The sequence below is a fragment of the Tauraco erythrolophus genome, chromosome 4, assembly GCF_009769465.1.
Source record: "Tauraco erythrolophus isolate bTauEry1 chromosome 4, bTauEry1.pri, whole genome shotgun sequence".
Taxonomy (NCBI): Eukaryota; Metazoa; Chordata; class Aves; order Musophagiformes; family Musophagidae; genus Tauraco; species Tauraco erythrolophus.
The window spans coordinates 69047804-69116048 of NC_141468.1; the positions used below are offsets into that span (position 1 = coordinate 69047804).

Below are 68245 nucleotides of genomic sequence, written 5' to 3' on the forward strand. Positions count from 1 at the left end.
AGAAGAATGGGGAAATCATAAGAAATGTTAACATGTCTAAAGAATCCAGACATTCTATAGCTGGGTGGGGAGTTTTTGTTTGGTTTTTGGTGGTTTTTTTGGTCTTGTTTTGTTTTTACTTAAGATTGATCAACTTGATGTTAGCTTTATTCGCACTGTCATTCAAGATTTCAATAGTGATATAGTGTCTTGCTGTTTATACATCACTTTCTTCAGATTACTAAACTGTAATACGATAGCACTTTCCGTAGGTCAACACATGGAGTTAGTGATTTCAGTTTCTAGATCCCACTTATCTGCCTGACAAGAAGGTATCTCTAACCCAATCTCTGTTATATAAAGAAAAACAAGAGGTCATAGAGTCATTCCTACCTTAAAAAAAGCCTGTGTATCCTCTTAGCTCTCACAATCAGCTTGTGTTCCTTGTTACTTTGCCTTAAGTAGCAGACCAATAGAACTAACATGGTGAAACCTTAAGGCTGTTTGATGTTCTCTTCCCATACCTTGCATGGAAATTTTAGCGGATATTTTTGAAAATTGCACACAGGAACTATTTGCATCATTCTGACTCTTCAAAGAAACTCTCAAGCATTAAGTAGTTAACTGCTCATCTTTCTCATCTTGGAACATGGAAGCAAAGATTTCTGCTTCTAATTACAATGGCAAGTGGATTGATCTGTAAAGCAGATGAGATTGTAAGGAACCAAAACCTGGAAGGATATCCAACTACTACTTAAAGCTGTAGCATGTACAAAGACAAAATTATGAATTATCATTTCCTTAGAGTACAACGATTCTAATGAGCAAAAGGTGGTCTTGGATTCATTGTGCTGTCTCTGAATCCAAGTCAACCACACATAACTCATACTCTTACTGACCAGTGTAAAATATTAAAATCCTATAACGAGAACATGAAAGGGTAGTGAAAATATGACAAATACCATTTAACAGGTTGCCTTCATTGATGGCTGGCCTTCAGTGCAGTTGAGCCAGAGACATGGCTGAAAATGAAAAAGAAAAAAAAATAAAGCCAGTAGCTTTATTTGGGGCTTTAGGTTCCTTTTAGTAAGTTGCTCTATGTTCTCTTTTAAAGCTGCTTTTCTTAAAACGTCAATATCGGTATCAAATCTCAGTTTTCATCAGCCTCTGTCAGGTACTTCCCTTTCATATTGTGACCTGTCCCATAACACAGTTACCTCTCTGAAAGGTTTATTCCCTGATACTTTAAAATTCAGGTTCTCTATCCACAACACCTTTCAGACTGAAAAGGTGGGGGTGTGGGTACTTAACATTAAAATATTTCATGCCTTCAGACTTTGTAACAGTAAAGGTGCCTTTTTTTTTTTTAATACACTACATTCCATGGGTTGGCAAGCCCATTAAAATGGACTTTGTAAAGAGTATGCTTAGATACTCACCTTTATATTCTTGACGATCCAAAACAATCTTCCTGCTGAGATACTTGTCAGTACATAGCATACTTCTGTCCCACGAACACCACAGACTGGCAGTGGAACTTTGCATTACAATATTGTACAACCACTAAGAATATAATATAAAACCTGCTTAGTTGGCACACAATTGCAATAAATCCTAGAAATGTTTCAAGAGAAGACCAAGTTGTTGATTGCAATACAAGCTTCATAAAAGCATCTGACCCTATCTTATGGCTGAAGACATTGCCCTAGGCAGAATATGAAATAAAACGTGAGTTATCCCAGTAAGCTGAAGCATATGGGCAAAACCAAAGTTATTTGAAAGGACAGAATATCTGTAACGCAGGTTTCTTAAGTTGACTAAGAATCGTTTTGGTGGAGTTAATGAAGTTTGAATGACAAAGGCAGGAAATCTGTCATGATGGCTACATAGATAAAATATTTTTTTCCCTGGTTGTAGATACCTGAAATTCTTCACCTTCCTTCCTCTTGAGGAGATTGACCACGTCATGGAAATGCACGCTAAAGAACCTGAAAAATGGGGCCCTCAGAAACGACTTGCTGCAGAAGTAACCAAGCTCGTTCACGGCAGAGAGGGGCTAGAACCTGCTAAGAGGTGAAGTTTGATTTGTCAAGCAGTTTTCTTTCAGATTTATTCTGTGGTAATTGTCCGCAGCTTTTCAGGCACCATTTTCATGTAGATAGTTGTTGCTGAGCTGTTAAGAGAGAATAAGGTGGTAATTCTGCAGACCTAAAAATAAATACATTAACAATGTAAAAAAAATTGCAGTGCAATGGGTTACAATAAAAATATTGAGGTTACTTTTACGTACTTCGGTTACTGTGCAGACCCTCGGAAGAAGTCAGGGAGGGGAATCTGGTTAGTTGAGTAGCACTCCGTGTGAAGGCGAGACTAGCACTGTGCTTTGATTGATCTTTGTTCTCACAGGTGCACAAAGGCCCTTTATTACAGCAGAGTTGAGGTGTTGGAAGCTATGTCTGGATAGAATAATGAAAGCTTTTTTAATGTTAGCTGCCCAGGAGTTGGTGGGCAAACAGCAGCAACAGGTATCTGGACCAGGAAGCATGTCAGGGAAGCTCGAGTGCCTTTGCAACTAAAAGAAGTCAGCCCCTTCAGCTAGGGCAACATGCAAAAGCAGCACTTCTTCATGAAAGGGATCCTACCGATACATGAACCAGCCAACACTTGGCATCACAGCTTTCTCATTTTCTTGTAGAGACAGCATGAAAGTGAGAATGTACTTCAAGAGCTGGTAGAATAGCAACATCTTCAGTTTAAGGTAGCATTGCTTTATTGCTCTAAAACACCACCCCTCCTCTTTACTACTTGCCACTACAGCTGCTTACACACCTGGGATCTAATAAGCATGGAGTTCAGTGCCTTGCTAAATTCCCTTCCCATGGTGGGGTTTGGGATTGGGTGGCTTAGGCAGGATAGGTGCCACAGTACTCACAGCCAGGTCACCTCAACAACAACAAAACCCCATGTGGTCACCAAGATTAGTTGTAGTACAAGCCCTTACTTGAGTTACTGAGAACTGGCTGGGTGGCTCAGAACCTTTTCATTAAGAGACCCTCCCTGTCCTGGGGCAAACCCACAGGAAACCCTCAGTCGGATTTATGAGGAGATTGATTGCTCTGGGCCTTGGCTGCAGTGCTGTTTTCAAGGTAAAGGGTAATCCTCACTCTTAGGCCACGGAGAATCATTTCCTAGACCGTGAAACTCTGAGACAATACAGTTTTGCAGCCACAGCAGCCACAAGGGGAGAGGCCTTAATCTTACCCACCCAAATGTGGGAACTCATCACCATCTCTTATGTTCTTGGAATAAGTCGTGAAATTTCAACTGGTTTAAAGCCACCTGGCCTATGAGAAGAATGGGGAAATTGTAAGAAATGTTAACATGTCTCAAGAATCCAGATATTTTACAGCTGGGTGAGGCGTTTGTTGGGGTTTTTAGGTGGATTTTTCACTTGAGGTTGATCAACTTGATGTTGGCTTTATTTGCACTGTCAATCAAAGTTTCAATAGTCATAAACATCTTACTGTTTATGCATCACAATGTCTGTTTATGTATTACTAAACTGTAATATGATAGCACTTTCCGTAGGTCAACACATGGAGATATTAATTTCAGTTTCCAGAGCCCTCTTATCTACCTGGTAAGAAGGTATCTGTAGCCTCATTTTTGTTATAGAAAGAAAAATAAGAGGTCATGGAGTCATTCCTACCTGAAAAAGCAGCTCTCCGTATCCTGTTAGCTCTCACAACCAGTTTGTGCTGCTTATTACTTTGTCTTAAGTCACACTAACAATCAGAGCTATCCTAGAGAGAGCTCTAAGAAGCTTAGTCTGTGCTTCCTTTGGCACCACTCCTTGCAATCCAAACTCTTCCCTGACTCTTTCTAAAGAAGCAGCTGGATACCACCCGTACTTTTCATGACTGTACAGGCTTTTCACAACTGACTGCTCAAACACTTAGGCTGAGAATCAAGATGACTGAAACTTTTAGTTATTCTTTCTTTGCCTGGTCTCATTTCTCACATACCCCAAAACAGGTATATTGAGGTAATCAGAGACATAGCTTCTTCAAACGTAAACAAGTAGTAACTAATATTAAAGTATTTCACACGTCTACAAAAGTGAGATTTGGAAGTGCAGGAAGAAAATTATTTCAGACAGATATTAAAAAGAAACCAATTCAAACATCTGTACAGCATCTGGGGACAGCAAAAACTGGAGGACTTGAATTTACCATGATTGTAGCAGCGAGCAATGAGGAGGTAAAGGGTATACAGCAGGTTAACTAAAAGGGAGCGATCAGAGGGTGAAAGTATCTTCACCAGTTTGAACCGCGTCACTGGGCATCAAACCACGTTCAGGTGGTCTACTCTGTTTTTCTCTTAAACTTTGAAAAATAAACCATCCAGCTCTCACCTCAAAAGCACAGAGTTGAACAGGCAACAAGTTACAACGTGGATGCATTTATCTACAGAAAACACCAGCAGGCAATCCCTCTCTTAGCTAAAGGAGTCAACTGGGAAAAAACCCAACCAAACCTAAGATAATTCAGTTCAATTACCAACAGGGGCACAACAGACTGACAAGTTGCTTTCCCTGCTGTATTCCATAAAGATGTGACCCAATATCCAGTCTAGCGTCTGTATACAAAGTCGATCCTCCATAAAGCATAGAGTAAAGGCAAGTTTTACACAAGTTTTGTTATGTTTTCTTCAGAATACAGTTTGAATCACACAGACACCCCCCCTTACCCCTCTGTTCCACTAAGTCATAGGGTCAGGTATTAATGTCAAACATTTACTCCTCTAGACTTGGCTACACTGTTTTTTCTCCCCCATGTTTGTGTGTTTCACCAGAGAGCAAGATCTTTTCAGTTTGCAGAAATGATGCATTGATGACAAAATAGTTCAAGTTTAAATGAAAGAAGGTGGACGAGAAGACACAGAATTATAGAATCATTTTGGTTGTTAGAGACCTTGAAGACCATCAAGTCCAACCATTCCCCTAACACAATTTTTCCTCATATCCAATCTAAACATCCCCTGGCACAACTTGAGGCCGTTTCCTCTTGTCCTACTGCATGTTACTTCAGAGGAGAGACTGACGCCCACCTCGCTACAACCTCCTTTCAAGCAGTTCTAAAGAGCGAGAAGGTCTCCCCTCAGCCTCCTTCTCTCCAAGCTAAACAATCCCAGTTCCCTCAGCCGCTCCTCATAAGACTTGTGCTCTAGACCCTTCACCAGCTTCGCAGACCATGTAAACCATCAGGCTAAGCTGGGAATTTTTCAGTTGCAGCCTTTGTTGCATTTTTTTTCTATCAATTCCCCACACTTTCTAGGAATGGTGGCAGTAACAGTAGCATTCTAAGTGTTTTTTTTTCAATTCCAGACAACACTTGGTTTGAAAACCATTAGTAGCCACTAGCAGCATCCTGTCTACTCTGTTACTTACGCAACTATAGGAGAACTAACAACGTAGAATCGCTTGAGGCAAGTGCAAACACAGGTAAGGCTGTACAAATAGAGGCAGTTATTCTACTAACTTGTACCAGCATGTAAGTCTTGTCGCCTGAACTACAAGTCAGTTCAAAACTGTATTTCTGGGATAAAGAATTGTGTGTATTATCTGTTTATTTAATAACAGGATTGTTACAGCATGGATTTTTGAAGACTTGCATCAAGGATTACAAATCAAGTTCATTTCTTGGCACCCAAACATCACTAAATTGAAAACGTTTGTGCAACTTCAACAAAAAAAAAATCTTAACATTTCAAAACCCAAATTAACACTGGGATATTTCACATGACATTGCGCAGCCACTTCCATACCTGCAGGGATTTCTGAAATAAATGGAATTCGGTTGCTTTATGCAGCATTTCAAAACTTTACAAGTTAGAATACTTCTTCACAAGAGACTCTTGACTGGACCTCGGGACTTAAAGCTTAGGTAGCAGTTCACTCCTGGACGGCTCTACCTTGTTGAAAACACCCTTCTTAGGTGTCGAAAGGAAAAGGGAGAGAGGTGTCAGGTGAATTCCACTCAGAAATGGGATGCTTTTGACAAAACTATTAAAAACTTTCACTGTTCACCAAAATTGGTTTCAAAAGCGGCTTGCACTTCACTACAGTCACTTTGCTTCAATCTGAGAACTACCATCCCAGATACAATGCAAGAAGTTCGAATTACTTCCCTGGTAGTCATTACACATAATGCACACGTCGGGGCTTTTGAGGCTGTTGAAAACTACAGAACAAATTTCTGTGTTCTGCACAAATTATTTCAGATCATGCATAAAGTATCCAACAGCCGCATCTGTCAGACTTGACCCCTATTGATACTAGTGGTGCCAAACTGAAGATTATCATGAGAAAAACACATTTAAACAGAACTTCTCATAAACTGAGGTCCAAACAGGTTTTGAATCTTAGATCTTTAGCACCTTACAAAAGGAATCCCACTTCTGTTATGTCATGAAAGGGGGAAAGAACTGAACATGGGAATAAAAACCTCACTATACTGGCCCAGTATTGAAAAAGCAAGCCATGGATGTTAAACAGCAGTGTCCTATTTTTCATACAAGTTTTGTTAAACATAAAATATCAGCAACACCATAGTAAACATTTTTACTTTATACAAAAAAGTAAAGCTGCTTGAAAAGTACATGCAAGTGTGCTGGCTAGAGTTTAAATAAATTTTTATTCATAAAAATTAAAATGATTACTTTTTAAAGGCTAGTGTGATCAATCTCTATCTTCATGAATTAGAACAAAATAACTCATTAACTGAATTTCCAACCTAGAAGACCTTAATTTTAGGATTGTCCTCAAAAAAAAAAAAAAAAAAAAGACAAAAAAGAAAAAGCTCCTTACAGCACTGCAAAATTTCCTCAAAAGTATCCGTAATCTCTGGTATAAAAAGTCCAGTCCCATAGACTTTCATATTGTCATACATCCCAAAATTTGAAAGAAGTTGTGGGGATCCCCTTCTCCCTGGCCAGCTTAGTCTGTTTCTAAAAGAAACACTTACTATCTCACTACAGTTTTGAAATCCATTTTTATTTTTCAGTTCTGCCAGAAAAAAATTTACTGTCAAGGTCCAGGGGCCATATTGTGAGAAAGATCAAATTCACTTTTTGCAATATAAAAGAGTATGGAGCCTTTCAAATGTAAAATCAACACGATGAATCCCTTTCACAGCCTTCTGTGTTGGAGAATAGCGGCCAGGCACTCTACAGCACAATCCACAGCAAGATGAGCAAAACCATACTCAAAACCAGTCCTTCTTAGAGAGGATGTATTATGTATTCAGTTTGACTTCATCCTAACAAAGAAACCTGTGTAAGTGAGTAAGAAAAACCAACCTACCATCAACGTATTTTTTTCAGAACAGCCTTGCTTTGAAGGAAGCTGCAGAAGATTCATAATAAAAGAGTAGAATGGTTAAGCCCTTCTATGTAAGCCTCTTATTGGTTATGTCTGGGGACATGTTGCACAGAAGCTTTCCAGTCTTAATGTGGTAAGACAGAGCAAATTCATTTTTTGAAATGTAAGAAAGTAAAGAGCCTTTCAGAGCTTAAATCAAGCCAATGAATCCCTTTCACAGATGCCTTCTGTGTGCTCAGTTGGACTTAATTACAATATGAGTGACACTCACTCCCCTTCTCCAGTCCTGTCAATTACCTGGATGCAGCTGTCGTAGCTAGAAGCTTTATTGAAGGTGTGTCCTGGCAGTAGCTCTGTGGGCTCCACAGTCATTTGCAAGACAGTGTTTTATACCCAAAGATCTGAAGCATGTACATGAAAGCTTTTTTAATTTTAGCTGCCTAGGAGCTGTTGGCAAACAGCTGTGCCTTGCACTTGGCCTTGTTGAACTTGATGAGGTTCACATGCTGTCAAGATGCCTCTGGATGGCATCTCTTCCCTCCAGCACATTGACTCCACCACACAGCTTGGTGTCGTTGGCAAACTTGCTGAGGGCTCACTCAATCCCACTGCCCGTGTTGCCAAGAATGATTTTAAACAGTCAGTCCTAATACCGACTCCTGAGGAACGCCAGTCGTCACTGGTCTCCACTTGGACATCAAGCCATCGGCTGCAACCATCCAGCTAATTCCTTATCCATTGAGTGGATCCGTCAAGTCCATGTCTCTCCAGTTTCGAGACATGTCATGTGAGACAGTATCAAATGCTTTGGACAAGTCCAGGTAGACGATGTCAGTTGCTCTTCCCTTATCCTTCAATACCATAACCCCATCATAGGCAGCCACCAAATTATTCAGGCAGGATTTGCTCTTAGTGAAGCCATGTTGGCTGTGCGTCTTAGCAAAGTTTCCAGGAGGATCTGCTCCACGATCTTGCAGGGCAGAGAGGTGAAACTGACTGGCCTGTAGTTCCCTGTCCCAGCCCTCATTTTAGCCCTGACCCATAAGGTCTGTCAGCTCCTCACCCATCCCCAGGCAGAGCTCCATGCACTCCAGCTGGTCAGTGACAACCTGCTCCTTGTCTTCCCTGCCTCTCCTCCTAAAGAACCTGTATCCTTCCATTCCCACACTCCAGTCACAGGAGCCATCCCACCGCGTCTCCAGGATGCCACTAAGATGACAGCCCTACAGGCGCGCACGCTTCTCCCAACTCCTCGCGTCTATTCCCCATGTCCCGAAGGACAACGGCCGGCCGGCGCACGGGCCTGCAGCGCTCACGCCGCCGGCCGTTCACGCTTGCCCGCGACGGGCAGTGGCACACACGGCGCCTTTGGCCAGCCCGGCCGGCGAGCCCCGCTCCCGAGACGAGCGGCGGCGCACGGAGCCCCGCCCCGCCCCGGCCCTCCCCTCCCGCCGCCGCCGCCGCCCCGCCCCGCTCCCAGCGTCCCTCAGGCACGATGGCGGCGCCCGCGCTGGGCCGGCGGTGCGCCCGGGCCGCCGGTCTGTGGGGCGGTCCGCGCCGTGTCCCGCCAGCGGTGCCGCCCCGGCGGCGAGCCCACGAGCAGCCGCGCCGGGCCCGGGGCGCCGGGGGGCTGCTGGCGGCGCAGTGCGAGCGCGGCCTCTTCCAGGAGGTGTTCCCGGCGCAGAGCGCGGAGGAGCAGCTGCCGGGGCTGCTGGAGCCGGGCCGCCCGCCCCTCACCGCCTACTGCGGCTTCGACCCCACGGCCGACTCGCTGCACGTCGGGCACCTGGTGGCCGTCATGGGGCTGCTCCAGTTCCAGCGCGCCGGCCACGACGTGATCGCCGTGGTGGGGGGGGCCACGGCGCGCCTGGGGGACCCCAGCGGGCGGCAGCGCGCGCGGGAGCCGCTGTCGGCGGAGCGGGTGCGCGCGCACGCGCGGGGCCTGCGCGCCGGGCTGGAGCGGCTGTTGGAAAACCACCGGGAGCTGTTCTGGGGAGAGGGCGGCGGGCGGCTGGGCCGGGCCGCCGTGCTGGACAACGCCGGCTGGCTGGAGCGGCAGCCGCTGCTCGACTTCCTCGGCGGGGCGGGCGGGCGGCTGCGCATGGGCGCGCTGCTGAGCCGGCAGAGCTGCCAGGCGCGGCTGCGCAGCGCCGAGGGCATGAGCCTGGCGGAGTTCCTCTACCCGGCGCTGCAGGCCTACGACTTCTTCCACCTCCACCGGCACCACGGCTGCCGCATCCAGCTGGGGGGCGCCGACCAGATGGGCAACATCATGTCCGGCTACGAGCTCGTCACCAGGTACGCCGGGGCGGAGGGTGGGCGCGGTGGGGCCCCTCCCGCGGGCGAGGCGTGGGCTTCCTCTCTTTCCCGGGGTGGGGGGGCGGGGGTCTGTCCCGGAGGCGGTGAGCAGGGTCATAGAGTGGTTGGAAGGGACCTCAAAGATCATCTAGTTCCAGCCCCCGGGGCGTCAGGTGTCCGGCCGCAGCGACTTGGTGTTGATAGTCCCTAAAGCGTCAGCAGCAGAAGTCACCCCTCGGAGAGTTGGCATTAAGCAAAACTGGGGGGGGGGGGGGGGGGGGGGGGGGCGTTGAGGATGATAATTAGTGGCCCTGACCACGAGTCTGGCATATCCGTACGTTTTGGTCACGATTTTAAGCGCTTTTTTTTTTCCGCAAAACCTTAATGAATTTTTAACAGACGGGATGGGTTCTTGTAGCGAATGAGTTTCGCCAAGAACCGAAATGAAATACCCTGAAACATGACAAAATCGAGACAAGTCTCCTGCTGGCAAATGCGTTCTAGTGCAGGCACACTGAGGGAGAGGCCGTTGTGGTGTATAGGTAAAGGCGGTTGCGTTTCTTCTCAGAAATAATGAAACCTGATGATGATGAGCTTTTGTTTATCGACCAAATCTGGTAGGAGTCTTACAAAATTTGCACAAGTATACAAACAAATCAGTGAGTATGTGGCAATGCTGCTACTTCAGTACGTCCTCGAATCGGCGCAGAAGAAAAGCCTTACAAGCAGCTTCAATTAGTGCTCAGAGCAGAAGACAAAAGGTACAGGACATTGGAATTTGATAGTGCTGTTGCTCAGGAAGCTACTTATTTAAAATACGTAAACTTCTTTGTTACACCTGAAAGAAATTTTGAAATTCAAGGGTTTTTTTGCCCCAAAGCGCTCTTCACAAAGCAGTGTTCTGGCATGTTTTGCCCCTCACCCCCCTGTCTTATTTAACTAACTGCTTTATATCAAGGACAGAATCTTAGAGAACTCTTATATTTTAGCCAGCTTTACCAAGATGTGATTTTTTTGATTTTAACATGCAGTGACTCTTTTCTTTTTCAGGATGACAGGAACAGATGTGTTTGGAATTACTGTACCTCTTATTACCAGTACTACTGGAGATAAACTGGGAAAGACTGCTGGCAATGCAGTTTGGCTAAACAGAGATAAGACTTCTCCATTTGAGCTCTATCAGTTTTTTGTCAGACAACAAGATAACATAGTTGAAAAGTAAGTAGGTTTTCTTCATCTTGCTTTTTGTCATTGTTTATAAAACCTGATTCTGTTCTCTGTAGCCGTTTCATTTGGCTGTGCGCAACACAAGCTCCATGCAGAAGTGTATGTTAATTGTAACTGTATGTTCATTAAATAAGCAGGCATGACTGGCTCCTAAGTACACAGGAGAGTGGAACCTGTCTCCGTACGCTGGCATGTGCATCATACAATTAGGATGTGGCTGAACAAAGAAGCAAAGCGTGATGCATTTTGTCCTGCCAGTGGGATGACTTTATCTTCTGAGGTGTGTTAGTTAACACAGTACCGTAACATCACAGTATTTAATTAAATCTCTCCTGCTGATGAATAAGCGACTGCAGCTTAATATATGTAATTACTACATGTTTTTACTTCTTATGAGGTATCCAGAAACACCACATTCTAATCACAATAAGCTACTTAACTGGTTACAAACAAACACATGAAGTTCAGCTTCTAGAACTGCATATCCCTAAGCAAATTAAACCAGTACCTTGTTAAGAAAAAGCCAAGGTCATATTTATGATGGTATTAACTCTCTAGATCACTGCTCTCCAGACTTTTTTGATCACACACCCCTATCAGTAAAAAAATTTTGAGCACTCACTGCCATATATAATCTATAAATAAATAAATATACAAGTGTACTGCTGAAGTCCTAATATTTTCTTCCTGCACCCCAGTGGATCATCTTGCTTACCATACCTTCTGGGGTGCTGGCACCCCAGTTTGGAGAGCACTGATCTAGATAAAAACATGCCTAGGACACAGCTATGCTGTGGTAGTAGTGCTATTAAAAAGAGGAGAAAATTATACCATTTTAAGCTCATGACAGGCAGTACACAAGGTAGCATACAAGGAATTTACAAGGTAGAGGTTTTCAGGCATCAGTTTTAAGTCATTGTTGAAAGTAAAACTTAAGGCAGAAGAGAAAAACAGAATTAACAAAATTCACATACCGGGTCAAATTACTAGTTGCTTGTACCTGTTCAAAGCTAGTAGTAGTCAGCACCCTGGGCTATAGTTCAGTAGTGTAACTGTGGTAAAAATGTCTCATGTAATTTGCCCACCTCTGGACAAACGTACCATCTATTTGTATTCATGTACCATAACTCACACAGTGTCGTGGGTTAGGCCGCTCCGGCAACCAAACCCTACACAGTTGCTCACTCACCCTCCCCCAGCCCCAGGGATGAGGGAGAGAATTAAAGGAGAAACGGGAAACCCCTGGGTTGAGATACGAACAATTTAATACAGATGATTTAATACACAGTGTAGATGCTCACCACCCCCTCGTATGCGAAGCCCGTCTCGTCCCAAAGCTGCAATCCCAGACGAACACGAGGCCCCGAAATAGAGAGGGGGAGAGAGAGATAGTACTCCGAGAGTGGGAGTACTGGGAGAGAGAGTTAAAAAAGGCAATAGAGCAGAAGTGCAAAAGAGCAGAAGCGTCAAAAGAGCCAAAGCACAAAAGCCCTTCTGTCCGGCTGACCCTCACTTTTATACTGGGCATAACGCTGCATGATATGGAATACTAATTGGCCAGTTTGGCCCTTAATCATAAGTTCCACCACAAATCACAAGGGGAATCGTGGCCCCCTTGTCCCAGCTATGCTCCCCCCTTATCCTGCCGTGCTTCTGCACTCGGGCTAGGACATGGCACACTGAAAAGTCCTTGGAGTTTCACTTCCAACTACAAACATCAGTACGCTATCAACATTCTTCTCAGAGCGAGCCTCTGAGTAAAACCAAAACACGGAGCTCTTCCAGCTGCTAAAAAGAAGAGCTAACTCTGTCTCAGCTAAAACCAGGACACACAGTTAAGCAACAATTTAAAATGTTTATATGAGAGGAGTGCTTGTCACATAGGTGACCAATATTAATAACATGCTGAAACCTTGAGGCTGTTTGATGTTCTTTTCCTATACCTTGCATGGAAATTTTAGTGGATCTTTTTAAAAATTGCACACAGAACGATTTGCGTCATTCTGACTCTACTTAATGTTTGAGGGTTTCATTGAAGTTAACTGTTCACCTTTCTCATCTTGGAACATGGAAGCAAAGATTTCTGCTTCTAATTACAATGGCAAGTGGATTGATCTGTAAAGCAGATGAGATTGTAAGGAACCAAAACCTGGAAGGATATCCAACTACTACTTAAAGCTGTAGCATGTACAAAGACAAAATTATGAATTATCATTTCCTTAGAGTACAACGATTCTAATGAGCAAAAGGTGGTCTTGGATTCATTGTGCTGTCTCTGAATCCAAGTCAACCACACATAACTCATACTCTTACTGACCAGTGTAAAATATTAAAATCCTATAACGAGAACATGAAAGGGTAGTGAAAATATGACAAATACCATTTGACAGGTTGCTTTCATTGATGGCTGGCCTTCAGTGCTGGTGAGCCAGAGACATGGCTGAAAATGAAAAAGAAAAAAAAAAATAAAGCCAGTAGCTTTATTTGGGGCTTTAGGTTCCTTTTAGTAAGTTGCTCTATGTTCTCTTTTAAAGCTGCTTTTCTTAAAACGTCAATATCGGTATCAAATCTCAGTTTTCATCAGCCTCTGACAGGTACTTCCCTTTCATATTGTGACCTGTCCCATAACACAGTTACCTCTCTGAAAGGTTTATTCCCTGATACTTTAAAATTCAGGTTCTCTATCCACAACACTTTTCAGACTGAAAAGTTGGGGGTGTGGGTACTTAACATTAAAATATTTCATGCCTTCAGACTTTGTAACAGTAAAGGTGCCTTTTTTTTTTTAATACACTACATTCCATGGGTTGGCAAGCCCATTAAAATGGACTTTGTAAAGAGTATGCTTAGATACTCACCTTTATATTCTTGACGATCCAAAACAATCTTCCTGCTGAGATACTTGCCAGTACATAGCATACTTCTGTCCCACGATCACCACAGACTGGCAGTGGAACTTTGCATTACAATATTGTACAACCACTAAGAATATAATATAAAACCTGCTTAGTTGGCACACAATTGCAATAAATCCTAGAAATGTTTCAAGAGAAGACCAAGTTGTTGATTGCAATAAAAACTTCATAAAAGCATCTGACCCTATCTTATGGCTGAAGACATTGCCCTAGGCAGAATATGAAATAAAACGTGAGTTATCCCAGTAAGCTGAAGCATATGGGCAAAACCAAAGTTATTTAAAAGGACAGAATATCTGTAACGCAGGTTTCTTAAGTTGACTAAGAATCGTTTTGGTGGAGTTAATGAAGTTTGAATGACAAAGGCAGGAAATCTGTCATGATGGCTACATAGACAAAATATTTTTTTTTCCCTGGTTGTAGATACCTGAAACTCTTCACCTTCCTTCCTCTTGAGGAGATTGACCACGTCATGGAAATGCACGCTAAAGAACCTGAAAAATGGGGCCCTCAGAAACGACTTGCTGCAGAAGTAACCAAGCTCGTTCACGGCAGAGAGGGGCTAGAATCTGCTAAGAGGTGAAGTTTGATTTGTCGAGCAGTTTTCTTTCAGATTTTTTCTGTGGTAATTGTCCACAGCTTTTCAGGCACCATTTTCATGTAGATAGTTGTTGCTGAGCTGTTAAGAGAGAATAAGGTGGTAAATCTGTAGACCTAAAAATACATTAACAATATAAAAGGAAATTGCAGTGCAATGGATTGCAATAAAAATATTGAGGTTGACTTTTAAGTACTTCTGTTACTGTGCAGACCCTCAGAAGAAGTTGGCGAGGGGAATCTGGTTAGTTGAGTAGCACTCCGTGTGAAGGCGAGACTAGCACTGTGCTTTGATTGATCTTTGTTCTCACAGGTGCACAAAGGCCCTTTATTACAGCAGCATGGAGGCATTGGAAGCTATGTCTGACCAAGAGTTACAGGAACTTTTTAGACAAGCTCCTTCAGCTGAATTGATGCTTGAACCTGGAATGAATGTTCTTGACTTGTGTCGGAAAGCAAATGCCATTCCAGATGGACCTAGTGGGTATGTTATCACTGGTGGTCTTCAGTAATACCTCACTTGAACAGGTTGTAGTGGTGTGCTTTCAGAAGTTAAACAATCAGGACAGACAAATCAAGTAGAAACAGGCTAGCGACCTACAGAGCAGCATTAAAGAAGAGGGGAGCAGGTGGCCTCATTCCATTTTGAAGTAAAAGTGTAGGATAATGCAGTCTCGTCTACCTTTAGCTGTAAAATCTACATCTGATGAAGGGACAGCCTAAGGCAACAGCCTAAGTTTCCTTATTCCTATCAGAAAGAAGGGGAGTGGTAGAGGCTAAGGTTAATTTCAGTCACTCTTGACCTGGGCTGAAAGTAAAGCTTACTCCACTATGAATCCAACCAAAAACCCTTTAACTGAACTTTCAATACTTAACAGCAATATATAGCTTCCTCTTGCAATTGCCAGTTATTGTTTTTTTTGTTTGTTTGTTTGTTTTAAAGGTACCAGAAAATTACAGATGGTGGAGTTTCAATAAATGGGATTAGAGTAACTAATCCTGAGACTGTTCTTATTCTCGGACAGCATATTCTCAAGAATGGAGTATCCTTGCTTAGGATTGGAAAGAAAAATTACTACATTATAAAATGGATGCAGTTGTGACAACTGAATATCTCCCTAAAATGACGGATCCTTTCAACTCTGTTGCTTGAAGATGTACTTGAAGGTGTTTCTATACTGTGCATTACTATGCAGCTTACAAACTGCCCCAAACCATAGTTTTGTTTCAAAGTACACCTACAGAGTTCAAGCACCATTCGTAAGAGGCTACGCACAAGAAGATGAAAAGATAATTTCGAAGTCCAAAGTTGGAGATGCTCTGCTTATCTTTTAACAGTCTTCTGAGTTGGAGGAGGAGAACAGTGGCCAGGTGCTCCACAAGATAATCCACAGCAAGATGAGCAAAACCATACTCAAAACCAGTACTTCTTAGAGAGGATGTATTCAGTTTGACTTCATCCTAACAAAGAAACCTGTGTAAGTGGGTAAGGACAACCAACCTACCATCAACGTATTTTTTTCAGAACAGCCTTGCTTTGAAGGAAGCTGCAGAAGATTCACAATAAATGAGTAGAATGGTTAAGCCTTCTATGTAAGCCTCTTATTGGTTATGTCTGGGGACATGTTGCACAGAAGCTTTCCAGTCTTAATGTGGTAAGACAGAGCAAATTGATTTTTTGAAATGTAAGAAAGTACGGCCTTTCAGAGCTTAAATCAACCTGATGAATCCCTTTCACAGATGCCTTCTGTGTGCTTAGTGGGACTTAATTACAATATGAGTGACACTCACTCCCCTTCTCCAGTCCTGTCAATTACCTGGATGCAGCTGTGGGTAGCTAGAAGCTTTGTTGAGGGTGTATCCTGGCAGTCGTTCCGTGGGCTCTACAGTCATTTGCAAGACTGTTTTACACCGGAAGATCTGAAGTGTGTACATGAAAGCTTTTTTAATTCTAGCTGCCTAGGAGTTGGTGGGCAAACAGCAGCAACAGGTATCTGGACCAGGAAGCATGTCAGGGAAGCTCGAGTGCCTTTGCAACTAAAAGAAGTCAGCCCCTTCAGCTAGGGCAACATGCAAAAGCAGCACTTCTTCATGAAAGGGATCCTACTGATACATGAACCAGCCAACACTTGGCATCACAGCTTTCTCATTTTCTTGTAGAGACAGCATGAAAGTGAGAATGTACTTCAAGAGCTGGCAGAATAGCAACATCTTCAGTTAAAGGTAGCATTGCTTTATTGCTCTAAAACACCACCCCTCCTCTTTACTACTTGCCACTACAGCTGCTTACACACCTGGGATCTAATAAGCATGGAGTTCAGTGCCTTGCTAAATTCCCTTCCCATGGTGGGGTTGGGGATTGGGTGGCTTAGGCAGGATAGGTGCCACAGTACTCACAGCCAGGTCACCTCAACAACAACAAAACCCCATGTGGTCACCAAGATTAGTTGTAGTACAAGCCCTTACTTGAGTTACTGAGAACTGGCTGGGTGGCTCAGAACCTTTTCATTAAGAGACCCTCCCTGTCCTGGGGCAAACCCACAGGAAACCCTCAGTCGGATTTATGAGGAGATTGATTGCTCTGGGCCTTGGCTGCAGTGCTGTTTTCGAGGTAAAGGGTAATCCTCACTCTTAGGCCACGGAGAATCATTTCCTAGACCGTGAAACTCTGAGACAATACAGTTTTGCAGCCACAGCAGCCACAAGGGGAGAGGCCTTAATCTTACCCACCCAAATGTGGGAACTCATCACCATCTCTTATGTTCTTGGAATAAGTCGTGAAATTTCAGCTGGTTTAAAGCCACCCAGGCTAAGAGAAGAATGGGGAAATTGTAAGAAATGTTAACACGTTATTTGCACTGTCAATCAAGATTTCAATAGCAATAAAGTATAAGGGCTTGCTGTTTATGCATCACACTTTGTTCAGATCACTAAACTGTAATATGATAGCACTTAGATCAACACAGGGAGCTATTAATTTCAGTTCCTAGAGCCCTCTTATCTGCCTGATAAGAAGGTATCTGTAGCCTCATTTTTGTTACAGAAAGAAAAATAAGATGTCATGGAGTCATTCCTACCTGAAAAAGCAGCTCTCCGTATCCTGTTAGCTCTCACAACCAGTTTGTGCTGCTTGTTACTCTGCCTTAAATCGCAGTAACGATCAGAGCTATCCTAGAGAAAGCACACGGAAGAAAACTCACAATTATGGCATGAAAAAGGTACAAGAAGGGAAGGGAAAGTTAAGTTCATCCACTTAATAGAGCCGCCTTGTTCCTTAAATGGCACCTGGGAACAAAATACACCGGTACAAACTCCTGTAAGCCTCCAGAGAAATGCAACAGATCAGATTTGACAGATACTTTCTGGCTGCAGGAAACACTCTGAGGAGTTGTGAGAGTAATGTTTCTTGTTTGACTTCTCTCCTGCCTTTTTCCCTTTCCAAATGGTGCAGACACAGATATCCACAAATATCAGTTGGGTTTTTTTGGGTTTAAAAAAAAGCATTAATACCCACTTTGACCAAGTAGTAAAATGATTTTATTAATTTTTACAAATAAAAAATAAAAAAGGGACTTAATTCTTTGCATACAAGGTTTTTAATAAGATCTGTAAGCCTCAAGACACATAGTCAGTGCTTCCTTTGGAGCAACTTCTCACAATCTAAACCCTTCTCTGACTCTTTCTAAAGAAGCAGCTGGATACCACCAGTACTTATCATGACTGTACAGGCTTTTCACAACACAGTGTTCAAATACTTCAGCCAAATATTTGAATTATTCTCTCTTAGTCTGGTCTCATTTCTCACATACCCCAAAACAGGTATATTGAGGTAATCAGAGACATAGCTTCTTCAAACGTAAACAAGTAGTAACTAATATTAAAGTATTTCACACGTCTACAAAAGTGAGATTTGGAAGTGCAAGAAGAAAAGTAATTATTTCAGACAGATATTAAAAAGAAACCAACTCAAACATCTGTACAGCATCTGGGGACAGCAAAAACTGGAGGACTTGAATTTACCATGATTGTAGCAGCGAGCAATGAGGAGGTAAAGGGTATGCAGCAGGTTAACTAAAAGGGAGCGATCAGAGGGTGAAAGAATCTTCACCAGTTTGAACCGCATCACTGGGCATCAAACCATGTTCAGGTGGTCTACTCTGTTTTTCTCTTAAACTTTGAAAAATAAACCATCCAGCTCTCACCTCAAAAGCACAGAGTTGAACAGGCAACAAGTTACAACGTGGATGCATTTATCTACAGAAAACACCAGCAGGCAATCCCTCTCTTAGCTAAAGGAGTCAACTGGGAAAAAACCCAACCAAACCTAAGATAATTCAGTTCAATTACCAACAGGGGCACAACAGACTGACAAGTTGCTTTCCCTGCTGTATTCCATAAAGATGTGACCCAATATCCAGTCTAGCGTCTGTATACAAAGTCGATCCTCCATAAAGCATAGAGTAAAGGCAAGTTTTACACAAGTTTTGTTATGTTTTCTTCAGAATACAGTTTGAATCACACAGACACCCCTCTTATCCCTCTGTTCCACCAAGAGACATTTGAAACGGGCTATTGGAAAACCCAAGTAATTTACTGACAACCTCTGTTCACATAGGGATGAAATGTTTTATTTACAGTAGTGCCACTGATAGGTCAGGTATTAATGTCAAATATTTACTCCTCTAGACTTGGCTACACTGTTTTTTCTCCCCCATGATTGTGTGTTTCACCAGAGAGCAAGTTCTTTTCAGTTTGCAGAAATGATGCATTGATGACAAAATATTTCAAGTTTAAATGAAAGAAGGTGGACAAGAAGACACAGAATTATAGAATCATTTTGGTTGTTAAGAGACCTTGAAGACCATCAAGTCCAACCATTCCCCTAACACAATTTTTCCTCATATCCAAACTAAACATCCCCTGGCACAGCTTGAGGCCGTTTCCTCTTGTCCTACTCCATGTTACTTCAGAGGAGAGACTGACGCCCACCTCGCTACAACCTCCTTTCAAGCAGTTCTAAAGAGCGAGAAGGTCTCCCCTCAGCCTCCTTCTCTCCAAGCTAAACAATCCCAGTTCCCTCAGCCGCTCCTCATAAGACTTGTGCTCTAGACCCTTCACCAGCTTCGCAGACCATGTAAACCATCAGGCTAATCTGGGAATTTTTCAGTTGCAGCCTTTGTTGCGTTTTTTTTTTTCTATCAATTCCCCACACTTTCTAGGAATGGTGGCAGTAACAGTAGCATTCTAAGTGGTTTTTTTCAATTCCAGACAACACTTGGTTTGAAAACCATTAGTAGCCACTAGCAGCAGCCTGTCTACTCTGTTACTTACGCAACTATAGGAGAACTAACAACGTAGAATCGCTTGAGGCAAGTGCAAACACAGGTAGGGCTGTACAAATAGAGGCAGTTATTCTACTAACTTGTACCAGCATGTAAGTCTTGTCGCCTGAACTACAAGTCAGTTCAAAACTGTATTTCTGGGATAAAGAATTGTGTGTATTATCTGTTTATTTAATAACAGGATTGTTACAGCATGGATTTTTGAAGACTTGCATCAAGGATTACAAATCAAGTTCATTTCATGGCACCCAAACATCACTAAATTGAAAACGTTTGTGCAACTTCAACAAAAAAAAAATCTTAACATTTCAAAACCCAAATTAACACTGGGGATATTTCACATGACATTACGCAGCCACTTCCATACCTGCAGGGATTTCTGAAATAAATGGAATTCGGTTGCTTTATGCAGCATTTCAAAACTTTACAAGTTAGAATACTTCTTCACAAGAGACTCTTGACTGGACCTCGGGACTTAAAGCTTAGGTAGCAGTTCACTCCTGGACGGCTCTACCTTGTTGAAAACACCCTTCTTAGGTGTCGAAAGGAAAAGGGAGAGAGGTGTCAGGTGAATTCCACTCAGAAATGGGATGCTTTTGACAAAACTATTAAAAACTTTCACTGTTCACCAAAATTGGTTTCAAAAGCGGCTTGCACTTCACTACAGTCACTTTGCTTCAATTGAGAACTACCATCCCGGATACAATGCAAGAAGTTAGAACTACTTCCCTGGTAGTCATTACACATAATGCACACGTCGGGGCTTTTGAGGCTGTTGAAAACTACAGAACAAATTTCTGTGTTCTGCACAAATTATTTCAGATCATGCATAAAGTATCCAACAGCCGCATCTGTCAGACTTGACCCCTATTGATACTAGTGGTGCCAAACTGAAGATTATCATGAGAAAAACACATTTAAACAGAACTTCTCATAAACTGAGGTCCAAACAGGTTTTGAATCTTAGATCTTTAGCACCTTACAAAAGGAATCCCACTTCTGTTATCTGATGAACTGATCACTGATCACTATATTGGCCCAGTATTGAAAAAGCAAGCCATGGATTTTAAACAGCAGTGTCCTATTTTTCATGCAAGTTGTGTTAAAGATAAAATATCAGCAACACCATAGTAAACATTTTTACTTTATACAAAAAAGTAAAGCTGCTTGAAAAGTACATGCAAGTGTGCTGGCTTGAATTTAAATAAATTTTTATTCATAAAAATTAAAATGATTACTTTTTAAAGGCTAGTGTGATCAATATTTATCTGCATGAATTATAATCAGAAGAAAATAACTCATCAACTTAATTTCCAACCTAAAATTCCTTAATTTTAGGATTGTCCTTAAACAAAATAGAAAAGAAAAAGCTACTTACAGCACAGTAAAATTTTCTCAAAAGTAACTGTAATCTCTGGTATAAAAAGTCCAGTCCCACAGACTTTTTTCATACTGTCATACATTCCAAAATTTGAAAGAAGTGGTGGGGATCCCCTTCTCCCTGGCCAGCTTCATCAGTTTTTAAAAGAAACACTTATTATCCCATTACAGTTTTGAAATCTGTTTTTATTTTTCAATTCTGCCAGAACAACTTTCCTTCTGGATGGTCCAGGGGCTTGGTCCCAGGGGGGAGGAAGGAGAAGAGGTTCTTGTACCTCATTATAATCCCCAACATTCATACACAAGCTCCAGTGCACATGAATAACTTTGCACCCACTTTTAGTAGGCTGTTATTGTTCGCAAGCTCCAGGCTAATTCTTCCTACATGATACTCCTTTAAATTAAGTTCAAAGTTTTGTCTGCAGTTTTAACATTTGGGGGAAAAAAATGGGGACACATACACAGTAATACGGTAGACATCTCTACTGTGCTATAAAATTGATACCTCCATCTGTCATAATGCATGCAATATATTCATGAAAGAAAATACTCGGTGCTCTCTTCTCTTCACAGTATTTAAACTTCTATTGTAAAAGCAGCTTAAAACTATGCCACAAGACTACACCATCCATCTGAACCACAGGCAACCTGTTTAGCAAGTCAGGCACTGGAACTTTTAATATTTTGACCCAAGTTCAAATGAGACTGTCACAGAGACAGTAGACTTGGTCTGCTTTAATTTGCACCAGAAACTGGTAAGGAAACATCTAGAGTCATTTATTATGTGGATTAAATACGACTTATTTTGCAAAATACAGCATATTTTTCTGTTTGCGAATCAAACCAACTGTCTTTACATGAGCAGATTTACACAGTTGCAGTACACAGATAAGAGTTCATAAATAAAAATTCTACTCCGTATACAATGCCTAGTAATCTTCAAGTCAGTGTAACCTCCAATGCATATAAATAGTGTGGCTGGTACAGTCTTCACCAAAGATGTGTCTCACGAATCTCTGCAATGATCTGACTGGCTCGCTGCAGGGCCTGCACACAAAAAGTCAGAAAAGTCAAAATTACTTAGTTTTTCTGAAGAAATTTCTCAGAGATAACAGCAGTAGTCTAGAAAGTGTAATATTAAAAATCAAATTAAAGCTAATCGTTTTCATTAGGAAATAAGTGGTAACAACCTGCAACATGAACTCTGAAGCCTTCCACCTGCAAAAGACTACATAAGTAGAAAATACTGCAAAGCAAAAGGACATGATAAAACTTAGCATAGGTGTCATTAAATCATTTCTCTAGAGGGATAAGAATTGAAAATTAATTGAAAACTCTTTTTGCATCTAATTGGAAGTTCAGCTCATTGTCGTCATTTTGAGCAACTTTTACATACTCAGGGTTCCTATTAACCGCTGTTTGTCTTAACGTTTTGTATTTATAAATAAAATTCTCAAGAAGGGCAGACTTTTTCACCACAGTTTTAATGCTTTAAACCTTCCTCAAACTAAAAGAGAAACTGCACCTATATTTGGTATTATTTTTACCATTCTGATGTATTCACTACAGCCTGGCCTGCTAAACTTCACACATTTAAAAACTCAGAATACCAATTATACTAACACAATTTACAAGTATTACATCAATTTGGAGAAATCCAAGCTATGAGTTTGGCCCTATAAAGTGTGCAGTTTAAAAGACTGTTAACAGACAGTTCCCTTCACTCAAATGTTGATCATACAGCAGCAAAGAGTACACTTGCTGCAGGTGGTCTTGGACAAGTGGTATCTCAGGGTATCCAGTCTCTGAAAATGCACTGTCTGACCACTCTGCATACAAGAGAGAAGCACCTCTTGCTGCTGCTTCAGGGAGCTGAACTGGCAGAGGGACCCTTTTCTGCACAGATCAGTGCAAAGCAGTGTATTTCTGACGCAGCTGATGCAGACCCTCAGACACCACATAACTGCACAATGAAGAAATGAAGAGTTCTCTAACACGGACATGTCACGAACGCACTGTCGTACAGATGTACACAGGGGTCATCGTGAGTGAGTCCCAACGTTCCCACTGTTATATGATGGAGTACAGCCTAGACACACCAGACATTGGGCAGAAGGCCCTGTGAGAAGCATACACATGAATGGCACTTAAACACTGTAACACTTCAACACAGTAAGCTTAATCCCTCAACAGAGAACTGCTGAACGCTATACGGTTAAATAAAAGCAAATTATTAAAACCAAATGTTTAATTGAAAGTAACACTAGATTAGAGCTGCTACTTTACACCTAAAATACAGTTTTAGTCACCTCTTCCATATACTCAATCTACATAATACTTTCTGGTCACATATTGCTTTTAATTCCTCTAGCAGAGAGAACTCACACTGGCATACTCTTCAAAAGCAGCAAATAAAAAAGGAAGGCAAGCCTTCAAAAAAAAAAAATCTTACATTTACATGGTTTCAACTTAATCAACTACTCCCATGAGCTCTGATCTTTTAAATACCTTTAGCATGTCAGCTGCCTCTTTTCTGCGCTGCGCCATGTCCTCGGATTCCGTCAGAAGGTCATCCAACAACAAGGATTTATACAGCTGGCCTACCAGCTCACTCTGAAGAGTGTCTTTCACGTGGTTCACTAGAAAATGCATCACTGCCTTTGGCACACTGCAAGCACATAAAGATTGTTTCTTCAGAAAGAATTCAAAACCAGGTCTGTTTTAGATTGAAGAAAGCATGGTGTGAGAAAGCAGTTACACACAACTTTGGCTGAAACTACCAGGAATCTACTACTACCAAAAATAAAAAGTCTCTCTCAAATAAATGCAGTATCTTGTGCGATTTAAGAGCTGTTGAATTTCTTCCAAATACGACGGCTGCATTGTAAAGAACATGAACATAATATAGTGTTAGAAATAACAATAAATTACTTTGCTCCCTAGAGACCAACCTTGAGTCTCCACTGTGCCAAGTATTTCAACCCTAAAATCAATCTTAATGTGTGAATGAGAAAGGGAGGAGGTGAAGAAAGAATTCATATATCCGATCTTAGCAGATGAACTGAAAACAGGATCACTGTTCAAACACTGGGCCACATTATCTCTGATATCAGAGAGCATAACGTGAGAGCAATTTAAAACTGCAAATGGAGTTTAAGTGCAAAGAATGTATTTGTCTGAAATGGAGGCAGGCAGCAACCAATGAGAAGCAAGAACAATCCATCAGAAAGACACTACAGAATCCATTGAGCAACATTTTTCAGCTCTATGTTAGGCTAAAACACCTGAAAGAAACCACTGTCTTAGCTCTGATTTCCATGTTGCTAATCTTCCCGAAAAAAATTCCCAGTATTGAATCTAGCTGAACCTGATTTTCTTTGGGCATTAGGATATGTATAGTAGTACTTCTGAAAGAGCCGGGGGAAATATTTACATGAGTATTGACGAAATCAAATCATCATACTAACACAGTATCCAAATCTGGGGATATAAACACGGGATCAAAAAGTGAATTAGTGCACCTCAGGTTATTTCACCAGAGTGACAGTAACTGACAATAAAAATACCAACAGTTGTTCCCAACTGAGAAATAAAACGTTAGTTTAGACAACCTTGTTAGTGTAATTCTTAGCAGCGGTATGTTGCAACTAGAGTGGACTAGGAGTTCACATATAAGAAGTACTGACTCATGAGGTAGTGACCACATCACTCTTCTCATGTGCCCATAGCCCTCGACTGAAATAAAAATAATTTGCACAGGCAGATCAAGAGTTTTTGCTCATTATCAGAGTGCTGCAATTGTCTCTGCACAATTAACTTGACAAGCACCATGCAAGTCTAAACAGCCAGATCCAAGATCAACCCAGATCCATCAACACATCTAAGCTTTCAGAATCATACTCCCAAGTAATTCTATTTACATCCTCCTTTCAAGCCAATATATTGCACGTTCTGCCAAAAGAAGAGTTTAAAAAAGAAGTCTAAAGTATTTTGAAAGTCACCTGACTCAGAGTGAATGCAACTCAAAACTCATGTTCAAAGTTGTGTGGGTACAGATACCATCCAAACCATCCAAGTAAGAGCCTGAATTAGTTCTGCAAGTGTGATATGGGATGCACTTGAGTACCACCTATGAGTGGTATCAAAACATTTCTGAATTAGGTGATGATGTCCTAATACATCAAATTTGTAAGCATTTAATTTTTTTTCCTTATGTATGCATATTTACTGCAAAGAACATGAAGGGATTGTTTAGAGTACGCAAGGAGGTAACACTACTAGTACTAACACTGCAGGAAAATTAAGGTAAACAAAGTATTTCTCTGCCATGAAATACTAAAAATTATACTAATTATATTAAATTATATTAATTAATTATATTATATTATATATTTCCCATATATATACACACATACACACATTACTTTTATACTGCTTCCATCTTTATATAGAAAACAGCCACAGTAGTTCTTATTTGACCTTCCCGTTCGAAGTAAGAGGATGGCAAAGCTAAGTTCTGTCAGGGCTACACAGTACCTAGAGTTTATTCCAGTTACTTGCTACAAATCATCCATCTGAATTGCAGTAACCTCCAGAAAAGCAGGCATCAAAATAATGAATTAAACCTTTTACTTAATATAATACAGAACTCAAACCATTAGAGAAAACAAGTGCTTCTTCAGGTTTCTTATTTCTGTGAAGGGTCAAGTTTTACTGCTGCTGCCCCTTCCAAAAAAAAAAACCCACTATATTTTCTCTGTGCTTACAAACATAAGAACATGATAAGACAACAAGATAGCATATATGACTGTTAAGATATTACAACATTTGTATGGCTTAAACATTTCTAGAAGTTGTGATTTACCTGTCCTGAATGTTCTTCCTGACAATAAGGAAGTACGATTTAATAAGACGTTCAATCACTTCACAATCGCGTTGCTCACGGGCAGAAAGTTTGCGTGCAACAGGTACAGGCTATGTAAAAAAATAAAAACCTCAGTTTACCAATTCTGCTCATTTGCATAAGTAAATAAAACTCAGACTGTGGAGTTTAAAATAAACTATTGCTCTTTGAGTCTGATAGTTTGATAGGTGTAAACTGTCTTGCAATAAACCTCTAATTCTTCAGAAATAAAACCAGACATATGTCAAAATCCAGATCTGTGAAACAAAGGTCAGAGGGTACCACTACTAAATATTTTCATTTTTTTTTAAAAAAAACTCACTAAAGTTATCCCAAATCACAGGCTGAAACTGGAAGGGGAGAAAGATGAAGGACTGGGGAAGGAGGAAAGCAGAAGAGACTGGCTAGAGCTCCCTGTCCTTACAATAGTAAATATTTACAAAGATATTATATATTAGTAGAAAAAGTTACAAGATCTGGAATTCACATATTTTCTTTCCTGAACATGAACTACAAAGAGGAGGTATTTGTCTTTCATGACTCACCACATCTAGTAGGTTTACAGCATGTCCTTTTTGAGGACTAGCAGGTAGGGCTGCAGCTGGCTTCGATTTTTCCTCTGCTGATACCTCTTCTGCTTTTGAGGATTTCAGCATTCCTCTCCAGTTGCCTGTTCCAGGCTCCTGAGACGTATCTCCCACTCCAGGAGCAGCCTGCACAAACAGCACAATGAAGAAACATTGGGAAGTTAGAACTTGGGCACTGCAAAGCACTGTCTGATCAAACCTACTATTACCAAGCCATAGCTAAGAGATTTTCATATGTATATTCCTTTCATTCTATTCTTCACATTCCCCACCTCTGTCCTCCCTTTGCTCCGTACAGCTGACACAAAGTACCAGTAAAACAAAAGCTTTTAAAACTCGTATTCTTCCTAATAATGGTAGGAAAATGCCTTACAGAGAAGCTCTCCAGCATTTTAAGGGTCTATAAATCACTTTTGAAATATGGAATGGTCTTCCTAATTCATTTGGCTTTTACCACTTTTACTATACATCCTTGGAGCAATACAACCTATAGTATCAGGATCATTCTGAAAGTATGTTTGAAGACCATCACAGCTCTTGGAAGACTTCACTTTAAATTCTTTGGTATTTTATTTAAATATAAACTGAAGTTTCTTACAGCAACAGCTAAAAAATATGCACTTTTATGTTTCCCGGTACCAAAGCTACCAACGTATTTGTGCTGCCAGACCTCAATTTACAGTAGGTATTTTTCTGTACCAAATAGAAACAAAACAAAAATCTCCATCCTCTGGAAATGAAGATCAGAGCTTCTGGGAAGTTCCAGACAAAGAATCACTCACTGATCTCCTGAGAAAAAGACATAACACCCAACTCTAAAACATTAGGAATCACTGGACAAAAAACCCCATCAGTAGATGGTATCCACCACATGTTAAATTAGTATTGAAAAAAAAAAAAAAGACAGTTTATTGTGATGTGGAACAATGCTAATTTTAATTTTGTACCTTTCCATAAGCCTAGTATCCATCTAGTTACTACTGTGCTTCAAAATCTACTGTTGTTTGAAAAACATTCAAGGTCTTTCAAGGCTCTCAACTACTACTACTACTTATGTTTTGTTTCAGATACAGAAGGAAATAAGCTAAATTTACCTATTGTGTTTACAATTAAAACACCACAGGCTGATCTTGAGTCTAAAAAAAAAGAGTGAGAAACAAAGCACGGCAAATAGAATACCAACAGTTGCATACTAGGAGGACACCTAGTTAAACTGTGCGCACCAGAAAATTTAGTAAAATTGAACAACAGTTCAGAGGTGCTGTAAAAAATTGTAAAGAATTCAACCACTGCTAATAAAAGAGAACCACTGTTGAGGAAAGCTCCATTATATTGTTTCTGATTGCAAGACAGCTCTGCAAAATGGCAAAAATCCCCATGCCACTCTCACTCAGAATTACCGTGGAACCTGCTCTATCTCCAGAGTACCTTCAGAAACAAACCTGCATTCTTTTACAAGAGTGTTGAGTATGCCTCACCTAATAAAAGACAGGTTCTGTGGGAAACACAAATTAAACTTAATTTGGCAGCTTTCTGCAACTTCTTAAGTCAAAACCGTATCCTCACAGTAGCTCTTGATTTTTTTTTTTACATGTTTGCCGCATATCAGAACCTCTAAAACTCTGACGAAAATAACAGTTAAAATTCTACTACTGATTAGATTTTAACTACTTTGTTCAGGACAGAAATGGCAGCTTTGCACTAGAAGCTGCGTGTACATATGCGTTGAAGCAAAAATCCTGAGTCCTCTTGATACTCCTAATACACAAACTTGTGACTACTCACTTTTCTGACTCTAAGTGAAAGCAATTAGCAAAAAAGTCCTTACAGTAACAAGCCGTTATTTTAACATGAGAGACAGCACACCTAAAGCGTAAAAAAACCCACTGCAGAACACATTTCACAAATATAAGTAAACCAGGGATTGAACGATTATGTGAAACAACAAAAAGGAGGTTCTGTTTGAACAAAGCCTATAAAGATTCCCTGCAGGAAGCAGGAAACTCACATTTTTAGCTTATCTTCTGTCCTCCTTCTTTAACTGTCAACACATTAAAAACATGCAGTTTAACAACCATGCTGAACACTTTTGATTACAATACTGTTACACCAAACAATCCATTGACTACAGTTTGAGGCAAATTATGCTACATACTTGCACCACGATATCCTGCAAACAGGAGTTCCAACAGAAAGCAGGGATTTTGCCACCTAATGGCACATCTTTGTCTGTCACTGTACATGCTAAAATCAGTAATGCCGAGTAGTCTATACTCTGCAGGGCATACTGTGTCAGTGACAGAGCACTAAATACAAACTGCTTTCCATACCACCTTGCGGTGCACCACAACAGAACCGTGCATGCAGCGCTTATACGAAAAATCAAGACAGACCTTGCCATCAGCCTCTGCAGAAGCAGCAGTAACAGTCTCCTGGGAAGCAGGTGTCAATGCACCTGGAGCTTTAGTAGACTAAAAAAGGTAAAAAATGTAGGGAGGGGGGAAAAAAAAAAAATTTCAACTGAAGACCACCAAATCTACCTAGCAAGTTTCATACACTTTTACCTTCTAGCATCTTTAAAAATCCAGAAAAGAAAAGATTTTGAATTTGCAAGCAACACATATAGTAATATAAGCAGAACAGAAAAAAAAAAAAAAGCATTGCCAAGACAGTTAAGAGACTTTTGGCTTATCTGGCCTTCAATTTCATTTCAGCTTCTACAATGATGATATAAATACAGTCAAAAAGAAGGATCAAACAGCACTGCAGGCAATTTCTGGATAGCTGCCTTAAATTCCCAGTTCATCCATCAGCTGGCTTCTACTGATTAGAGGCAGTAATATTTAATGCATTCTGAGACTTTGTCTCACTTTTTAAGCTAACAAACTTAATGAACTAATTTCTACCAGCTGTACTAACTCCTGTTAAAATGTGTAAGGAGCTTACACTGTATTCTGTATATTTGGATTCTAAATACTTCACATAATATTAAATACTTAACTGTCTAAAATCCTAGCTGACTGTCAGACCATTCATGCCTACAGCAGGCAATGCTTTCCATGACACTTGGTTCTTCCACCCATGTACTTAATTGTCATTGAACTAAGCCCAAAACCTGGTAAAACTAAGCAAGCTCCAAAGACCAAATACATGACTGGATTATGAAGATCAACTGAAAATGTCGCTTCCACCATCTTCTCTCAAAGACAGACAGCAATAAATTGCAGTTTTAAGAGTGACTTAAAAAAAAAACAACAACCAAGTCACTATGTTGGCACACTGAGTATTTTAAATCACTTGTTTATCTTTTGAAGTTAGTGTGTCTCAGCCATAAATTTAAGCATGCAAGTTCTGACTCCAGCTTTAACATCTGCAGGCACTTTAAGCTTTACCTCAGATGACATTCAATTAATAAGTGTAATATTAATGTAAACTTATAGGCAAGTCTTCAGAAATCCCAGACTTAAAACTTGCCAAAAATTGCATCTTTGGAAGAAGAAAATGACATTCTACTTTACCTTATGAAATTGAAAGAAAAAAGTCAATACCTGGAAGCTCCCAAGACTGTTACTAGGGCAGTATATTGAAGTTTCCAATACTTAGATTAGATCAAAGGAGAATGCATTAAACTTTAAATAAATAAAAATCAACATTTACCTACCTTGTCTCGTGGCACAGCAGAAGGCAATTCCCGGGCTAACCTGTTACGCCTTTGTTCCTTTAAAAACAATCCAGCAAGACCTCAATTATGTATTACTCTGTATCAACACATACGCGAGATTTGTATTTTACAGATGACTTAGATTTTAGAGACAAACGCTAGTAATTTCATCTCATCCAGTGTCATGTAGTCATACTATGATTCTATGAAAACCTCAATTATTTGGATAAAACTACTTTAATTACCTGGTCAAAAGTAAATTCTCAATATAAAAACTTTTACAAAGCTTTTTGCAACACGCTTCATAATCAAAACCAGAACTTTTAAAAAACGAGATGAAAGCTACAGTTTGGCATGGCATAGAAACCCTACAGCCCTCATTAAGCTTTACATCTTCAAAGTAATCTAAAAGGATTTGATTCTGGGACCAGCAAGGTTAACTATGATTAGCCCAAAAAGGAAGAAGGAGGCAGCAGCATCTACTTTATGGCAAAACAGAATTTGAAACAAAGATCTCATTTTTCTTGAAATTAAGAATTGATTGTCCACTGAATAAGCATAAGATGTTTTACGTGCTTTGGTTCTTCAAAAATGTCAGCGTCCTGTTCAGGAAAACGTTGGGAAAGAACTAGTTTAAGTAATGCACGATAATACAATAATCTTGTATGTTTGACTTCACAAAATCCTAATTGCTGTACTCACAGCAGTTTGCACACACATTGTTTCTGAACTAGATTGAAGAGCAGTCTACCAATGCAAATTCAACTGCATAGCCAGTCAATACAAAATTTATGTATTGAAGAAAGTAAAAGTGCAGAACTAAAGAGCAGAAGTTGTAACACAGGCATTTAAAAAAAGAACACTACTATGAAAGAATGTGTTGGATCATCAGGGGAACACAAGAACAGTAGCGAGCTCTTAGCCAGATGGATGAAGGACTGCAACAAAATCAGACTGCAGGAAAGAACTGAACTGATCAGTTGTAGAACAACTGCTTCTATAGGATGATGACAGCAATGAGTATTATCAATCAAAGTTGGGCTTGAAAAACAGAAAGACTACTGAAATTGTAAAAGGCAATCTCTCCTATAAGAAGACTGATGGAAAAAACTGTCTTAGAGAGACTGAAGCGTGGTAACCCAGACATCCAAGAACAGTGCCGAAAGGAAACAGAAATTAGAATCTGAATAGAGGAAACGATACTCTTATTATGCTTTCATGAATGAGAGAAATATTACAGCTATTGATACATTCTGTCAGAGACAAAATACAGTTACTACAACATTAAAGAGTATTTCACAACTAGCTTTTAAAGTTTCTCTTCCAAAAATTTCATTTAATAGCCAGTACTCAATTAGGTGTCTGTCTTATTTTCCAGACAGAAATACAGTCAGAATTGTTTTCAGTAAAATATCAACCACTGTTCCTGAATGCAATATGCAAGATAAATCTAACAAAACAACAGATGAAAAGATATACACCATGTTTGTAATATATCACATTTTTATACTTCAAAATGTAGAACTGTGCTTCAATGAAAGAAATTGAAGCATTTGTTCTTTATTTAGCCTCTCACTTAAAGTAGTCCAAAGACTTTTTAACATAATGTATTTTCTTACCTCTATGTTGTTGTTCATTAAACCACAGGCATCAGCAAAGTCTGGATGTTTGGTATTGATATAAGCTAACTCAATGGCCACTAAATTATGAACCTGTAATGAAATGTCATTCACAGTTCAAAAATTCAGTGAGTAAATCTAATGCTCCTGTAGAGCAATGACCTACAATGCTAGAAAGTGTAATCTAACAGCAAAAGACCATTCCTACTGCCCCAAAGACATTAAAGTTCTGATCCGGAAGGCAAGGAGGGAATTATTCAGTCCTTGCCATACATTCAGTCCTTCAGCCCTTTTGGATATTGCATCAGTTTAGCTTGTTAGCTTCATCAAGCTAACCCCTTTCCACCAATAAATACACAAAAGTCAGCAATTCAATGAGTGTAAGCTATATAGCAATGCAGTGAGCCATATAGTCAACCTTCAGCCACAAGATACATACATCTGAAACAGTGAGAGATGCCTCACTATGGGGGACAGAACAATTTTTGCTTTTCACATCAAACATATGCAGAGTCAATAACTGAAACACTTTCTTTCCTGCCCAATAAGCAGCCCAAAGCAGACTTTTATATGAAAACATATTTACTCAAAGCTAGAAGTTGAATTTTAAGTTCTCACTAGCTAAAGGGCACCACAAGCAAAACCAACATTTTGTGTTGATTTCATCTCCAAAACACACAGAATAAGGAGTACAATTTAATTTTTATCATTGCATCCCAAACCCTACAGTAAACGCGCAGCTTCTGTTTCAGGGGAGGGAAATATGCCTGTATCAGAAAGGCTAGGAGATGTTAAATCCAAGTTTTAGTAAAATTCTTCTTGAGAAATTGAAACATAGGGGGCAATGAGCTGAAGAGGGTTCCCCCCACTCCTTTGTTTTTTATGTCTCTATCTTCTAACATAGTAGAAGTTTCAAATAGTGTTTCAATATCTAGCTATTTAACAAATATAAAAGCTAAAATTCCTTTAATAGTTTGGGTTCCTGAAATTACAGAGCAAACAGAAGCGTCAAGAAACACTCCAAAAACCACACACTTTTCCCAGCAAAATTATAGTAGATGAAAAATTACCATTTCATTTGTGACCGGAAGTCTTCTACGCAGAAGACAGGTTACTACTTCAACTATGGCATCATGCAATTTAGGAAACCTTAGTAATTCCTAAAAACAAAAGAAAAATTTACTGATAGGACTGCCAGAATTTTTCTGGAAAGTGAGGAGAAAAAAAAGCCCAATAATTACAAACATAATTCTGAAACGTGTTTTTACCTGTGTACTGTAATTACTACAATGCTGGATAATCCGTTGCATTTCTTCATGAACAAGTTCCACACAGCGCAAGCTAGGCTCTTCTAAACGTTTGATTTGCCTTTTTACCAGCAATTCAAATGAAACCTCAGGAACAAACAAGGCAGGACGGGGACCCTAGTTCAGAAGGAGGGCAAAAGCTGCTAAATTGTTCATTAAAACAGCATTCACTTCTAAGAAGCAGTATCTGATGAAGCCCAGAATAAAGCAGGTCATAGTGTTCGCATCCAAAAGAACATTCAGAACAGGTCTTAAGAGTGAAAATACGTTACAAGACCATTTAGTCTATAAAACTTTCACATTTGAAGAAATTCAGAAGTTACCTTTAAGACAAACTCTGTGTTAAATAATGATTAACCAGCATCCTTATGGAATCTTGAAGATTTCTACCTACTAATGTCACTCTAGCCTTACAACTATGAACAATTCTTTCCACATTTGTGGCTCCAAGTTTAAATTTATTAAAGACAAAGACATTCTCTCCTTAACTCGAAAGAGAAAAGTTAACATTATTTATTTGACAGTCCTGGGCATACAATTGTTACTGCAAGGTAGCTGGGTTTTCTGTTAAGTATAATCATAATACAGTGTCACTGATACACAGTGTTTGAGATAATTTCAGTTATGACCACACAGACGAATGCTTAGCTATGCATAGAACATTTTTTACCTGAAATTTCTTTTTTTTTAATTAAATGAGCTTTAGAAAGATGTGATACACCACATGAAAACAAGACATCTCTCCTGTTACTAAATGCTGTTTTAGATTTTACATTTACAGAAGGATAAGAGCATGCACACAGATCACTGGCGCAGAGTACCTAACGCACTCCAAGTTCAAGTAATTACTGACCATACAGAAACCCGTCTGTCTCTCCACAACCAACAGAACACAGTACAAAAGCAGACTTCTATGTCTGACACCCAAAGTCAAGCTCTAAGAAGTGAACATTTTATATACTGCAAAATTCAAAAGTGAACTTACTCTGTTAATTCTTCGCCACACCAATTCCTATATTCACAAGAAACCCAATCTGTCATGTAAACACTGAACTACTGAAGAGTTGTGTCCTTTATACAGAATAAAAATATCTGAACATGTCCTAGCCCATACATCTCAGCATGAGTCTTCACAACTAACAGAAGAGCTTAATGCAAAACACACACAGAGGCAGGCTTCCATCACCATGTCTGTAACATATAATAGCTTCAGTATAGGGTTGCCAAAGCTGGGCCTGAGATTTATTTCAGCCTGTAAATAACAGTAATGAGATGGAAGCATTCACCTTAAACTCACTCCATATTGGATAACGACTGCAAATTTGGATAAGGTATTTTTTCACTTAAAACACCAAAAGCAGGATTCAGCCTCTTCATATTAACTCATTCAGCTGAGATCATTAATTCACAGGACTGAAAGCGCACAAATTTGTTGAAACTTTATCTTTGAATCCAATATATAGTAACAACACTTAGAAATACAGAACACCACTCACAGTAGCGTTTCTAATGGCAGTCAGAATATCAATTGTGTTAAGGCCACCCAGGGGGTCAACAGATTCCAAAGTTCTTCCAAAGGTCTCATGAAAAATGTAACAGATCCTGGCTCCACCACATCTGAAAGAACACAGTAACAGCTGGAGTAGCAAACAAGAAAAAAGCTCTCATTGCAAACATTTTGTACTTGCATTCAAACACTTTTGAGTATGATATGCACTAGTAGTACTGTTGCCAATGAAAGCCAGTAAGAGCCACTGGGTCCATCTAATGGCCCAGTCAATATGCTAGAAAACCATTTGGTACTTACAGCTCCGAAGTCTCTATGTATTTTGCTGTTCCTTCAATAGTATTACAATATTCTGTGGCAAATTTGGTAATAAGTTGCAATAAAGTGGCACTTTTGTCCTCAACAGGTTCCCCGTAGCTATTTAGTAGAGACTGGTACTGAGCAGCTAAAACATTGATTCTGGTTTTCAGTTCTGGCAAGCAATCCCTGATGTGATGCATCAGTAGTCTAAAAATAGAAAACAGTCCCTTCATTAGAAAGGAAGAAAAGTTCTAGCTCTATCATTTTCATCAAAACAGAGAAGAGACAGAAAATAATCACCAAAAGAAAACATTTATTCAGGAAAATTACAGTAAATTCAGAAACTGAATTCAGAACCAAACAGTTTTCCTTAATGCATCACTGTACAGCAGCTAAAGACAAAGGAATGTGTAAACATTTATTTTTACCGTATTTCTAACACACCGATTCATATCTTAAGGTACCTTTAAAAGCACACATTTATTTTATTTTACATAATATGCACTACCTGTTCAGTGTTCTAGCAAGATACTTGGTTCCATTTCGATTTGCTAGGGAAGGGTACTTTTTTGAAGAAAACCATATTCATCACGAATGGAATCAGCTACACTCTTCTTATTATTAATATCCAACTGACTCCTAAAGGTAAAAGGCAGAGTTACACATGAGTTAACAGATGAAAAGTAAAAATAATTTACACTTCTGTTTTTCTGGACAGCACGTCTGAACAGCTAGTTTTTGCTTTACACACATAACTCATCTTCCTTACGCAATAAAGGGTTTTATTTTTTGTTTCACGCAGCACAGTCAACAAATCAGTATGGGTAGCAGCTATACGCAGTTTAAGCAACATTTTATCAAAATTGTATGATATTTGACCTAGCTAATGCAAAAATACAAAGTGAACAGTACTATAGCCATATGTAGTTAACACTAATACATACAACAAGATCTGCACTGGATCAGTGTTTATGTGAACAGCTGACCAGAAGCATCTCTCAAGCTAAAAAAACAATAGCTGAAAGAAGTGACACTACAGTTTTTCTCCTAAAAGAAATGTCCCTTCTCCTTCTTAAATTAACAGTTGGTTGAGTGGAAGAAGAACAGACAAGCTTTTGGAAAGTGAGCAACAAGCTTCTCACTTGCTTATTCAGCAGTTCATTTCAACATCAAGTCACCTTATTCTTCAAATCACATTGATGGTTAAAAAGCCAAAAGCATGACTTCGTATTAACACAGTTTTACGAATAACATCAACATGCCCAGACAGACCTGTTCACTACTCCAATGATGCCCAGTTTGACTGGAATCACCCTTCCCATAAGCACATCCATAGCATCAGTGCCAGCATCCATGAGATCCAGCTTTGTGATAACAGCAAGCGTCCTTCGACCTACCAAAACAAAAACTCACTCACAGGGATGTTTCGTCTTGATCAGGGTAGCCAAAACTCATCATTCGATAAATTCCTCATATAGCTGCATAAAGTTTAATACTGCAAACCAGCAAAGACTAGCTCAAGAAGACGTGGTGTTACTCTATCTGGAGCCCCTTATTAACAGGAGTGTAAGTATCTGGCAGATACTGCTCCCCACACAGATCTGGTTGAAGAAAAAGGTTTAAGCGTCATGCAGTTTGAAATCAGTCATCACTGATTATAACAAAATTTTTGCATGCTACATGATGTTAGAGGCATTACTAAGCATTTGTAGAGACGACTAAGTAAGGCAGGCAGAGGACTCACAAATTTGAGTGGACTGAACATATTTCTAGCATATATGTAGGACCAGAGGTAATGGCAATCTGTTTGGAACTATATTTGAAATACTACTACCCACTGGATAAGCTGCTACAGGAGGCAACAGGCCCACTTCCAGCATCGTGCATCAAGTACTAGCTGAAAGCCCCAAGAGACTCAATAGCTTGAAATCCACCCACTGAAGAAGCATTAGGAGACTTAGTTTTGCTAACGAAACAGATTTTTATTGAATATGTGACTGAATGTTTTTCTGATTAAAACTAAACTTCATATAAACTTCATATTCCTCACCATGGAGGAAAACGAAACCTAAATTCATGAAATAGGTAAATATTGCACATCTAAACAGGGAGGCTAACATGCACTGGATTTACCTGGGACCTTAATGTTTCCTGAGCTCTTGAGTGTGAAGAAAAAAAGTGGCAAGAATTTTTTCCTTAAAATATAACACGCTTTACAAGTCTAAAAATAAACCAGTACCTCAGCAAAATCAGTAGGTTCTTGGGTCCTGAAGCTTTCAGATGAATGCAAGTCAGAGTCTACATACTTTAGTACTTCAATTTCTCATTACATACCATTACTCCTACAGAACATGCAACATGAGCTGGCACTCCAGCTTTAAGATATAGAATTTTGGAAACTGATCCAAAAAATTACAGCTCATCATTTTTACAAAGGTAAATTAAAAGGAAAGCATCTGCTGCCTTGAACCAGGACAATCTGACTAAGACGACTGCCAGAAAAAGAGGTTCTCCCTCAAGGTTACGTGGCTGTGGGACTCAGAAAGGCTTAACCAGACAGGCCAAAGCAGACTTGGGAGTTTGAAAACAAGCAAGAAGTGTTATGCTCTATGGGAAGAAAAAATTGAGGGTAAATCATACATACCAACACCAAATTTTAGCGTAATTTCAGTATACCTATGTTTAAAGTATACTTTTCCATATTCTTTCAAATTACACAGTGCCATTTATTAGTCAACGGTACCGAGAGCACTTTCTACACACAAGAAGCAGGTACCCAGTAGCTCCAGATCTGTTCAAAGTCATTAGGTAAATATAAAACGATAATCCTCTTTTCAGATTAAATCAAATCAGTCAGTTCTGTCACAGACACAGTGCACCAAAATGGATACTGACAGTATATATTTTTATTCTTACTAGAAGTCACTACACTAACAGCTAGACAGTCAGTTCCCAGCTGCAGGACGGCAGATTTTCTCTACTAAAAGAAACAACATTGGACAATAAAGCATGGAGTCATCCTATCAGACCACTGTGAACTCTAAAAACCTCAAAACTCCCAACATTCTGTAATGCTATTTTGCTGCTCTGGAAACAGAAGTGGCTCCTATGACTACTAAAATAGTTATCTGGCCTGTTCGTAACCTTGTTAGGTATTACTTCATCACAGAATTCTCCGAGTTGCAGAGACTGCAGCGGGAAGTCTTTATGCAAATAATAATTGTATTTTCTAGGAAATGCAGTGACATTTGATCTTCTTAGGACTTTTTGCCCAAACGACTTCAGTATTATTTTAGGATTTAATTTAAAGTTAAGCAAGTTTTTCTTGCTGCTTACCATCTGGATCCACCTCCCGCGCAATTTTAAGTGCTTCTGAAGTGGCCATGTCTGTGTTAGCAGCTGTGACTGCTAGAATAATTGAATTTGGGTTGCTGATGAATTGAAGGATTAGCTCTCTTATTTGAAGTTCAATGTCCTTAGGCTGATCACCAACAGGCACCTAGAGAAAAAACAACACAGAACTGTTCAAAATTGTATATTTATGTCTGTGTGAGATGACTCATTCAAAGTTCATACCCTAGACCACGGTATAAGAAAGTTTTCCAGCTCTTTCCTTCCCCCTTCACAAAAAAACGTGAAAGAAAAGGAAGATCTTGAAAGGTATAAAAGTCAAAAACACTCTTACAGAAATAAGAATCAATGAAAATTATTTGATGCTGCTGTCAAGAAGACTCGGTATCCAAGAACCACCTGCACAACTGGCAGAATGAGGTATGTATGTGTGCATAGGCGGGGACAGAAGTCATCTTGTCATCTTCATGCCATAGAAAATTATTCAGTATAAAACCTGAACAAATAGGACCTGAACATTTCTTCTAGTATATCCTCACTAACAACTTCTTACACAAAATATGCATACCAATTTCCGAAGAAGCAATAGGGAAAACCTTTTCAAACTTGTCAACTACCCATCTATCTGCAGATACATTTCTGAAACTTCAAGTGCTACCTCTTCTATTAAAAAGAACATGCAGCCCACACAACGCTTCCAATCCTCCGGCTGTACACAGAAAGAGTGAGAGCATAAGTAGATCTGCCTCTCACAACAGTGAAAAGCGCCAGAAACCCAAATCTTACACCAGAAGATACTGACATGTCCAATTTATATAACCAACTACTTAACCTGAGGAAAGCTCTTTATCTAACAATACAGAGTAATGCCAAAGAGTGAACACACACTTCTTGTTTCAAAAAACATTGTTCACAGTAAGCCAGAAGAGGAGCATTCTGCATCTTACCTTTGTCATTCCAGGTAGATCCACAAGAGTCAGATTTACAACATTAGATGAAAAAATCTTAAGATGAATAGGTTCAGGACTGATCCCCTAGAAATATATTAAGAATAAAACTTAATCACTATACTGGATTATTTAAATGCACCCTTTAGAAAGCCAAAAGCTGTAGTTTTCATACTAGAAAAAACATTCTTGCATCATACACCTTAAAACTACTTTGTGAGGAAAAAAAGCCAGCCACATCTGTCAACCAATTCCTTTGTCTTTGGTAGGAGCCCTGTTTTCCCCCTCAATATAATGCATAAAAGCTTTTATATTTCAGTAATCATATAGATATGCAAGAATAGAATATATATTTTATAATTACATATAAAGCCATGTATGTGGAAAAATGGAAACAAGTTTAACTCAAAAGTTTATTTTTGCACTATTATTATGGAAGCTTTGAAGAAAAGCAACAGCAACAGCATTTCTCTGCATTTTCTTTTAGCTGAAGTCATTTATCTCACAAACACGGTGAAAAAAATCTCAAGACAGCAAGCAACATTACTGTGTTCATTAGAATAGTTCAATGCTTTTCACTTCTAGATGCCAAAACTGTTTAAGAAAGGTTTAAGCAGCAAGAGAATCTATAGCAAGACAAAGATAGACAATGCAACATTTACCTTATTATTTCCTGAAATCCTCTCTGTTTCATTTTCTATTTCCTGACGAATTTCATCAAAATCTGTATAGATCTGAAGTATGGAAGAAAAAATTGTTTAAAAAAAAAAAAAATCAAAGACAGCATACACTTACCTAATCACAACATAATGCTCTCTTCTCCAAGAGACAGTGAAAAACTCTGTAACTAAGTATACAGAAGATGAGAAAAAAATAAGAATGACTATTAGCCCTTAAGCTAATACTAAGAGCCATAATCAGTGCTAAAAATTAAATACCAAGATTCCAATTTCTGTAATCTGTTGATTAATACTGTGAGATGGCAGTTATTATCACTTATTACGCCATCGATGTTAGACAAGGTATAAAATAGCATTCACCTAAAGAGAATTTTAAACACTTAATTCCATTTCTTATCTAGTTGCAATTCTTTGAAGTTAATAAACAACATGTAGTGTGAATCCCTTCCCATCTCGAAGGAGCCAAAAAACAAGGACAGAGTTTCGTTTCAAAATTTTTCCGCTCTTGTCAAATCTGTTCTCCTTCCACCAATCCAAAATAACTTAGCACAGAGTTACCCTTGCACAGGTTCCCTCTGCATTCCTCTCTAGATTTCCTTCAATTTCTAGCACTGCCTAGAAGGTAAGGAAATAAGTTTAAAATAATAAACACTGAAATAATTAATCTGCCAACAAAAAGATGACTGTGTTCAAGCGAAAAATTAAGCTTTGACTCTCTTATTGAAGTCCTAGGTCATCTCAGTTTCTGCTTCTCCACCCTGATGAGCATTAGACTCTTCCTTTTCACAGCTTTCCAATAGATCTCTGAGGTAACCAATTCTTCAGTGGACTGAAATGACTTCTGATTATATACTTGTTTTTCTTTGCAATTTCCATTCTAATTTCGCCAATGAACAAAAAAGAAAAATCCACAAAATAACACAAAAAGAATTAAGATAACTCAGCAGAATAAACGATCCACATAACAGACAACCATTGATAAGCTTTCTGTCTTGAGTTTAAAAGACATACCTTATTTTTGGTGTGAAGAAATTTACCCCACTCTTCAGCATCTATCTCTGAAAGCAAACAATTGATACATCAGGAAGAGGAAGCAGATGTTTCAATGACATTTTTCCAATAACCTGTTTGCTGAAAACCACAATGTGATTTTTTTTTAAGCAGCAAAAGAAAAATTAGCCTATCTACTTAGATGTTAAATAGCTCAGTACAAATAAATTTATGATTCTGCTTATGATTCTGCTCATTTAAACACTGCATGTCATTACTCTCTTTAATTTGTCTCTTACACAAGGTCCACCTTCTTAATTGGGACTGAGCCAACCAGCTATTCTACCATTTTTCAGAAATTAAATACCAGCTTGCAACAGAAAAGATTAGCAATAGCTTAAAAAATCTGAAAAAAATACCAGCTTTTAGCATTTTTTCTTTTACCATGCAAGTGAGATCAAATTACAGCTGAAAGAAAAAGTTAGAAAACCCTGTAGAACCAAAATCAAGCAAACAGAAAATATGTAAGAATTCTGCATAACAATGAAGTCTTAGGAGAACATGTCTCTTCCCAAATCTGTCAAGGACCAAACATCTTAACTCTCCTCAGTCACCACCGATGTCTGGAATTACTTGGGGGCTATTCAAGAGCAGTCCCAGAAACAGCAAAGGAGGTTTTTGTCAATTCCTTCTCCGTAGAACAGGCAGCAGTTTGAGTGACACTGCAAGATACTCACACTTCCACAACTAGGTTTCCAAGCACTAGTGATTAAGTTTCATTTCCAATTTTTAGTATGTGGTCATTTCCCCTCTGCTCCTGGACATTGCAATGTGCTTTAGAAAAACAGTCTACAAGAAATCCGGCCATTTGGCAAACACGCTGCTCACCTACAATCACGTCATCTTTAAAAACATTTTTTTCAACTCATGTTGAATTTCAAGATACTGATCAATAGAGATTTTTAAAGGATTTGGGAATTAAAAGTGCAGGAAACTCTATGAAGTAGCAATGGCACAGAAAAAAAAAAAGCAAAAAATCATCTCATTCTAATGCAACAAGGTCAGAAAACTAAAAAAAAGAAACCAGATCACAAGACGCAGCAAAATAATCAACACAGTAGCTAAAGTGTAAAAGTAAAAGTGTAATCAACAATAAAGTGGCATGAAACGTATGTGATTAGTGTATATAAGCATGCATGTTATGCAAGGGAGAAAAAGCAACTGGATAAAGGCAACCTTTAGAAAGGTGTCTTGGATTTTTCCATGTAGCAGGGTCTGCAGTTAAAGAGAAACAGCATTGAATGATGTTTACAATTTTTAATGATATTTAATATAGCATTTTATTAACTTTCTGTAGCAGATAGTATTAGAAAGATCACAAATGCATGCAGACAGATGTGCATGCTATTCTATTGATGAGAACGTGAAACATTAACAATATGCACAGAAATAGGATCTTAACTAAACACTGATAAATGATGCATATTAATCACATTCTATACAACAAAGTATACTTGATGATGACTTTATCATTGCTGTTCATCTAATTCCAACAACTCACGATATTTTGATCTGAACACAGAAAACAGCACCATCAGGTTCCACAAAGCTGAATTTCTTTGGCAAAATATGGCTCTCATCAGGTACTCATGGCAAGAACGAGTGAGGAAACATTTTTAATGTCACTGCAAGTAATATTATCGTATGGGAAAGAAATCTGAAGTTTGCATCAATCCCTCTAATGGTCAATTAAAAAAACAATTATAGCAGTTCTGAGACAGATTTAAGAAGAGACAACATTAGCTATCACCCTTCTCAACTTTCAATTTTCTCAAAATACTTAGGGAAATCCCAATATAAAGACACTTTTTATTGAAGGGTTGATGAGTTTACACTCTCTATTTTTATGTTATACCAATACAGCATCATGGAAGGGCAAGAATCAAAACAAACTGGTGAAGATGTTTTTTGCACATGCCTGTTTGGCACAAAATATAAGCAGCACAGCAACAATCAATTCATCAGTTTGGAAAGCCTAGTACATGTGGGAGTTATTTTAATGTCTTGCTCAAGTGAATAAGTCAAAGGTTAATCATCAGTGGAAATACACTGATTTAGATGGGCTAGATTCATAAAGGAAAAACAATTTAAGACCAAACTACTTTTATCCTTACTGTTCTGCAGGCACACAAGCTTTGAAGAAACCACTGTTAGGAGGCAGATTTTGTTTGTCTTGGTTGGTAAACAGGCAAAATTACACACCAGTCTCCAAAATAAGTGCAAAATGATTGGGCTTATTAATTCCAGGCTACTAAACAGGTTTTGTTTATTTATAGTTCAGAGGAAATAAAGCAAAATGCACATGCAGGAAGAAACTATAGTATCTTCAAGGTGGTATTGCTCATCCCCTCTTAAAAATTGCATCTAAGACAGTAAAGACAGGAATAAAGCCGGAAAGAAAAAGATACAACAAGATGCTGCCACCATCACATTTGAAAGACATGGACCAAGCACTCTCTTGGTATGTCCCTCCTAGGGAGATGATGTCCTCCTAGGACAAACTGGTTTAGTCTTAAATTACTGGTTTTGTGGTGGCATAGGCATTTGCAGCTAGGTACTAAGCTTAGTTCTACATATAAAGAAGTATTTTGGTTTAGTATAATCTATTAACTTTTTAAAATACGTGTTAAAAAAGATGCATTCTAGTCAGAGGCATTGCATTTTAACTTGATAACGTGTATGAATCAAAGGAGAATGAACATTTTTTAAGCTTTAACAAGTCCCAAGTTTTAGCTGCTATATATAACACAAGAGAAGACTGAAGCCACAATAAACGGCTTAGTCTTAACCTCAGCCTTGGTGCAAACAAAAAATAAAAGAAGAAGAAAGTTAAGGAATAAGTGTAGTCTCCTGAGATGTACCAAAAAATCTCATTTAGTCCGAGTAAAAATTTTCAGAAATTTACTTTTATACAGAAGGGAAACTCTTCCCCCACTCTTCTGAGGAAGTCTATATTGACACCCCTTTAATATTTAAGAAAAAACTTCCCAACAGCTCTAATGTAATGCAAAGGAGTTTTTAGGAAAGGAGGAAGAATTTGCATTACTCAAAATGCAAGGATGCTCAAGGCAAGGAGAAAATATTTTAATTAGTCTACATTCTACAGCCCAATGTTCTGGTTTACATGTAGAATTTTTTTTTTATTCAGGAGTTTCACTGGTAAATCAGTCTTCCCTCAGTCATGTTACTTTCTGCAAGCTTTCCAGGCAAAACTTTCAGTTGAATTAACCACCTGATTGCATTCAGGATACAACGCTAGATAAAAGTGTGCAGAAGTGACATTTTGGTCATTATAAAGTTAAGTATTACAGATTATAAGAAATTATTAAAACAGCAGCTATGAAGAACAAACAGATGCTGCCTTTCAAAAAAAAAAAAAAAGTGTCTCCTGAATAAAGCAACAGCCTGTTTGCTTTTCTGAGCGAGACCTGAAAACTTTAATTAATATACTGGAAAACTAGACATGATTATGGCATTTTTCTCACGACTGCCCTCCACCAAATTGTTACTTGTTATCTCCTATTCTGCAATGCTGCTTTAAGAAGCTCAAATACAGTACAGGGCTAACTGACTTCGGTTATTCATGTATCTCTTCTCTCTTCCTAAAGTAGGAGAAACATTTTTCATACACAACAAGAGCACAAAGAAGCTGCTCAGAGTCATAAAAGGCTACCACTATAGAGGATTTCTTGCAAAATGGCAATGAGAACCTTCGAAATACTAAAACGGACAAAAAGCAGTGAAGCATGAAAAACCTCACCTGTTTCCTAGCTTTCTAGTTACCATATCTTCGCAGCTCTTGGACCCAGCAGACTACCATCTGAACTCTCTTTTTTCCCCCCATCACCTCATCCTTTCCTATCATTCCTTCTCTAAATAAATAAAAAAAAAAAATCCAACTTATGAAAAAAACGTGCTCATCTCCCAATCCCTTCTGTATGTTGTACCATTTCTTCCATCCTTGACGCAAACTAAATGGCAAGTTCTTTTGAGTGAAAGCTCTTTTTCTCTTGTGCTTCTACAAAGCTAAGTACAATGAAGCAGTCAACACTCTTTGGGAGCTAGAGGTAAGGGATTCGAAGGTAATTCTCTTCGAAGTAGAGAGCAACAAGCTGACAAAAGTGTTGATTTAGCAAGTAACTGATCTGTAATAATTATTCCTATGTTCCATATCAATTCTATCTGTTCAGAATTTAAATAATGTTTGGCTTCCTATCTTGGCCAAAAAGAAGAATCTATAAACATTTACTAACTCACCATTCATATGTTCCCTCCTTTTTTCCATTTCCTAACAAATGGATAAGCTACCAGAATGGGTCTTAGCTACAAGATCAAATTAATAATTCACGAGGCCCAGTTCTCTCGCAAACGCTGCTTCTCTTGCAATTTGATAAGAGAACACCACAGTGTGGTATCACCACACCAAACACACCATACGTGCTGAATCACTACAAGCTAACAATAAACAGCAAAAGCATAATGAGAACATTTCCTGCACACCAAACCACACACGTCTCTGTAGAATATATGTACCAATCTGAAATATCATGTAAGGAAAACACAGCACTTCATATTATGGGAAATTCATCTCTCTGCTATTTTTTTACTAACTTGATTTATTGCAGTGACCACTGCTACAAAGGTATCACATAGCTCATCAGAGGAACAGCACAGACAATCTGTAATGTCTCATGTCAGAAAATCAGGAGTTCAAATGTCTGGCTGCAATTCCTTCTCAACAATCTTTCCCAAAGTGCTCCCAAGAATCAGATAAAAAAAAAAAAATCAGAAAAAAAAAAAAGCACAACAAAACTCAAACCCAAAAAGCCCCCAAACCAACCAACCACTAAATTGATATGAATTGATATTCTTTGACAGCTCACGTGCACCAGATGTCAAAATTAAGCTATTGCAGAGACATAATTTCCTCCTTCATAGTCATAAAGACAAGGCAATTGTCCATGCTTAGATGAACACCACAGCAATCTCAAGTGCTTTGTGTTAAAAACAGGGAAGCTTTCTGGATGCAAATGCTCAGCCTGTAAGAACCACAGAGGAGTACGACTTTTAAATGGATGTATTTATATGTAATACTAGTACATGTCTAGAGTAAGCATTAGGATGAGTAAAGGTGACAAATCACAAACAGGCAGTTGCATAAACGTGCCTGTGCACACAGGGAGTTCATCACCAGCACTTTCAGAAAGCAGCGTGCCGAGATTGATATTCTCTTGTCCAATATTCGATTGGTAAAGAAGAAACCTCTCATCTGGAGAAAATCCTTTTCTGCAAGACTATGGATAGGTTTCCTTCTGGGAAATCCCAAACACACATTCAACCCTCACCTCAAAACAAACAAAAATTGGACCCATAATAGTATAATGACGTATTACAATGTCAGACAGCAGAGCCAGGATAAGAGGTTGCCATCTTTTTTCTTTCCAAGCTACTTGGTCCCATCTTCTTGGATGTAACACCACAATCTGTACATATGCTAAACTAGATCAGTGACAAAACCATTTAGACCACCATTTGGCTGAATTTTGGAGGAAGGGAGGCATTTCAAATCCAACTGGTAAGTCACAAAGGTTTGTCTGTTCTTACCAAACAAGCCCACATCTCTCGAGCATCAAGAAGAGATTCTAACATGTACGTCTTACATAATAATTGTTTTTCCCCGAAGATCTAAATGGGTCTTATAAAGATCAATTTAGCCCAACATCCTTATGCAATAATAACATTATCCCATTTTAAATTTAAAGTATGAATCCCCAGATCAAATGCAACCTACAACAGAACGGCTCTGCCTTGATCAGAATACTCTCATTACAAAACCATCTTTTATACCTGCAAAGTTGTAGGATAAAATACGATTTTGTTCTGCTCTGCGACTCAGAATCAAAGCATTCCGAAAAGTACTAGAAACCATAGACTGCACAATGCAAGTAACATAAAACCACATTTAAAGAGATTAAATGTGCCATTTCTAAAAGGTTGCCCAGAGGCTCTCTGAATTCTCTACCTACCCTTGGAGACTCAACTGGATAAAGCCCTGAGCAACCCAGTCTTGAGTTCAAAGTTGGCCTCTTTTTTGAGGAGGTTGGACTAGAGACCTCCTGAGATCATTTCCAAGCTGAATTATCCTACAATCTTTCACAATCCAACACACTCTGGATTGCACGTTAAAAGCTCTTAATTGTTATGAACCCGAATTGTGTTCTCTGCTTGCGGCAATACAGAAAACTGGAGCGTAAACCTTTTAAACTGCATGGTATTAGTAAATGTTCTTCAAAAACCAAAGGCTGTAAATATTACATGAAAACAAATACTTTAAAAAACTTCTGATACCTTGACCTACTACTGCTAGAAATAAATTCCAGAACATCTGAACACAATAAGAATTAACAATTATAGCCCCAAGTTTATCACGCCATCAAAGCCTGTGTACTTTTTACTGTTTACATGAAAAAGTTACGATTTATCTTAGGATCAGAAGGTGGATATGCCCCTGTTGCTCTTCCATGAGATCAAGGGCACTAGCTAGCATAGAAGCAGTATTTAAACTCCCAAGGGACAACTGAGATTACCTTCTTGATCTGCTAAGGATAATATAGAAACACTACAAAAGACACAAGCTTCAAACTAGACAGCTTCAGAACATTTAAAGTGTTGCTCTTCATGCACTTGGCATCTCTCAGTGCAGCCCTGTAAGGTATCATCTGTAAGCTACAGAACATGCCCATTAAATTCTGTTTGCATCTACCACAAGTTTGTTTTAATTACTCCTTCTTCCACTCTATTCAGAACATATCTATTTCCTGACCTCCTTCTAAAAAGTCACATATTCATCATCTTAAGGAAAATCCTTATTTATACAGTAAAAGAGAAGGGGAAGAAAAACACACAAGAAAAATCCATGTTCTCTATACAATCACTATCATAACTGTAATGCTTTCTTTGGCCTGCTTTTCTCAAAAGCATTTTCTAAGAACAATAGGAGAGCTTAAAAAACATTAAGATATTTTGAATATCCAAAAGATTTTAACTTCATGACATTAGCTAAATAGACAGAACAGATGTGACAACAGCTGTGTTTTCTTCTAAAATAAATTTTTAAAAGCATAGCCAAGTTTTAAGATTACAACAACCGATTTTTCAGTCAGATGAACAAGAAAGATTAAAAGTCTTTCCCACTAGGCAAAAGACACTCTTGGATCACACTTACCATTTTCATCTCCAGATGTCTTCCGACCATCCTCTGGGGAAACATGCACCAGTTGCAGAATAAGGGGTCTCCGGGTGACAACTCCAGTACCTCGTGGGAGCAGATCCCTCCCCACAAGACTTTCCAACACAGAACTCTTTCCACTGCTCTGAAAATTGGAATAGAGCTACATGATTTTCTTGAACATCAAAACGCTGTAATATTTTAGGTTTAGCTTGCTTTCATCACTCCTGAAAACCATGTTCTGCTCTGTCCACTGCTATACAGTGACTGAAGGAGGATGTGGTAGACTCACTGAACCCAACGTAGTGGTATCATACTGCATAGACACTAAAGGACACAGGTCTGCTATAAACCAGTAACCGTTTAAACCTGCTTGGGACACTTAAAAGCCACATAGATGTATTTTTTCTCTTAAGGCTGAAATAAACATGTAATAGGTTTCAGAAAAATTAATATCTTATTTAACATCTTCTACTTCAAATATTAATCTATCCAGAAACATTTTTGGAAAAGAAGAAATTACTGCTCTTTATAACGCTCAGAAGGAAATTTTGTGTCTTCTACCACGTCATTTTCTAACATCTTGCAGTAACACTTCACTCTGTAGACTACGGAATTTAACCTTCTGTTAGTTACAGGTCACACTATACCTGGACCTGTAAACAGGACCACTATACAAGAAGATATTAAGTATGTATACTTGAGTACATCAAACTATTACAATCTTATATTTCTTTCAGTTTGTTGTTTTTTTTTTAAATGTATTATATCAGCTTTATAAGTGCAGATATTGTTTTATACCCTAAATATGTAAACATTGTGTTCTACTATCTCTTCAACTCTGTGTGTGTGTGTACATAGACATAAATTATTTACTACTGAATTGACTGCAAGTATCTGTCTACAAAATAACAAACTGCAGTAAGTTTTGAAATACTTAAAGGCTGTGAAATTACAAATTTGCTTTGAGAGTCTACATTTAAAATGTTCTCCTGTAGCACTTTTTTTATAAAATGCAGAATTAGGCTACACAGTCAAATAAGCAGCTGAGAACACATATGTTTTAAGACTGATTCAAGACTACTACCATGTTAAAACTAAAAGTAAACAATAGAACCAGATACATCAATGTAATACTTTCAAAGTCTGACTGATAAGATTTAGTCTTTTTAATGGAACTGTATTAAAATCTTCCCGTTTTCTCCAGCTGGAAAGTCAATGTAAGCATACCATGAGAAAACCTGCATCACTGCATCAGCTAGGAAAAAAATAAACAGCCTGGAATCACTGCCTCAGCTAGGCAATCTTTCTATAATAATGTTACTATCAAACAAAACAACAACAACAAAAAAAAGACCAAAACAAAACAAAAAAAAGACCAAAACAAAACAAAAAAAGATCCACACCAAAACAAACAACACAAAAAAATCCAAAACAAAAAAACGCACCCAACAGATGCATCTGACAACTAGAACATGCATTACTGCTACACAACCTCAATTCAGCTCATCAGTTCTGAAAGAACAGATTCAAGACTTCAAGTAAATAATAAAAAGAGTACATAACCCAGCATAACACGAAATAAAAGCAGTGTTGAACCTTTTAAACATCATACCTTTAGTGACATCTTAGGTGATTTTTCTAAAAATGAAAATTATATCAGTAGAGATCAAGCAACACAGCACTATGAGACAGCTCATTTCCACTAGTGTAGTGAAACAAGACAGGAACATACTACAAGAGAGCATTTTAACCTGTTAAAACAGGACTTTAATGCAGAAACACAAAGTAAATATTAAAATACACGGTCAAGCTTCAAGAAAGCTTGACAAAAAATGAAAGCCTTCTTTTCTTCTAACACTTTACTTTCCAGTTACGCTTTATGGCACAGAAAAATGCTGCTTTATCAAATGTCATTAGTCTCAATAGATGAATAACAAACCAATGCAGATTGTGTGTATTTTTTAAAAGTTAACCTAAATCAAATTTGACAGCAGTGAGGTCAACTGTCTAGAAAAAGGAGCGAGAAGCAGAGGGTCACAGTTAACAGAAAGATAGCCTTATTACAATTTTTTGCTTCAAAAGACTCCCCTAGAAAGTAATTAACAATTTTCTTCTTCAACTGACCTTCTCCAATCAACTCTGGGCACATTCCATGCAAAGAGTTCATGACAAGACATGGGGCACTGAAATCTTACCAAAGAGTAACTGAAGGACAATCTGGCCAAAGCATGAACTAGTTCTGGAAGCCTGCCTGAGAGAGCTGCTGTTAGATCACAATTCTAAAGAATTACTAGTATTACAGAACACGAAAAAACACAAATTTCAGACTGACAAGCAACAAACCACTTCTTAACAAACTTCATAATTTAAAACAAGTGGAATGCCTCCTTAGAAAGACGAAACATGCTAAAGGTTCATCAGCTGCGTTGGGAAAAAAACCCAAACAATACTACCAGAGTTTTGTTCATTAAAAATATTTTTAACATCACTTGAACAAGATTTCTTATACATGGGTAGAATGATCACTCAGTCTCAAAGGGCTGGAGGTGAGTCTTAGATGAAGTGGCTTCTCCTGAACATATAATTCAAGTAGAGAAGGGACAGTAATAAACAGCTGAAGTCCTTTCCAAGAACTTCATCAAGACAGGAAACCAAAATCCATCGGACAGTTTGCTGCATACTACTACTCATTGTTTCATCATTCCAAAAGAGCAGTATTGCAGGAAGCTGAGATGGGCACACACCAAACTGTGTATGGAACTAAAACACGATGTCTTACACCACTCCCACAGTTATCTTTGGATGTAGAAGGAACGATCTGGATCCTTTGCAAATGTGAAGTCATACATTAGAAGAGACACTGCAGTACTCCACACATCAGGAAATTTGTTTCAAATTGCATTACGTTCCCTTATTAAAGCAACCTGTTCTTGGAACACAACACAGTATCTAATGACGCACTCCTTAATCTGGGCCTCATACACATCCATTACCAAGAACTGTCTGGGAACATGGTAAGGAAAACAGTAAACACAAAGCTCATCTTTTTCTGCCAGTGGGGGAAAGCGAGCGATATGGGTCTGCTCCAAATACAAACTCAGTTCAGCCAGGCCTTCACAGAACAGATGTTGACAGAGACTGATACTGACGACCAAAGGTACTCCAGAATTTTTCAGAGTAAGTCTGCAGCAGCATCACGCTTGTTTTGTCATCTCGTTGAAATGCTCACCACGACTTTAAGCACAGACTGAAATCCATAAACTCATTTAATGACAGGTCCAGAAAAGCATTAACAAATTCTAACCTTTTGTGGTAGATCAGTCAGGTTCTCCTCTGAATCCTAATCCCTGATCCTAATTTGAAATATAATTAAGTTGTGATATTCAGAGAAACTTTATATAGATTGCTCAGATAAAAAAAAAAGGGAAAAAGGACAAATACAGGAACACTTTGCTGTCTGCTGCTCCTTCAACCACTGTGTCAAGCTTCAATTGCTGAGTGTTCAACGCTCTGCTCTGTTAACCATCATCAGGCTCACAGACAAACACCTGAGTTTGATGGATGGTAAAGCCATTTTCTCAGAAGTGCTAAGATAAGCAAAGATGATGCACGCAGGGGCTTAAATACTTAATTTCAAATACACACTGACAGTATACATGATGTAAATCTAATTAACTTTCTCACTGCCTCTTTAACAGTTATATTTTCATCATTGTCAACATCATCTTCAGGTTAATCTAAAACAATCAAGGATGAAGGACAGAGTAACAGGGAAACCATCGTGCACTTACTCTCACGAATTAAAAAGCTGAAATCTGTAAGAACTGTCATCCATTCCAAAAAGCCAGCATCTCTACTCTCTAACAGTGCTAATGATCTTGCTTCAGCCTCCCTATCCTTCATTTCTTCCTTCCTTGTCCCTGTCAACTCTGTGCACTTAAGTATCAAAAGGCATTTGCTCCCATCCATTATAGTAATTCTTACAAGAAAATGTGGTTGTCAACCTGCTGTATTACTAACCACATTTTTCAGGAGTTCAGAAGCAGCAGACAGCAGTGCACGACTTTATAATTGTCCAGCTTCATCAACAGCAAGAAATGCTACTTTCAAAAACACTTCAGGGTTGTTGACAAGTCAAATGGAAGAGACTCTGTATCAAAAATTTTGAAGTAATGCTATGAACAACCGTTTGCATTCATCCCAAACCTTTACCTCGCTGGCTTTCTTATTCTTTTTCTAAGTCCTCATTAGCATCCTTAATTTTAGAAGACTCGTGCCCTATAGCCAACAGCATGCAAAGATGCCTTCATCCATAGGAATATTATCCAGACAGGTGCTTTAAAAAGGAGTTCTCTGCAGTAGCTATCCTGGAAGCGTTCAACATGCTATAACTAAAGAGCAGCAAGGTTTCTTTCTTTCCTTGTTTCACAAACATGAATTATTCTGAAATAAAAGGACAGTACACATGCAATTCCAGAGCAGTTCCCTTGTGGTTGGAATAGCTATTGTGGCAAAATTTTCCTATGTGAACTAGACGCACACCAAGCTAGGCTGGTTCTAACCATCCAACAAATTTAAAACCGTATTTACTAATCAGAAGAGCATTTTGAAGTTCTAAGCAGGCCCAATGAATTATTTTAAGACATTCTTTGAAACAAAATTATACTTCTAGAATGATGCAGAAGAGCCAACAGGCTGTTCCTAACTTGATAAAGGAGTGAAACCAGCATAGTGCCCTGCAGGCTGTTGCAAAATACATATTCTCCATGAAAGATCTTGTCTGGATTACAAGACTGTTGCTCCTGCAGGCCATTCCCTATTCACTTGATAGAGAGATTTCCTGACCAGTCAGGAAGAAACTGGAATCCACAGGAACTCCTTCTACAAAAGACAACTTATGTACAAGTAGTAAGGTAAGTCAGAATTTGCACAGCTCAGTCCAGATTCTTCAGGAATCCTGTATTTATCCCATATCTAAATGTAGATACATGCCAAACAACAGCAAAGAGATAAGAGATTTGCAGATATATTCTTTCTCAATACATCAATTCCCAATGTCTTCCAATACTTCACTTAAACATACCTCATGTAACTAGAAACGAGTACAGAACTTCTCTAAGTTAGTTCACAGAACTGTGGTATTTGAAGATCCACATTTCAAAGCCATATAGACTGACCTTATATAGTACTGCTAATACTGCTATATTAATTACTTTTTCAGTAAAATGAATCAAAACAAAGGCAATTTGTAAGTTCAAACTAAAAAAGTTCTAAACAACAGAGATTAAAAAAAAAATAAAATTTAAGAGAAAGTCAGTCAACCTTCTGGCTACTATATGAACAAATTTTTTCCAAGAACTACACAGCAATTTTCTCTCCAGATTCTGAAACACACTTGCCAGGGCTTTCTGCCTTAATACCCTTCCCTTCATTTTCCTGAAAACGTGTTTCTTTTGCACTGTCCCCTGTGGAAAAGACGTAAGATCCATCTGTTCTAAGTCAAATACAGGTTTTCCAAGAAAAACAATTGCCAATCAGAAAACGAACAGGAACCCTGGCAGTAAGTATATAAAACTAGAGGGGGGGAAAAAAACAAACCACCACCACTTAACTCACATCCCTCTACAATTGTGTATTCTCCCCACTTTTCCAAAATAACTAGGCATTTGCAAACAATAAAATTAATACCTTCATTTAAAAGATTTTTAATATTGCTTTCATATTAAACGCAGGATGAAGAGATTACAGTTACTAGACCTATAATTTTGTTTTAATTCGTATAAAATCTGCACATAGACACAGTGAAAATGCCATCCTTCCAATCATAGAAGCCTTCACGACCTAGAAAGTACAGCTGTTCAGGAGCTCACAGAAAAGAAATAGCACACCAAATATTGTTTGCACTATCTAACTTTTGCAGTAAAATTTATATTATGTCTGGTAAACATAAACAGCTAATTAACGTCAGCTTCACTTTGCTGCTTGTCTGAAACAGACACCAGAACAGTCGGGGAATGATTTAACAGGAAGAAGCGAAGGCAAAAAGGCAGACAGTTATACCCAAAATCCAATACAGTCAATGTCAGATAGAAAAACAAAAAAACAAACCAGGATGTTTGCAAAACATTTAGGAGAAAAAACAAACTCTCCCCAGCCAGTGTAGCCAGCACTGAAGCCACGCTCCAGTTACATCCCCTTCTACAAGTGTGGATAGAAATGTCTTTTTGCATCTGCTCAAAAATCCCAGGAAAGATCACTGGACAAAAAAAAAAACAAAACCAAAAAACAAACACACCACAAACCACAAAAAAAACACCAAACCACAACAGCAACAAAAAAAAAAAAAAACAACAACTACAAAACAAAACACTACAAGACAGGAGGGAGGAAGACATTCCTGAGTTGAGCTTGGCATGGGGTTTTCCTGATTGCTTCGTACGAGATGGACTTTCCTTCATCTAAAACTGGCTTTCAGCCAACACAATGTAGGATACATTGAATAAACTGATTAAGCTAAAGGGGTTTACATTTCTGTTCCCCTGACCTGCCTGACAGTTCTCTAGAGCATCTGAAGTTTAAGACCACAATGCCGGTCTCTCTCAAACAAGATGCTTTGATATAGCATCCACTGGATTCTACTCCTCATTCCACGAGCCAGGACCATATATTAACTTCCCATGGCTGTCAACTTCTTAACAGGCAAATAATTATCCTAACTGTTTAGCCTAACAGAATATACAGCTATACATACTCAAATGCTCAGGCTATTCGTTATCTCAGATCAAGAAACCTTACCCCGGGGCAATGAAAATTGGTTTAGAGTTGAAATATCAAACATGATACTTACTCCTAACAGCAAAAAGAGAAATAAATGTATTGCCAATTGTAGAGGCTAATGGCACAGCTCTTTTGGAAGGAAACATCCAGCAAAACAGAACAGTCCATGTTAAATACTGTAAACTACACCTCCCCATGTAAAGTCCCAAAATAGCACTAACTGAAGACTGAGCAAAAGTACTACACAAACGTACACCTGAAAGGTCATTTAAAAATCTCACTGTCAGTTTCATGAGTTGCCAGATCAATTTCACCATGATGCCTCTACTAGAATCAATACTACAAAGTGTAAATAAACACCACAACTTGTTTATATAATGTCAGTATTGGAAGTACTTTGCTATAAAATTGACACTAAGTCAACGACTTCTAAAAACCCAAAGCAGATTCGAGAACTAATGACCTGAAAAAAAATAATGGCCATTTATTTTTACACATCTCTAGGTAGAACTTTTGTTGTTCATTTTTTTTTAAATTTATTCTAAAACTCATGCCCATTTTCATAGCGTAGGCATTTCATTTTTGTGATAGCATCTCTGTGCCCTTAAGATATAAAAGGCCATAATTAACTAAACTTTTTTTCTTCCTCTTGCCTCCTTTTATTACAGTTTTAATGTGTTTGGTTGAGGCACTTCAGTACCATCTTGCTATCCCTTACAAGTACAGACCACAAATATTGAATAAATATTGTTTACATAGTATTCCCAGCCTGGACTGTTTTTTTTTTTTTTGCGCTTCAGTAACACAGTTCTAAAAAGAGAACACCTATCTGAGAATGGCAAAAAATCCTTGAAATAGTGATGGAAAGTTGGCAGTCTGAGGGCGGCCTCTGAGTTCTATCAGCAGCAGAGTCTTCAATTTTCTTAACAGATTGTGTACTAGGATACAGAAATAACTTGCACGGTATTTATGAGGAGAATGAGAAGGAATTCTCATATGACTGAGTCACAGGAACACCATTAGAAGAAAGGTGAGAGGCTGTCTAAACACCTAAACTTTACAGAGAAATATTTTGTAATTAGTACCAAAACCCATCTAGAAAGAAAAAAAAATTAGTACACTTCAATTGCTCAGAACATAAAGAAGGTAAGAAATGAATCTCAAAACAACCAGAGGAGGGGCAAAGGGGACATGGGAAACAAAAAACATTCAAAGCTAAATTAAGGATTATAAGCAGTTTCTAGCTCTCCATACTCTAGAAAAGAAAGCATTAACTTGATGTACAGGAGCAGAAATAAATGAGAAGAACTGAAGAAAGACACAAGCACAAAACAATAAATGGGTAGAGAAGAGATACAGAAGACAGGTGAGAAAAACAAAAAGCATTTTTCTCCTTCTTGCTGAATATGTAAAAGGTCATTTAAGAAAAACAATAGGCAAACTGGAAGGAATAAAAAAAAAACACAAATCAATTAACAGAAATTAACAGATAGTCACAGAATTCTTAACTGGTAGCATTTGTTTCCTATAAAGAAAAACGGAGGTGCAAAATTCCAAATTGTTTGTGAACATCATTCCAAGAAGAAAAAGTAAAGACCGTATATGCCAGTAGGCTACAAACCAAACAACTGTGTGGACAAACATAAAGGCCACATATCACTTAACCAAAAATATCTCAAGAAACGAGATTGTTTCAAGGCATACATGAAAAAAACACGGAAGCAAGATACCAGCAGCAAAACTATCAGTTCTAAGGCCATGTTTGAGACATCTCCAGAAATCCAGTCTACAATAAACTAACTTCAAATGAATAAAATAATTACATTTCATTTAAATTATTTCAAGAATAATTGCATAAAATAACCATCTACAGAATTACCATGTCAGTAAAGACAACTATTTCTTCCAAGAACCCTGACTAAAAACAAAACGAAGAAATAAGATACAACTTGCTAGACATTTCGCTATATTTTTTCCTGGTGCCAGTAAAGACCTTTGCTTTGCTGTGCTAAGATATATCACACTAATTCAAGAGTTTTTATGAATATACTGAATTCAGCACTGAATGTATCTCAATAGTGAGGGGTAGACTACTGAAGTCATACGCATGTCAACAGCGTCTTAACTCTCAGCATCTACTGTACACACAAAAAGTTAACTAGGACAAACTTGTTTAAAAGGATGATAATTAAAAATAAAATGCCACAAAGTGAAACAGAAAAAAATACTTCATTAATTTTACACAGAAAAATGCCATGCCTCTGCCTTGCACCTTCTGTTGCAAAAATAAATCAAAAAAAAACCAAAAACACACCCAAACCAAAAAACAGCTTGCTTGTATGATTTTTAATGTAAAGGAGTTTAAATATTTTCATAAACTGATGGACTCCTGTCAGCTACAAAAACATCAAGTACTGTATATAGCTTACCAGTGCAATGTCTCTACCACTCAAGTATTTCAGATATGTTTTATAAAGTGGCTGATATAAAGTCAATGAATCTATCTGATTTATACTGGTAAAACAGAATGACAACTGGTTGCCTCACAACCAGCTCAACACTATAGCTGGCTTTAGGCAAACCTATTCCACGCTTCAGCAGTGTGCAAGCTTTAAACATAGGGCTCACGAGTTATAGGTCATATAATGAAATTCCTGACTACAGAGTAGTTTGCACTGCTGTCTTAGGTAGGCATGTTATTGCCAAGTAACATCACACATTCAGTAAACACTCTCAATTTCACTGAAACAGAGATCCATTAACTTCGAGTCTTAGTTGTGTTTAACATTTCATTTCCAATTCTCTTACGACTGCTGCAGTTCTGGTCACCACACATTTCACTGTCAAAAGTTTTGCTGAAGAACCGCATCCCATTTGAATAGACCTGAAAGAGTATGGAGCTACCTTCGAGTCCAGCAGCAGCATTATCGAGCTGTCACTCCTACAGTCAGCCAAACTGGCTTGCCACTCACCTTCATAGAATCATAGAATGGTTAGAGTTGGAAGGGACCTCAAAGATCATCTAGTTCCAACCCCCCTGCCATGAGCAGGGAAACCCTCCACTACACCAGGTTGCCCAAAGCCTCATCCAACCTGGCCTTCAACACTTCCAGGAATGGGGCATCCACAACTTCTCTGGGCAACCTATTCCAGTGCCTCACCACCCTCTGAGTGAAAAATTTCTTCCTTATATCTAATCTAAATCTACCCTCTTTCAGTTTAAAGACATTGCCCCTTGTCCTGTCACTAAACGCCCTGGTAAAAAGTCCCTCTCCAGCTTTCCTGTAGGCCCCCTTTAAGTACTGGAAAGCTGCTACAAGATCACCCCGGAGCCTTCACTTCTCCAGGCTGAACAGCCACAACTCTCTCAGCCTCTCTTCATAGCAGAGGTGTTCCAGCCTTCGGATCATCTTTGTGGCCCTCCTCTGGACCCGCTCCAGCAGCTCCATGTCCTTCTTGTGTTGGGGACTCCAGAGCTGAACACAGCATTTCAGGTGGGGCCTCACAAGAGCAGAGTAGAGGGGCAGAATCACCTCCCTCGACCTGCTGGCCACATGTCTTTTGATACAGCCCAGGATACGATTTGCTTTCTGGGCTGCCAGCGCACATTGCCAGCTCATGTTGAGCTTCTCATCCACCAGCACTCCCAAGTCCTTTTCATCAGGGCTGCTCTCAATCCATTCTCCACCCAGCCTGTACTTGTGCTTGGGATTGCCCGGACCCACGTGCAGGACCTTGCACTTGGCCTTGCACTTCATTCCCCACCATCAGCTCAGACAAAGAGGTCCAAACGCCAGAAGAACTCGCAGCAAGGCAAAACGATCCACGCCTGCAAGATGTCCTTCCGCTACCACATCCCTTTTACTCAGCCCTCACTTCAGGGCTGCTGTCAGAGAAAGGAAGCCACTGACTGGCGATGGCCGTCAAGCCGAAGTACAGGGCCGGCAGTGCGGGAGAACGACGCGGAGCTACGGGAAAGGGGCGGCAGGCCCTGCCGGCAGCTCTCGAGAGCTCCTCGGCCGCTCAAACCGCTACCGAGAAGCGCGGAGGGAGGGCGGTGGAAGAGGAACTCCTGTTACAAACAGGGAGGAGGCAGAGGAGCCCGGGGAGGGAACATGGGGGACGCGGGCAGCCGAGGGCGGCCGGGACGGGCGTTCGCCCGTCCCGGCCGCCCTCGGCTGCCCGCGTCCCCCCGTGCCCTTGGCGAAAGGCGACGGCGGGTCAGCAGAAACCGGAGGCCCGACAGACGCCTCGACTTTGCCCTCAGGGCGGTAGCGGCCCGCGCCGCCCGCCCGCCCGCTAGCCCACCCTGCCCTGTCCCGCCCCCACGCCTCGCCTCACCTGCGTACCCACCACCACGATCTGCGGCAGCTGGATGATGTCGGCCCCCACCGTGTTGAAGACATCTTGCAGCTTGTTGATGACGGGGATCAGCGCCTCCATAGCGGCGGAAGAAGGGCAAAAGGGGCCGGGGGGGGAAGAAGGAGACGTCGGCGATGAATGGGCGCGACGGGGCAACGGCTCCCGTCAGCCGCCCCCTCCGCCTACCGCCATTGGCGCCGGCCCCCGCGCACGGCGCGGCTGCTCCCCAGCAGCCTCTGCGCGCACGGCGCGCGCAGCGCCGGCGCCGCAGGGCGTCATGGGAGTTGTAGTGCGGAGAGAGGTCCCGGGGCGGGCGGGCGCGGAAAGAATCATAGAATGGCATAGGCTGGACGGGACCTCAGAGATCATCTAATCCAACCTCCCTGTCACGGGCAGGGACGCCTCTCAACTAGATCAGGCTACTCAAGGCTCCATCGAACCTGGCCTTGAACACCTCCAGGGAGGGGGCATCCACAACCTCTCTGGGCAATCTATTCCAAAGTCTCACCACCCTCGTACTGAAGAATTTCTGTCTAAGATCTAATCTAATTCTGTTCTCCTTCAACTTAAACCCATTTCCCCTTGTCCTGTCAGTGGACACTCTTGTAAAAAGTCCCTCCCCAGCCTTCCTGTAGGTTCCCTTCAGGTATTTGAAGGCAGCTATTAGGTCCCCCTGAAGTCTTCTCTTTTCAAGGCTGAACAATCCCAGCTCCCGCAACCTGTCCTCGTAGCAGAGGTGCTCCAGCCCCTGGATCATCTTTGTGGCCCTCCTCTGAACATGCTCCAACAAATCTATGTCTCTCTTAAGGTGGGGACACCAGAACTGGATGCAGTATTCGAGGTGGGGTCTCAGTTCTCCCTGTTTCTGTTGTTCCTGAGACTGTTCCATTTCTGTTCGCACGTTATCGCAATGTAATTGTGGTAAGACATTGAGAATCACAACGGACACCTCTAAAAGAGCTGTGTTCATTCTCTTCGCTTTTTTTTTTTTTGGCGGGTATTTTTGTTTTCACTGAGAGTTTTTCAACTAATCTCTGCATCTGAAATTTTAATAAATGAACATTTTCAATAAATTTTAATGGCGGGTTTGGTTGAGGTGCCTGGCAGGGCTTGGGAATTGGAGAAAAATGTATGAGATCTAGTACTCAGCTGCGTTGTTCAAAAAGATAGAATGAAACCAGAGGATGACTTGTGACGCGAGATCACAACAAATAAGCTGTCTCCTCTTTAAATGTCTTTCCCTTGAGTGCGTTTTCTCAAATGTAAATTATTAACATGATAGCACTGAACTGAATTCTGGCTTTTTCCTTTCCTGTAAGCCAACAGAGTAAAAACACTTCCAAAAGTTTCAAGTTCTGAAAGCCATTAGAATTTATATTCTTATTGTATACAAATTAGTCTTTTTCAGTCTTCATGTCTTGAAACCCTCAAATGTTGAAGGAAATATGTTCTTATCTGTATATCTTCACAATAAAATTTCTCATTCTTATCCAGGAAATTTCACACTGCTTGTCAGAGGACTAGTATTTTGTGATAAAAGCATAAAGATGGCTAAGCAAATTAAACCACTCAAGAGTTAGTGTATTCAGCAGAGAGATAAGCAGTTAACGTGTGTAAAATTTTGTGAAGAAGGTCTTGAGTGACCTGTTGGTGAGGGGTCCTTATCATGGCCACATAGACATGATTATCCAGCGGTTTCACTCATTAGCTTTCAGTGTGCTGGAGCAGATTGCACTTAGAGATCATTAATAGCAGGATGCCATTTGGCATCTGCTTCTCCAGCTTCCAGGACAATAGCAAACATTCCTCACATTGTACACCTGACACAGCAAATATTCTTTCTAAAGGGCTTGCCATTCCTTGTCTAGCATGTAGCCTCGTCTCCTCTACTTCCTTGAGCCCCTGGAAGGAAAAGAAAGAAATAATATTAAAAAATCATCCTAGTTGCACAAGAATAGATGCTGCTGGCACCTAAAACAGAGAGATAACACCAGATTATTTCTCTATGTGAATCTCTTTTCTCCTGCCACTTGTATTTTGCCACAGGACCTCATGGACACCTCTGTGAAATGGAGCAAGTACAACCTGTTTTAATTTAGATCGGAAGTGGGACATCTCGGAAAGAATGTAGAACGGGAAAAGGGTCAGAGAGGGACAACAACGATGATGAAAGGCGTGGAACAGCTTCAATATCAAGATCAATTAAGTAAGCTAGGAGTCTTCACTCTACAAAAGAAATGGTGAGGGGTAGGGAGGATTAGAGGTCTGTGTAATCATTAGCAGCCTGGAGTTTTGTTTCTCTTCCAATACAAGTATTTTGGGAGCATCTAACAAAATCAGAAGGAGCAAGGTCTGAACAAAACAAAGACAGTATCCCCTCATGGGTGGGTTGTTGAGCTCCTTGCCAAAGGATATTGGAGACAGTAAAAGTTTAAATTGGTTCAGACAGTGTTTGGACAAGTTTAAGAGAAATTTCTTGCATGTAAATAAATAGCTATGTAGGAATCAAATCTAGCTCTGTACATTTCGAGCGGACAGTGGTTGGAAGCTGGGATAGTATTATGCAGAAGCACTATGTGTGCTTGCCCTTTAGTCTGTCCCAGTACGGCTATTCTTAGAATTTTATCAGTATAATATTCAAGAAGCACACAGAGAAAATATCGGTTGCTGAACCGAGTTAAGATAAACTAGCCTGCCCAGCAGAGATGTCAAAATGCTTATCAAGGGCTGGGTATCCAAATGGAGAAGCATAGCGCAGATGGAGGAAGTGAATTAATGAAGGAAAGCAAGAAGAAAGTAGTAAAGAAGAGAGGAGACTAAGAAACTTCAGAATGCAAATTTTACACATTGTACGTTCCTGGCTAAAAAGTGAGAGCCAGAAATGCCTCTGCTATGAAGCGTCACGTCCTGCACCAACTTAATCCTGCACTTACCTCAGCCCAGTTGAGGACTGTGCCAAAGCAATAAACATTTTAACAAGCAATGGTCATCTGTAGCTTTAACTCTAACTTTCCATGGCTGACTTATGTTGTATTGAGCAAGAAACTCAAAGATCTGATAAAAGGCAATAGTAGTCAGACTGGTTATTTACCAAAAGTTAATTGATATGAGGAAACAGAAACTGCCACACTGAATCTGACCTGATATCAATCTACCTCAGAATCTTGTCTCTAAGACCGTCCAGCATCATCCCTCTGAGGAAAATAGGAAGCTGCAGTAATGAGATCTTCTGATTCCAAAACTGCGTATTAAATAATTTTGATATTGCTTTAAAATCTGCAGTAGACAGTTCAATATTTCTTCTGTTTTATGTAACTGGAAACTAGATTGCCTTATTTACCATATAATAGTTTTTTTATCCCATCGCTCTAAATTCTTGGCTCCAATGACATGCTGTGACAGTAAATTTCATGATCTAATTATGCATAATGCAAAAAAAAAAAAAATTGGTGTCAGTTTTAAATTTGTCATTTTCTAATTTCATTTTAAGCCTCCTTGGTTTTATGTTTGAAGTCAGGAGAAAAAAAAATCCAGTTTTTCTACTCCATGATACAAATTTCTTTACAGTTTTGCATCATCATCTGCTTCCATTTTTGCTCAGGCAGCTGGAGTCTCTTCATATTGACATACTGACAGTAGTGGACAAGTCATTTCCCATTTAATTAATTTATGCCAGGCAAGAAGACCACAAACTAGCACCTCAGTAAAGCATGTTTCTTTGCCATCGTATTTGTCTAGAAAAATAAATGTTTGATTACCATATAGAAATGTATCGAGTATGTAACATAACATTTGCCCTGCATGCATAGTCATACTGCTTTGTACTGCACAAAACCTATTAGCAACATACTTCTGGTATTCCTTGGTATTCTTGGTAACATCACCTATTGGAACTATGCAATACAGCGATTATATGGGTCTGGCAGAGCCTGATTTTTATGGGAAGACAAATTGAATGGTGCTTTTGTATTCTCCAAAGCAATCTCATCACAAAAGTAACTGTAAGACTTCCTCACAGCGCTTATACCAGACATCTGCACAGCGAACACAATTAGAAGCTGAGATAATCAAGTTCCTGAAATCCCGTGACGGAATGACCCACCATTTGGATGTTCTACACAGATCTCCCAAGCTGAGAGATTCTGAACCTTGCTCTTTTTTTTTCAGAAGAAACAGAAATCAGAGGTTTCAAATCCATAGTCCAGGGATTGTGCTGAATTGGCAAAGCGAGCTCTCCTCCACGCTTCAGGTGGCTGTAAGAAGGTCACAGTTACGCGTGAGCTACGTGTTACCTGTTCAGAGAGACAGTCTCTGACAAAACAAAATAATCCTGGAGCAGGGATGCAGCTTTGCTAGAAAATATGATGAAGCAGACAACTGAGAGTTCCTTATATTCTGTCTCTCTATCCACAGGGAAGTTATTTATCTAAATTTGTTGAATATTGGGGGTGTCACCCAACTTCTCGTAAAACACGCTTGCAGAACTGAAAGCAGGTTTCAAGTTAAGGAAGGGGCAGGGCACGGTGGGTAAGAGCCACAGGGCAAACACAGCAGTCAAAGTTCATCGATCAGTAACAAATCCTGAGCACTCTGGGGTTTGTGAGAGATCAACGTTACTGACAAGGCCAACAGAGGGAAAAGCTTTGGCTAGAGATGAAAATAATTTCTGTATCATTCTGAACTGCTGTGTAACAGTGCTTCCTTCTCCCGCAACTGGGGTGGTCAGACTGCTTGGAATAACAAACACAATAGTAACAGTTGCTTCAGGGAATGATTTTCAGCACTCCAGTGGTTTGCAGTCCAATTTTAAGGAGAAGACTTTAAAGGACCAGCATTTTGAGAATAAAGGCAATAACCTCTGTCTACTACCAAGAAAGTAACTTTATTGGAAAACAAAATGCTCTTAGCATTGCAACTGAGGCAATATAACTAGAAAGGAAAAGAAAAAAACTTGACCCCAACCAGAGGTGGCTGGTATTTGGGAGGAATTGAGCTTGTATCTTCTACTTCTGGATCTAGTATTTTAAATAAGGCTATCTCCTGTGGTCTTTTAAGATAAAATAGTATACCAAGAGGAGCATTTTTTACTTTTATAATACATGTTTTCTTTTGCATGTTGCTTTTTATATTATGATTGGCACAATTTTATGTTTAAATTGGAAAAAAAACAGTCAAACATACGTGACTTACAACACCACAGCCTCTATATAAGACTAATGGATACCCGAAGTGTATCTATCTTATTAAGCTTTTTAGTTGAGGTCAGGGTTGCAGTTCTGGAGTGGATGCTTGATGTCTTGCCTGCCATGCTTTGCTTAGTATCACAGAATTTTCTTGGAGCACATGGATGTGTGCCTTTTCATGTGAAACAACTGCGAGATGTGCTTCAGCCACTAAACATTCAGTTAATAGGACCAGCTTAGTGCTAGTCTGAAATCAAATTCCAAAATGCAACATTGGAAAGGTAGGCCTTTTGTAAATGCCGTGTCCAAAAGCCTTGAGATAAAATATTTGAATTCACTTTTGCAAGCCAAGAAATATGCAAGTAAGACAGAACAGGCAAAGCAGGTAGTTCCACATCACCAGGCAATAGGTCTAAACAGAATTACAGTTGAAATCTTATTTTCTTCCATTGCAAGGTCATTCATTTAATTTCACACTGCAGGAAGGCTCCTCTATTCAGTAGCAATCTGAGTCCAAAAAATGTTTCCCTAAAGCAGGGACCCTTACCTAGACTTTGGAAATACGAGTTGGGTATACTGTGTTAAAACACATTCAAAAGAGAGCACAACACATCCAGCCTTATTTTAGAACACAAGCTCACGAAGTCAGAGATATGAGTTGAGTGTCCAGAGGACACAAGAGAGAGTTCATTTCCACATGTTGCCCACATAAAAGCGCTGCGACTGTCTGGCTCCGAGACAGGAATAGGAAGGAGCAGAAGAGAACATAAGGCTATGAGAAGGCAAAGAAAGAGGGTAATCCTGGATTCTGCTCCCAAGGCGATTTCTGTTTCTTGAACCATGGGCTATTTTCATATTACAAATGCATAAACCAAATCTAGAAACCTCTGGAATCTTCAAGTTAAGTAGGGTGGTATTCAGTAAACTAATGTGAAGTTTTGGAATCTAGAAATCCTTCTGCAGCCCACTAAGTCTTACCCTAGATTCTTAGCTAAGGCTCTATTCCATAAGGAGATGCTTCTGACAGCAGAGATTTCCTTCATTTAGCAAACAAAAGCATATATTGAGATTTGGTGTTTGAAATTCTTAAGGAATTTTCCAGATAAGATCCTGATGGTGGGAGGCTACGTAAGTTCTGACTAGTGATAAGAATCATTATTAAAAAAAAAGAAAAAAAAAAAACAATGACTAGAGAGAGCATAGCTAACAACTGGAAAACTTACCTGGGCATGTAATGGATTCTTCATAACTTAGGACTTTAAATCAGGGAAAGTAATTTGAGAAATACGTTGTAACACAAAGAAATATAACAGTTTGAGATAGAGAGCAGGTAGCACATCCTGCTCATGACACCAGAGCATTAGGTTTTTGAGACAGAAACAGAAACTAGCAGCACGGACATGGGGTAGACCTCAAGCAAATAAACTCAGCTGGGTGTACTCTGATTTACCACATGAACTGGGTCTGATGAGGCTTAGTATTGTCATAGCTTCTTAGCCCACAGGGCCAAGGAGGCAGAGGGTGAGTGGCTCCAAGACAAAACAGTCACAAGCATAAGGATCCCTCTGCTTCTTCATTAGAGACACCACAGGACCCTCCAGAGCAATTTCTTTAAAGCAAACAAGCTCCAGGTGTTGTGTTTACCAAAGGCAGGCATGCCATTTCTCTCATGTCAGGAAGCTCATAGAATGCCAAGAACAATTCTGTGGTAACGAGGCAGTATTCGGCTCTTAGGGAGAGCCAGAGGAGACACCGCCACCTACCACTTAACTTACTAACACTGTACTTGATGGGCTCCTGGACAATTTTTTACCAAGTAGAAATATCAGTGCTTATCAAACCTGCTGATATATAGGAATTAAGTAGGAGCTGTAATTACGGATTTCCTATAGTTTGAATTTTATAATTGTATTTCCTTATTAAAGCACATTTTAGAGTAAATTCTGGGGTTTTTTTTGTCTCCATGTAGAAGGCATTGCATTGTGTTTAATGAGGAAAATAATGGTTTTGGAACAGAGTTAATCATAGGGGGGAAAATGTGAAAAATTAGTGGAAAAAAATATGTAAATGGAGAGGGAAACATTCCTTTGTTTTTCATCAGTACTTATTTCAAATACTAATTTGTTTGCTGTGTTTGCAAAAAAAGAAGAAAAAGTAGAAACTGAACAAAATTCTTGTATACAGCTCCTTCCAGACAGGAGCTAACAAGTAATACAGTAAATTTTCCTCTCTATATTTTGAGAGAAGTCTTTTCTGCAACATTGTGCCCACCTGCAGAAGAATACCAAGAATAAATCAGATACAATCAAAAGAGGTTTATTGTGTACAGATGATGGAAATTGGAGGCAACTGCAAATTGTTCTGTCTGTTAAAGGACACTTAGAAAAGGAATTGCTATAGTTTAAGTGGCACTTCCATAAACGGAATGTGTGCTTAGCTAGCAAATTAATTTAAAGATTCAAAATTGCCTGTGCTTAGGACCCTGATCTAGCTAATTACCTGGTCATTTTTGCTTTGCAACACCACTTTTTAATTCAGTGCACAAGAGATTACACTCAGCAGCTGCTCAAAGTTTTATTCCATCGTTCTGTTCAGAGCAGTGCTTGAGTAAGAAAGATGTGGGGCTACACTGAACACGTTCCTTTCTTTCTGCACTTTCCTACAACGGTATCAGTGTAGAAGCCCATAAAGTACTCTCATAATGTCCTGGTCACATTAGAGAACATTTTTCTTCCAATTATAGAAATCTGGGTCTAAATTGTGAAGGATTTATCTTCCCAACCTAAGATGTCATAGCATTATATACAACCCTTTATATATTCACAATTTATCTTCCACCAGCTTAGCAGTACTTGTGAATAGCCAGCACTTCAGAAAATTAGATATCAGTGTTCCAAAACAGATAGGTACTTACAGTCATACACACAACTGGAAACGCAGTTTAAAGATTTCAGCAGCAAAGTAAACAGTTGGATTAAAAAAAAAAAAAAAAGTCAACCAGCAATACGTATTTAATGATGCTTTTATTTTACAGGATACAAATTTCTTTTCTTTTTAAGTACTCAACGGGAATTAAAGTGCTTAATTTTTACAATTCTCCACCCACCTTATGACCAAATATACATATACTACAGAAAATATACACAGTATCTGCAAATTATTTACATTCATGTATGTCTCGACCATAAAAATGACCACTTACATTTGCACAACTTACAACAGCATTTATATTTCACCTTTATAATATTCACTTTATTGCAAAACCAGAACAAATTTACACCTCTTCCAAATATTAGTATTATTTTTAAAAAAGTATTTTTTCAATTAAACCCAGAAATGTTTCCATAATGAAGGGGAATTGAAGTGTATAACCTACGACTGTGATGTCAAACGTTACAGTTGATCCAGCTCCCACTAAAATTAATGTATTAATCCACCTTGAGGGCTGCAGAATAGAAAATATACTAGTAGAAAAAAAACCAACAATACTTCTATTGCAAACTGTTCCCTACATGCAACAAATTTAGCTTCTTTCTTAAAAATACTAGGGCACATACATTCAAAAATGCTTTGACACAATTCCCCCTTTTCTAAATGTTTTCACCATAAATAGTTAATGAATCTACAAGGATGAACTATAAACTGAAGTAGGCTGGTGTTA

At 39.3% G+C, this 68245-nt stretch overlaps 2 protein-coding genes across 2 annotated transcripts; one reads left to right on the forward strand and one right to left on the reverse strand.

Moving 5' to 3' along the window:
• The first annotated feature begins 8855 nt into the window (after nucleotides 1-8855).
• On the forward strand, nucleotides 8856-15954 carry YARS2 (tyrosyl-tRNA synthetase 2). The gene is made up of 5 exons (XM_086610394.1): nucleotides 8856-9658; nucleotides 10709-10876; nucleotides 14224-14379; nucleotides 14711-14881; nucleotides 15341-15954. The coding sequence occupies exons 1-5, from the start codon at nucleotides 8856-8858 to the stop codon at nucleotides 15498-15500; spliced, it is 1458 nt and encodes a 485-aa protein (XP_086466520.1). The 3' UTR covers nucleotides 15501-15954.
• A 4457-nt stretch (nucleotides 15955-20411) lies between these two features.
• Nucleotides 20412-59595, reverse strand: DNM1L (dynamin 1L). Its single transcript, XM_086611191.1, is given in 20 exon segments — nucleotides 20412-22166; nucleotides 23628-23787; nucleotides 25984-26093; nucleotides 26568-26735; nucleotides 29003-29080; nucleotides 30271-30327; nucleotides 31890-31982; nucleotides 32960-33049; nucleotides 33158-33313; nucleotides 34693-34813; nucleotides 35004-35210; nucleotides 35512-35575; nucleotides 35578-35642; nucleotides 36276-36396; nucleotides 38340-38502; nucleotides 39302-39388; nucleotides 39964-40035; nucleotides 40993-41039; nucleotides 48257-48404; nucleotides 59381-59595. Coding segments are annotated over 20 exon segments (2166 nt in total). The 5' UTR covers nucleotides 59483-59595; the 3' UTR covers nucleotides 20412-22109.
• Between the last annotated feature and the right edge of the window lie 8650 nt (nucleotides 59596-68245).

Excerpts from the sequence above, each read along its gene's own strand:
- YARS2 (XM_086610394.1), top strand. The coding sequence starts at position 8,856 with ATGGCGGCGCCCGCGCTGGGCCGGCGGTGCGCCCGGGCCGCCGGTCTG. Across the intron at positions 9,659-10,708 it reads GGCTACGAGCTCGTCACCAG|GATGACAGGAACAGATGTGT; the intron begins GTACGCCGGGGC and ends TTTCTTTTTCAG. Across the intron at positions 10,877-14,223 it reads CAAGATAACATAGTTGAAAA|ATACCTGAAACTCTTCACCT; the intron begins GTAAGTAGGTTT and ends CCCTGGTTGTAG.